Source organism: Canis aureus, chromosome 8 (genome assembly GCF_053574225.1).
Source record: "Canis aureus isolate CA01 chromosome 8, VMU_Caureus_v.1.0, whole genome shotgun sequence".
NCBI lineage: Eukaryota > Metazoa > Chordata > Mammalia > Carnivora > Canidae > Canis > Canis aureus.
Window position 1 is genome coordinate 65,925,315 of NC_135618.1, and position 71,226 is coordinate 65,996,540.

The window sequence follows — 71,226 nt, forward strand, 5'->3', positions numbered from 1 at the left end:
ATAAAAAAAAAAAAAATTGACAAGAACTGTAAGAATCAACCTTTTTGGAACTCTAGAAGATAAAAGCTTGCAGCATCCCAAGAAGTGCTTATTTTAAAAATGGCTGGTGTTGGTAAGAGCAGCAAGCTTTGTGGCATTTTACCTTACCCTATCCCATCCTCTGCTCCCTGGCTCCATGATAGGCTTGAAAATAACAGCTGAGGAGCACCTAGCTGGCTCAGTGGGAAGAGCATGGGACTCTTGATCTCAGAGTGTGGATTCAAGTCCCATGTTGGGAGTAGAGATTACTTAAATAAAAATAAAAACGAACGAACGAACGAACGAAAGAGAGAGAGAGAGAAAGAGAGAGAGAGAGAGAAAGAAAGAAAGAAAGAAAGAAAGAAAGAAAGAAAGAAAGAAAGAAAAGAAAAGAAAGAACAGCTGAATTCCTGGTACTAATATCAAAGGGATTGCAGAACAGACTTCATTTGCAAAGAAATGTTTTGGCTCATCTGTTGGATGGTTCCTTGGAAGACCCACTCAAAAGGCTTGTTTTTTGTTTCCTTGGAACCGTCCCACTACTGAAGCCATTACAGAGGAGCATTTATCAAAAATATTTGTAGGGGGACGCCTGGGTGGCTTAGCAGTTGAGCGGCTGCATTCAGCTCAGGGCGTGATCCCAGTCCCAGGATCGAGTCCGCTATCAGGCTCCCCACAGGGAGTCTGCTTCTCCCTCTGCCTATCTCTCTGCCTCTCTCTGTGTGTGTCTCATGAATAAATATATAAACCTTTTTTTTTTAAATAAATAAAATCTTAAAAAATATTTATAGGAAAATGTTTAGTGGCTCTGGAGGCAATGGATAATAGTTGGAGCAAACAACAGTCTGACTAAAAGGCTGAGGAGGAAAGCCTTGAGAATGAGATACTTTGAAAGGATAAGGGCTCTGAGAAGCTTTGACATATTTCTAGATATCTAGAAGGCCATCAACATGCCTGGGGCTGTGCATATGCTCAGGAAAGACCTGAAAATGCTCTAAGCTTTCACCCCTGTCTGCATGCAAGCAGGAAGTGAAAGGGGAGGCAGAGTTAGGCTGTCCAATCCATGCTGCCTGAAGTTGAGGGATCATGTACAAGGAAGGCTGGGTAAAGGAATCTAGGGATGGGTTCAGTTGCCATTTCATTATGGCAGAATGAGAGCATGGATCTGGGGCACAGTGAGCAATCTCAGCTCTGCAAAGGTAGGCAGAAAGTATCTACACCTAAGGATTCGGTGGTAGCACAAGGAGCACAGAGGCACAAGGCTCTCCTTTCAGACACCGGAGTCAAGCTACACGTATGGACAAACACGTTTAACTCCATTTTATGACTGAAGAAACTAAGGCTCAGAAGGTTTAATTAACTTGCCCAAGGTCCCACAGGTCCAGAGCTAGGGTCAGACCCTGGTCTGTGGAATTCCAAAGCCCATGCTGTTGACCATTCCACTGAAGGAATTCCCAGCCCTCTGCAGTAAATGCGAAATCCCAGGCACTAGACATGATCGAGATCTCTAGGTAACTATGGGCCACTGTGTTAAAACATTTCCAAATTCTGGTTTATCTGATTACAAAGTTAATACTGCAATGTTGCAAACATTTTAAACATCATAATCAACAAACATTTAGAGGATGGCTTTCACGCAGTCTATACCAGCACTAACAGAAATAGGATGCAAGCTATAAACATGATTTAACGAATCTCAGTAGCTACATTTAGTAAGAGTAAAAAGTTACAGGTGAAATTGATTTTGGTAGTATATTTTATTTAATTCAATCTATCCGGGCAGCCTCAATGGCCCAGCGCTTTGGCGCCGCCTCCTGCACGGTGTGTGATCCTGGAGACCCAGGATCGAGTCCCACGTCGGGCTCCCTGCATGGAGCCTGCTTCTCTCCCTCTCCCTCTGTGTCTCTGCCTCTCTCTGTCTGTCATGAATAAATAAATAAAATCTTTAAAAAAACTATTTAATTCAATATATCCAAAATAATATGAACATCTAGTTGATTTTAAAGATTAACCAGAAATATACATTCTTTTTTTAAAATGTCTTCTACATGTATAGTGTACAGCATGTCCTCATTCAGCCCACCATGCTTCAAGTACTCGAGTCACATGTGGCTACAAGTTACATCAGACAGCACGACTCGTAATTTAGAAAGTTACATCTCCTAAAATCCAACCTCCAGACCCAACCACCCTTAATAACTAAGGGCATAGCCTTCCAGATATCTCCTATAAGAATCCATAGATGTATATATTTGTGAATTAATTAAGAATCTTTCAGTTGCAGGTGAGAGAAAATCACCTTAAACCAGCTGGGGTGGGGTGGGGGGCGGCAAGGTTGGGAAGCATGTTTGACTCACAATTTAAAAGCCTAGGATATATAAAAATTAAATAATAAGTAAGTAAATAAATAGGCCGCGATATAGAGACTATCCCCAGGCATGTCAAGATCCAGGGCTCGGAATCTCTTCATTTCTCAGCCCTGGGCTCCTCTGTGACAGTACATGCTATCCATGAGATTGGCCTCCACCCCATCAACTGCAGACTTGCATCCTCTCAGCCTCGAGTGGAAAGAGAGATTCTCTTTCCAGCAGTTCTAAAGTCTTGGGTTTCATTAGAGTTCACTAGATTCAGGGGTTCATCTTCAGCTAATCAGTATGTTCAGCTGTGCTAGGTCTGGGTCATGTGTCCTCTGCCCCCTGGTGTCAGGGCTGGAACCAAGGACCCTGGGTGAAACCAAGATGGTATCAGTAAAAGGAAAAGAGGGATTGGATTTTGGGTGGGCAGAAACAAAAGACAGTCATCATCACTGGACTATATTGTTATTTGTGCATAATTTGCTTATACGGTGGAGATCATCATATACACATTGACTTGGAACAACATGCTCTTTAAACTAAATATATTTTGGACATCTTTCCACGTGGGACAAATAGCTACCTGGTTAGAAAAAATTCCCCCTGACTTCCAATTGCAAGGATATGCCTTAATTTATAGAACCAGGACCCTGCTGATGAATATCTAAGATGTTTCTCATCTTTGGCAAATGCAAATATGCTCGTACATAAAACTTAACTGTGAAAGTGCATCTGTGAGATCTGTCTATATATGTGTGTGCTATATTTAGATACATATTTTTTAAGTTTATATATTTATTTATACTTTTGATAGATATTGCCCTAACAAAGTTGTACCAATTTAAGCATCACCACCCAAGAATAAAAGTGCCTATTTCTCTACCACTCTGCTGTATCAGATACTTTCAGTTCCAAATTTCAGAAATGGCCAATTAAAACTGGCTTACAGAGGAAAACACTATTATTTCATTTAATAAGCAGTGCAATGGTAGGAAGTTTTAGGCTTGGTCAATTTAGTGGCTTGGGGACACCTCACTGGATTCCCAGGAGGATTGCAAGATGCCGACAGCCTCAGAATAGAGGTGCCATGTCGTCCACAACAAGATCCAACATTGAAATGGGTGTGTCCCTACTTTTGGTCCTTTTGGGGTTAGAGGGGAAGTTTCCAGAAGTCATCTTCTCACGCTTGTCCCAATATTGGCCAGAATCAGATCCTCTGCCAATTACAGGACCAAATTCCAAACAGGCTTGTGGAAGGACAAGCTGGTTCAGACAAATCACAGTTCACTACAAGGGAGGGGCCCAGCCTTCCTAGAGCAGATGCCTGTCACATATGTGCCCCAAACAAGGTTCTTGATCATGAAGAAGGAGGTAGCTGGCTGGTATGAGATGGCCAGTAAATCTGCCACATACACTTGCTAACAACACTTTTTTTTTTTTAAGATTTTATTTATTTATTCATGATAGACAGAGAGAGAGAGAATGAGAGAGAGAGGCAGAGACACATGCAGAGGGAGAAGCAGGCTCCTTGCAGGGAGCATGACTCTGGGCAAAAAGCCCGATGCGGGACTTGATCCTGGGACTCCAGGATCACACCCTGGGCCAAAGGCAGGCGCTAAACCGCTGAGCCACCCAGGGATCCCCAACACTTTTTTTTTTTAAACCACTGCCAATGTGAGAGGCAAAATTACTTCACTACTTTAATTCACATTTTTAAAAATTCTTGGCGATGTTGAACATCATTTCATAAGAGGAGGGCCCGGGTATTATGAAAATACTACATTGAAAAGTAGCTAAATTTTTCTTTTCTGTATGGCTGTGCTAGCAATTCAGATAACCAAGTTAATTTCCTTTGTTTTAGGTTGCTTTTATGTTTCTGATTTAATTATGTTAAATAGTGATATGGCCCCAAAGTTGAAACTACAAAACAAGCTACATTTCATAATTGCTATAGCCTGCCCCTCCTTGCTTCCCCTAGGCAACTATTTTATTAGTTTTCCCTTTATCACCCTGCGTCTTTATTTATGTTCCCTCACCTTTCTTATGCAAGAATAGCACCCAGTAAAGACTTTTCTGGGCCTTGATTTTTCCTTTTTAATTAACAGTAAACCCTAGCTGTCACTCCATAGCAGAATGTATCTTTTTCTTAGCAGTAGCATTACGCTCTACCACGTGGATAATGCACCTGTTAAGGCTCGTGGCAAGTGTTCAGTCTTTGCTATTACACAGAATGCTGCAGTGAAAAGTCTTGCACAGATATTATTTTGTATTTCCACTATTGGCTCTTTAGGGCACAGCCCTAGAAGTAGATTCCTAGGTAAAGGGCAAATTCATATACACGTTTGCTAAATGCTTCCACACTTCTTTCCAAAGGGGTTGTATCATTTTGCATCCCCACCAGCTCCACACTAACTGGATTAAGTAGGTGATTCCACTTTTCATTTCTAGAAGTTCCATCTGGCTGTTTTTCAAATCTGCTAGGTGAATCATGCTTCCATTTCCCCTGCAGTTCCACACTCATCTTTTATGCCTTCAAACAGAGTAGGCACAACTGATTCATAGTCTGACCTTGGCAATTGTGACTATCAGAGCCTATTTCTGCTGTTGGTTGCAGCTGCTGGTTCCTGTCTGCAGCACCTTGCTCATTTCTCACTGTACACTGGTCACTGTCCTTGAATAATAGTTTAAGGGCTCCTTGAAGCCTAGGACAAATGCCTTTCCTCCAGAGGATGTACATTTGCTCTGCCAGGCACCTTAGGAGGACTACAAGTCTAGGGATCCTCCAAGAACTGAAGTCATAGCAGGAGGTTTCCTTATATGTAGCCACTGACATAGCAAAATGGAGAGAGGGTCTCCTAGTAGACCCTTGCCTTGAACCCTTAACCCCTGAGACCCTCAGGGCAAAAAGACTGAGAGTATCTTAGATGCCTCGTGGTGGCTGCCCCCCCTAGCATTTGACCTGGAAGTTCTTCACAACCTGTTGGCTCTTCAAAACTTCAAGATATTTTTGTATATTATCCGGCATTTTTTGTTAAAGCAGAATAGCTGGTCTGAAATATCTGGCCCATCACTACCAGAGACAGAAGTATTAACATGCACTTTTTAAAAATTAACTTTTAATTAGACAAGTGACAAGAACACATTTCCTTGCAAAAAAAGTAAAACGTGTGCAATATATTCACTAGTCTGTATGCCAAAAATGGGCTTCTCTTTGAGTAGTCAGGGGCTAATTCAAGTCTTGTCGTCTCTCATTATGACTCAGAATGGTTTAATGAAAAAAACCTTAAACAAAATCAAAACTTTGAAACAACACAGTAAGGCAAGGTCTCCTTTGGCCATTACCCCATTTCTAGGACACATCACTGACACTTACGAAGTCTCTTGTAATCATACCCATCCTCCACCACCATTGTGACTTCTAATGCCATAGATGACTTTCCAAGAGTGGTTTTCAAATTAGAAAAATATACCATAAAATAATTGATTTCCGGGATCCCTGGGTGGCGCAGCGGTTTGGCACCTGCCTTTGGCCCAGGGCGCGATCCTGGAGACCCGGGATCGAATCCCACATCGGGCTCCCGGTGCATGGAGCCTGCTTCTCCCTCTGCCTGTGTCTCTGCCTCTCTCTCTCTCTCTCTCTCTCTCTCTCTCTGTGACTATCATAAATAAATAAAAATTGAAAAAAAATATTAAAAAAATAATTGATTTCCATCTTCTTTTGAATACTCAGGAGTTCTGGAAATATTTACCTTGGCCCAGGTGCCCAGACATGGCAATGACCACCCCTAGGATTTCTCTAGTTTGGCAGAGTACCCAGTACCCAGACCCCCTGGTGTCTAATTCTGGAAGCTTCACCCATTGACAACCCCTGCCCGGTCTCCAAAGATGTCTGAATTTTACAACTCCTAGTTGGCCAGTCCTCTACTGATGCTATTCAAGTAGTTTCTGGATTTTCCTTAAAAAAAAAAAAAAAAAAAATTGGGACACCTGGGTGGCTCAGCGGTTGAGCATCTGCCTTTGGCTTGGGGCGTGATCCCGGAGTCCCAGGATCAAGTCCTGCATCAGGCTCCCTGCATGGAGCCTGTTTCTCCCTCTGCCTGTGTCTCTGCCTCTCTCCCTGTGTCTCTCATGATTAATGAATACAATCTTAAAAAAAAAAATACTGCACCCAGCATTTCCATAGGAGTGTGTGTCCAAGAACATTAAAAACACATGCCCACACAAAACCCTGTACACAAATGTTCATAGCAGAAACGCTCCTATGAACCAAAGCATTCAAGTGTCTATCAGCCAATGAATGGATAAATAAAATGTGATACATCCATACAATAGGGTATTATTTGGCTATAAAAGGTAATGAAGGGCTGATACATGCTACAATGTGGATGAACCCCCCACACATGATGCTAAGTAAGTCTAAGAAGCCAGTCACAAAAGACCACATCTGTATGATTTCATATATGTGAGGTGTTCAGAACAGACAAACCCATAAGAGATAGAAAGTAGATTGGTTGCCCTGGGCCGTGGGGGAGAGGGAGAGAGGGTACTAATGGGTGCAGGATTTCTTTTAGGGGATGATGAAATGTTCTAAGATAGTGGTGATGTTTGTTTGCACAACTCTGTAAATACAATGCAACCATCAAATCATGCACTTGAAATGAGTGAATTAGGTAAGTGAATTATCTCTCCATAAAACTATTACTTGGGGATCCCCAGGTGGCTCAGTGGTTTAGTGCCTGCTTTCAGCCAGGGCCTGATCCTGGGGTCCCAGGATCGAGTCCTGCATCGGGCTCCCTATGTGGAGCCTGCTTCTCCCTCTCCCTGTGTCTCTGCCTCTCTCTCATGAATAAATAAAATCTTTAAAAAAATAAAATACAATTGTTACTTAAAAAACAAATACTGCCATGAACATCCTTGAATACCCCTTTCGGGTTCCAGGACTGCTGGGAGACAGGGCCATTTTATTTTTTCATTTCTCCAGAGTGGCTAAACCAGTTATCTACATCAACAGTGTGATCATTGTTTCTTCAGACCTTAGCTACTTTCTATTTTGCCAATCTGATGGATAAGTGAAAATCATGGCATCTCTTTTTAATTTATATTTCCCTGGTTACCAGTTTTAGAATCTTTTCTTATTGGTCATTTGTATTTTCTCCTCGGCGGGGACGGGCGGTCCTCTTGCAGTGAAGATGTCCTTCACTCATTTATTCTAATTTTGATTAATTTGTTTTTAATACATTCTATATAGATATACTTCATTTTACAGTCTGCAAATATTTTCTCATACACAATTTTTTTTTTAAGTTTGAACAATTACTTTAAAAAAAAAGATTTTATTTATTTAGTTGAGAGAGAGAGGGAACACGAGCAGGGAGGAGGGGCAGAAGAAGAGGGAGAAGCAGACTCCCCACTGAGCAGGGACCCAGATGCTGTGGGCCCAGGACCCTGGTATCATGACCTGAGCTGAAGGCAGACACTTAACTGACTGAGCCATCCAGGCACCTGTCCTATGCAAATTTTTAATGTACATAAAATATTCATTAGCAAGAGCCTGGAATATACTTAGTAAACAGGAAATATTCTCATTATTAAAAAGTGAAAGGTGAAAATTGGTAAAAGTGTAAACAGCGCATATACACCTACTTTTTTTTCTAAGATTTTATTTATTTATTCATGAGAGACACAGAGAGAAAGAGGCAGAGACATAGGCAGAGGGAGAAGCAGGCTTCCCTCAGGGAGCCCAACGTGGGATCATGCCCTGAACTGTAAGCAGAGCTTAACCACTGAGCCAGCTGTCCAGGCGTCCCTAAACCTACATTTTTAATAAGTTGACTTAATTACTCATGTACTACTAGAAACACCACCAAAGAAAGTTGGAGACTCCAGTAGCTTTATTTCCTACATTTTCCCTCCCTTCCCCTCTACACCCCTCCTCCTCTTTCTCTCCCCTCCCCTCCGTTTGTTCACCCAGTCACTCATGGCGAAAACCACCTTGGGTCTGAGAGGAGCCAAGACATAACTAGTCCCTGGAAATGTTTAGAGGAAGCCTCCTTTTGGGACAGTCATGCTCATAGACCTCTAACTACACAGCCATTGGAGAGCTTCTTTTCCACGCTTTTTCAGAAATACTTGGCACCAGAGGTGAATACCAAGAACCAGCCAAGTGCTCATCTCGTTTCACGGGCGTGTCCCAAGACATGGAAGCAGACATTTACTTTTTCAGTCCCAGATCTGACCTCGGCAGATAAACGTATAAATAGGGAACACAATGAACCAGGAATAATGAAGGCAAAGTCAGAGAAAGGGCAATTTCCTTTCTGGTTCATGGCTCTCAAATGCAATTTAAAAACAGATTCCTGGGCAGCCCGGGTGGCTCAGTGGTTTAGCACCGCCCAGGGCGTGATCCTGGAGACCTGGGATCAAGTCCCACGTCAGGCTCCCTGCATGGAGCCTGCTTCTCCCTCTGCCTGTGTCTCTGTCTCTCTCATGAATAAATAAATAAAATCTTTAAAAATAAATAAAAACAGATTCCTGGGGCACCTGGGTGGTTCAGTTGGTGAAGCGTCTGCCTTCAGCTCAGGTCATGGTCCCGGGGTCATGGGATTGAGCCTCAGGTCCAGCTCTCTGCTCAGTGGGGAGCCTGCTTCTCCCTCTTCCTCTCTGCCTCTCTCCCTGCTTGTACGCTGTGTCAAATGAATAATATCTTAAAAAACAAAAACATCCCTGAGAGGCTGGTTCTTACCTACCAGCTGCAGCTCTGGGAACCTGGCTGAGCACTGCGGGTGCCCAAAGAGAGCCACAGGTTTGCAAGGCTGAGAAAGCACATATGGTTGGGGTCCTTTCCAACCAAGGGCAGACCCTACACGGCAGCTGCACTGGCTCCTGCTCCTTACCTTGAGAGATGCCCTGAACTCCAGACTTGAAAGAAAAGAAAGAAAAGAAAAAAAAGGAAAGGAAAGGAAAAGAAGAAAAGAAAAAAAGAAAAAAGAAAAGAAAAGAAAAGAAAAGAAAAGAAAAGAAAAGAAAAGAAGACAGACACAGGAATTTATTAGGTAGTCTGGTTTGGTCTGGTCTCCTGGGTGGTGGCCTTTGGCCAAGAACAGAAAGGTAGACAAACCACAAGGTTAAATTTCATCCCTACAAGTTCATCTTAGTCCTTTATTGCTCACTGGTCATAGTAAGCATCTCTCATGCCTTGCTTCTAGTCCAAGGGAGTGTTAGGTCATGGCTAGTGGTATCTTTCTTTTCTAAAACTAGTAAATGAGAACTCAAAGCAGATACCTTCCATTGAGTGCCAGCAAAAAAATGGAGGGAAGCAGACAGACCCTCGGGGCAGCACAGGGCAGAGGAGATGTGTTGTCAGTAGCATTTCTGTTAAAAAAAAGTGCCTAAAATTATTATTCAATCTTCTTACCCCATCACTGCAGACCCACAAGGAAACCACTGCCATTCATAATGACTACATTTTAAAAATATAGTCCATAAAGTCTATAAAGCGGTTTAGAAAAAATTTATTTGAACATATGAAAGGAAAATTTAGACCCCGATAAAACAGAGGAGCTCCTCAGCGGGGACGGGCGGTCCTCTTGCAGGTCCCTGCCCAGTTCCCCAGCCAGCGCCAAGCGCCCAGGCCCAGCCTCGAGCTCACGGAGCTCCCCGGGAACCCGGGTGGCAGGGGCCCTGTCACATTCACGTACGGAGATGCCAAAGGGCCTTGCAAATGCTGCTCATCACAGCTGTGCTCGGGGCAGCACGGGCTCCCTGCATGTCTGAAACGACACACAGATACTGGCTTGTGGAGTCGGTGTGTCCGCAGGCCGCCCAAGCCCTCATCAGGCGCTGCCCACTCCTCCTTTCATCGATCCCACGTGGACTTCTGCAAATGTGACCCCACGGGAGGCCCCCCGACTGCAACGCTGCACAACTTCCGCACCAAGACAGTCCTGCCGGGGCAACGAGGGGCCACCGCCTGCTCCCACGAGGTCCTCTTCTGCAGGATGGCTGCCCACTTCTCTGAAAGGCTTCCTCTGGCCCACACAGAAGGCACACTGCCCCTCAGTTGCACACGGGATCGGCCTAGCGAATGGGCCTGAACGGGAATGTCATGCCCGAGATGAAGGTGTGCCCTGGGTGTGTGGGCAGGGCGGGATGGGCGGCAGGGTGGGCCGGCACGGCCCCGTAGCCCAGCGGGGGCGTGTGGATGTGGGGGTAGAAGCCTGGGGGGAGCGCCGCATGTGGTGTTTGCTGCACAGGGCCCGAGATCACCAGCTGGAGCAGGCTGCAAATACAAGCACAAGGGTTAGGCCAGGGTGACTGGGCTGGCCTGTCTACTTGTGGAGGCAGCACCCTGAGGACGGTAGAGAAGGCCTGGGCACGGTGGGGCCTCACACATGCACCAGGAGAGGTGCCCCACATAGGCACAGAACATGCGGTTTCCAGAGGGGGAAATCTGTCAACCTGGGGTAGAATAGGGGTGGCTTGTGGCTATGGATGACCTGGGGGTGGCAGGATTGAAATTGGTTCCGGACAGAGGAGAGAGGAGCAGCTGGAAATAGGAAAAGCAGGATCTTGTGGGCAACAACAGAGAGGGAGGGACCTGAGGAAACCACATGGCAGGTGCCCAAGGGCTCCAGTGGCAGGACTGTGGAGGAAGGGTCTGCACTCAGGCTTACAGCCTCAGGACGCTCTGGGCACAGCTTCAGTGTGGTGGCCTGGGCACCCCTACACCTCTGCTTCACCCCCAAATGTCTACAGTTAAGAGGTCAAGACCCAGACACCGCAGCAAGTAGGATGGCAGGCCACAGTGTTCTCAGCGTCACTCGTCATGATTGAGTCCCTGCCAAATTCCAAGCACAGCCACGTGAAAGCTGGCCTTCCAGAGACTCTTATGTGAGCATGGTATAGGGCCCTGCCCTCCTGATGGCGCAGGCCTGGACCCGGCCCTTACCCTTTCCCTCTCTGCAGAGCTTCCAACCCTCCTCTTTACTTGCTTCTTCACTGCAGGGGTGACAGTCGTCTGCACCCACACTCCAGCCCTACACATCATACCACCTCTGGGTCTCCACAAACCACCTCATGACCCTGTCACTCCTCCCTTCCACCCACAACTGCTCCAAGCCGGGGGTGCCAGGCACCTTCTCGGGCCTGTGCCCCCCTCTCTGTGGTTTGGAATATCCACAGGCTTGGCCTCCCTTCTGGTATCCCTCTCAGTTTCCAATACTGGTCCCTTTTGAAACTCCCTGAAGAGTTCTCTCTGATTGGTCTCATCCTTGACAAACCCCTACATTCCCTCCCAGAAAGATCAGCAGAGATTCCTACCTTTCCCACCACTGACAGCCCTCCCAGGCCTTAGTGCACCCACGTCCTGCAGTCCATCCCAAATACCCAATCACGCCTTAATCAAAGAAACTTCTCGGTCCCTTGGGCCCTTTCCTCTTTAGGACCGAGGTCTCCTTTCCCAGCCCTGCCTCTCCCCTCCCTCCCTGGCCTCAGCTACGGACACTATGGCTCTGCTCTTGCTCTTCTGGCCACACCCCAGGGCCATGGCTTGAGCTGGTTTCTAATCTCCACAGCATCTAAGCTGGTCTCTCCACATCACCAGATCTGTCTGCCTGGTCCTGTTCATACCCATCATTTACCCTCAGGACTTCCTCATCCCACGAAGTCATACCTGCCATACCTTCTCTGCAACCTGTGTTGCTTGGTCCAGGAACAACCCCAGGCACTTGGCCCTGGCTCCTGTCGATGCCTACCTGGAGCTCTGAGGGTGGGAGCTAAGCCTTCTGCAGACTGACCTCTTCCCCCCCAGTACAAAGCCTGGTGCCCACAGGAGGGGCTCAAAAGATTAACTGAAGGCACGAAGAAAGCTGCTGCCCTCTCACGGCCCAAAACTCTTTGGAGCCCCTTTTCATTTATGTTACTATTTTTCTATAACCTGGGATGAGAAATTCACTCAAAATAAGCAAACACATGGGATCCCTGGGTAGCGCAGCGGTTTGGCGCCTGCCTTTGGCCCAGGACGCGATCCTGGAGACCCCGGATCGAGTCCCGCATCGGGCTCCCGGTGCATGGAGCCTGCTTCTCCCTCTGCCTGTGTCTCTGCCTCTCTCTCTCTCTCTCTCTGTGACTATCATAAATAAATAAAAATTAAAAAAAAAAAAAAAAGCAAACACAGAAATAAACCTAAGGAGGGTATTACAGAAGCAAAATGTAAGTCCTATGTTTGTTTGAACCTACATACCCTGCCAGAGACAAAAAGAGTTTCAAGAAATTTCCAGTCTCTTCGGAAAGCAATAAAAAGAACAGAGACTACCTGAAGTCAGAGAAGTTTTCCAAGTGACCACACGTCCTGTCCTTCCCCACACTAATGCCAGGCTGCCCTGGGAGGTTGGGTTTTGGGACACACGTGTCAGGAGGGCAGGGCCCAACAGAGGGTGTGAGGAAGTTCCACTGGGATTCCAATGGGGACCAGTAGCCACACTGCTCAGAAAATAAGGGATCTACACCCAATCACTGTGTTGACGCCCTGAAACATTCACACTAAACAATGGCTGAGCACAAAGAAGTGAAATATTACTAAGAGATTACTGCAAGAGGAGCAGAAAGATGCCCACTTATACTAACACACTCATCAGATGCCAGGTGATTTTCCTAGAGCCCTGGGCGGGAGGGGTAAAGGAAAAGTGTGGGCTCCTGAGGGACAGGCATCCATTCTGTTGAGCAGGATCATTTTGTTCCACTGGGAGCCAGCGCACTCCACCTATTTGGTTCTTGTATCTGCCCAGACACCTGATCAAAGCCACCTTCCCACAGCAGGGCCTGGTACCAAGATCCCTAAGCACACAGGAGCACCCAGTCCCTGGGCAGCAACTACTCTTGCTGTCAGCCCACAAGCTGGCACCTGGCCAACTCTCTGGCCTCCAGTTATGTGTGTTATCAGCCCACTACATGTGCCCAGACTCACTGACCCAGCAGAGTTGGTGGGCCAGACCCTGGGCAGCTGGAAGCACCCCTACTGTGGTGGAGTCTGGTAGCTGGCTCCCACTCTGTCCACACTGCTGGCCAATGCCAGCCCTGGAGCCCCAGTGCCTCTGTCCCTGATAAAGGCCAACGTGACCCTCTGAAGAAAGGATGTTAGTAATCCTACCAACATCACTGGATTGTCTTCTGTCCCTGTGCAGGATAGAGCTGTGCCCTCAGCTACAGATGCTTTCTCACCTCCATGTCACAATTACTATTTTTAGTGGATACATAATTTCTATTCTGTTGATGTATCACTACTAACTTACTAAGTATCCCCATACTTGAGGGCCATGAGGTTGCTTCCAGTTTTTTGCTACTAATACTGCATTTGCCTGAAATGTTTTTGCACATACAGCTTTTGCTTTTTAGAGTCCGGAGGAAATTAATTAGATTAAGTGACATTCCCACATTATGAAAATAATAGTATGCTGCACAGCAGCTAATACTTCTTAGACACTACACACCAAGTACTATCCTAAGTGCTGTGTTTCTACTTTAATCCTCACAAAATCCTCTGGGTGGGGCGAGAGAGGCAGGGGATGAAGCAGATATTATTATTTTCTTGATTTTGCAGACAAAACAAGGCAGTGGAAGATATGGAACTTGCCCACGGTCATACAGAGAGCAAGCAGCTAGCCTGGACTCCTCCCCACTATTCATATTGCTTCCCTCAAATGATGACAATAAGCACCATTTAAGGTCAGAATCCCACATGCCGGGGACTAGGCTGGAAGGTTACAAATACCACCTCATTTAATCCTCACTACGACCCTATGACAGAGGAAAACTGTCCCCCAGTTTTACAAGGGCGGAAACCGAGGCTCACAGACAGGCAGAGCTATTGCCCAAGCATCAGAGAAAACCAGTTAGAACCATGCTCATAACCCACTCAGGGTCACCCATCAACAAAGCCTAACCGACATGCTATGCCCTGGGGCCATGGCTCTGCAGTGGTTACCAAAGGCCTGTGCCACCCACATTGTCACCAACAATATGTGTGCACAAACATCAAAAGTCACCAGGAAACACATATGCTAATTTAGTGAGGGATAAATGACTCTGAGCTTACTCTTGTTTCTTTCCTTGACTCCCAGGCAAGGTGGCTTTATCTGTTTGATTTACTCTCCACTTGGGCTTTCTCTCATGTGGGTCATGCTATCATACCTCCCACTCATCATTAGATCCTTAGGGGGCTCCTTACATACAGATGCTCTAGACCCTACAGACCAACTCTACCCAAGGAGGCCAGAACGAGGGGTCCACCCGAAGCCCAGCCCAGCCCGAAGTCTTTGAGAGGGCACTTACTTATTATGGGGCAGCCTGGAGCACAAGGTTCTCAGGTCATCTGAAATCAAGGAGATATATCATAAGGAACAGACTGGAGACAAGATGAAATAAATGTTCACTGAGTTCTTTTCAAGGATGTTGACAAGACAGCAATAGTGCCTTAACTATATTTTCCTAACGTCACTTAGAAACCATGTTCTCTCTTCCTTCAATTCTTGCTTTAACAACTAGGTCCAGGGCAGCCCGGTGGCTCAGCGGTTTAGTGTCGCCTTCAGCCCAGGGCCTGATCCTGGACACCCGGGATCGAGTCCCACATTGGCTTCCCTGCATGGAACCTGATTATCCCTCTGCTTGTGTCTCTGCCTCTCTCTCTGCGTCTCTCATGGCTAAATAAATAAAATCTTAAAAAATAAAAACAAAAATTAGGTCCAAACAGAATACATGACTCAGGAAGGGGGGGCAGGTCTACCAGGAACCATGGTTTTCACAACCATGGCCGTGAAAAGGCCCAGAGGCGGGGCTCTCACTGAGCAGATCAGATGCTCAAACGCATCAGCATCACGCATCAGAGTGCCTGCCGCCTGGGGCCATTGGCAACATCTGGGAGGTCACAGTCACTAAAGCACAGGTGCGATGAGACACGGGGAGCGCTCTAGCACTGAAGTGCCAGAGAATTATGGACCCTGGAAACAGGTGCTGGAAATGCTTCATGCACTTGATTGAACCTGTGTACTATGTACTGCAGAAAAGGAAAAGGTTCAGGGCACCTGAAAGGCTCAGTCAGTTAAACATCTGCCTTTGGCTCAGGTCATGATCCTGGGGTCCTGGGATTGAGCCCTATGTCAGGCTCCTTGTTCAGCGGGGAGCCTGCTTCTCCCTCTCACTCTGCTTGTGTTGTTAAATGAATGAATGAATGAATGAATGAATGAATAAATAAATAAATAAATAAATAAATAAATAAATAAATAAAATCTTTAACAAAAAAGAAAAGATTTTCTACCAGGAAAGATGGTAAGGTGTTTTGTTTTTTTTTAAAGGTTTTATTTATTTATTCATAAAGATGCAGGGAGAGAGAGAGAGGCAGAGACACAGGCAGAGGGAGAAGCAGGCTCCTTGCAGAGAGCCTGACGTGGGACTCGATCCAGGGTCTCCAGAATCTCGCCCTGGGCTGCAGGCGGCACTAAACCGCTGTGCCACTGGGGCTGCCCGGTAAGGTGTTATTCTGATTCTTAAGGAGTCCCGGGTCCTGGGCAAAGGGACTGGGAGAGACACAGACTGCATGGCCAGTGTTCTCCCTGGGCACGCTCTGTGACTTTGCCCTGGTATCCTGTGCTAAGAGGAAGGGAGTCCTGAAAGAGCAGAGGATGATGCGTGTCCAGGACTCCCTGTCTTCCTTCTGGCAGGGGGTGGTGGCAGCCCTGCCCCCCGGAGGGCCCAGGCCAGGGAGTCACCCACCTCTCGTGCACAGCAGGGCCCCGGAAGCCATGGCTACTTGCAGAGCCTGCGCCAGCCGGTCCAGGGAGAGCTCGATCTCCTGGGAGGCGTTGAGGGGGTTCAGTTCATCCGCCAGCCTGTTAATCTCCTCTACCAGGGGGACCATGTGGTCAAACAGGATGAGCCCCAGGCGCCCATACAGATTCTTCTCAGTTAAGTGCACCTGGACCACCATAAGGACCTGCAGGACGCTGAGGTGGAGTTTTGAGTACAAGAGGTGGGAGTCTCTGTCCATCCCTCCAGAGTCCTTTGGAACTTTGGGAGTGACGTGGCCATTAGATAAGGAGGGCTTCTTCTTCCTTTTATAAGCCAGAGGGGCCTTCACACACCAGCGGATCAATCCAGTGAGTGGGGTGAGCTCTAAAAATCCTATGGGGAGATTGGCAGCAATCGGAGTATTTAAAAAAGTGATGAGAATCAACCTTGGGTCCTCAAAAATCCAGCTGACAATCATTTCGAGCAAATCCAATGGTGGGATGAGGTCATCTGCCAACAGAAACGCTTTAAGTCAGAAGTGTCTGCAGCCCCCATGACAGAGGCAGATGTCAGGGAGATGGGCCCGAGGGCACAGTACGCAGCACCTGACACACAGACTACACGTTTCATTTACCTTTGTTTACCTATCTTCCACCCCCTTTTCCAGAACACCCAACACCTTGAGGGCTGGGACTCTCATCTTAGAGCCAGGACTGTCTAGCCACAGTGGGCTCAACAACCTATTTGTTAAATAAACAATTACCTAGAACTCCATCATGCCTTAATTTGTCCCATGGGTCAATTTAAATAAACTCCCACACTCTTTATATCCCAAACTGCTACCACACCTCAGCCCCTTCCAGAGAGTAGGGTTTGTCCCTGGGCAGGTGGCTCCTCTGTGGCAGTGACGGCTACAGTGGCCTCTGCTCAGAGCAGCTCTGAGAGTGGTGAGGGGTCAGTCAGCCACCAAGAACCATCTAAGCCCCAAATCTGGAATCCTTGTCTAAGTGAAGACTGACCTCCTGTGACCCTGGACCTGGCACATTCTACAGTCTAGACAGAGAACAATAATTAAAATAAATGCTGACTTTTATTTTGGGTTTACTATTTTCTAGGCCCCAGTCTACATCCTTTACACAGATTAACTCACTCCTCACATAACCCACCTATTATAGGAAGGAGGAGGCTTGGTGATATCAAGTCCCTCCCCTGGGACTCATTAGAAGTGTGTGGTGGGCCCAGATCTGGGCCCAGATGGCTTGGCTCTGAACCACTCAGCTGCACTGCCCATCCTGGGAGTGGCACACAACGCCCTTGTCTGTGAGCATGGGAATGGGTCCCCGGCCCCCTGTCTCTGGAGCTGTGCAGCCCTCAGCTCACGCAGAGCTAAGGGTGACAGGGTTCCTTCCAGGATGCTGAGGCCAAAGCCAAGTAAGAGACAGGAGAGTGTGGGGTGAGACACATATTGACCGAGACTCCTCCTCCAGAGACATGCCCCTTCTTCCAGAGATCATGCCTACCTACTCATGTGTTCAACCTCACCCTGCCCTTGTTATATAAATGAGGACAATAGGTAGCAGTTGTCCTCCTTCACTTGGCACGATAAGCAGTGGGAGACCCTGTGTCTGGCCCCTTGACCCCTTGAGAGGTTTCTGTCTGATGAATGCCAGTCTCATACCTACTCGTCCAGCATACTACCACCCCCCGACACCCACACACATCTAAGCCGAGGCATCTCTAAGAGCCTGAAAGCTGTGTGTACGTTTGTGCCCGGTGCATAGAGTGAGTAAGTGTACTTGAGCAAGTTACAAGTTACCTCCATGACCTTCCTACTCAAAGACGCAAGTTCTCTGCACCATTCTGGCAAGAGGAGGTTCTGTCTCCTTAGGTGAGCTTCTTCCACCTTGTAGTTTTGAAGGTACAGATGGCCCAGGAATGCTCTCCTGTTACCAGAAGCTCCCAAGAGCAGCATCGGTCACCATTCTGACTGTGGACTCCAGTCCCTCCTCTAGGGCCACCACTGTGTGCCTGGTGACCTCTCTATCTCCAAACTCACCAAGTTGGATACATTAAAGATGTACAGCTTTTTGTATGCTGATCATACCTCCATACAATGGTTGCAAAACAATCACCAACACGTTAGACTGGCGAACTGGCTTAAGAGAAAAATACCATGTCTCATATCCATTCTAGAATGCTGGTATTCTCTAAACATGACTTCCTTTTCCACACAGTCTAATCTGTCCCCGATGTGAAGGGCAATTCCCATCCTTGTTGGTCTGGAATAATGGATGGCTTGGAAAAGCAACCGTGATGCTGTACAATGGTTTAATTAAATCTTTCCTTTGGGAAAACAAAGGGCCTAACTACTGTTCCCAGCTATTAACAGCTCTGAGGAAGCCTTTACAGAAGAGTGCCAGGGAAAAGCCCACTCTAGCAGCAGGGTACTGCTCACAAGACCTGCCTCCCAGCCCAGGGGCACACCACTGGGACAGTGACAGTTTAAAAGTACACATGACTATGACACGCACTTCAGTGTTCATACTGACCACACGGACTTTCTTAAGAGAACTAAAAAATTGAACAGTAAGGGGAAAAAAAGTACAAAAGGACAAATATAATCATGGTGCTGCTGGACTGAACAAAACTGGAAATGTTGAAGGCTCTCCTGCTGCTGATTTAGCCATCAGACCAGAATAAGAGACTATCTGTCAGCCCTCTGAGCGGCAAGAACCGAGGGCAAAGGAGGAATCTGAAATAGAAATGCAGGCTTTGAGTCTGGCTCTGCAGAAAAAGTGCCTACCGTGGTGAGGTCTGAAACCTCCCCATGTGGAAATCCAGGCCCAGAGTCCCTGCCCACGGGCCAAATGGACTGTGGGGTTCACACAAGGACACAGATGTGAAAGGATGCAGTGCTTCATGAAACCTTGTCAATCCACGTTCCTTAGAACCCACCTCTGGGGGAGGTAAGTACACAGCAGAGCCTAGTCAGTGTAGGTCTGAGACTCCCGTTCTAATTCAACCAGAGCTAGTCAACCTGTATTGGTTTTATTGGGAGCCTGCAAAAAAGACCTGACTAGAGTGCTCTGATGCTGGACAGGGATGGGGACAAGGGCTTCTCCCAGTTGAAGTCAAATGCCATCTACTGGCTGCCTAAGGACTTCGCCAGGCATCTTCCTAAGAAAGCTTTAAAAATGTCACCACGGAAAAAAAAGAAAAAAGAAAAAAAAAATGTCACCACGGTAGAAGTGCCACACATGCCTCCCAGTACAATATGCCCAGGACACCTAGGCAGGATTGTTGCCAAAAATGTTTAACCCAAATTTTACATAAGGAAACATCAGATAATCTAAATTGAGGGACATTCTGCAAAACAACTGGCCTGAGCTCTTCAAAAACATCAATGTCATAAGAAAATTTTTTTTAATGCTTTATCTGTTCAAGATTTAAAAAGACCAAAGTGACATAACAACTATGTATAATGTATGAACCCTGATGGGATCCTGAATTCTCCTGACCCTTCAAGGGGCGGCAGGGTTATAAAAGACATTATTGAGATAATTAGGGAAATCTGAATCTGGTCTATATAAGAGATAATGGTATTCCCTCCATATTTAATCTCTTAGGTGTGATAATGGTATCATGGTTACTAAGGGAATGCTCATTTTTGCAAGAGAGATACATATGTGCTTAAGTCCTTGATATATGACATTGGTAACAAACTCTCAAAAATTCAGGAAAACCAAACACTTTCAAGTATGTGTGAGAGAGGGGGAGAGAAAGAGAGGAAGGGAAAGAGAGAACATGGTAAGCGTTAACAAGTGGTGAATCTAGGTGAGAGTCTTGCAAACTTATAATAATCTTGCCACTTTGCGAAGTTTTGATATTTTCTAAAATAAAAAGTGATGGATCAGAAAAAGCAAGTCATCCAGGGAGAGAGCCATGTCTTCCCCAGACATCATTCGCCAGCATTTTTTTTTTTGTTTTTTGTAGTCGCCAGCATTTTTAGGCTGTCTGCCACTCGGACCATTACTGAGTTTGGCAAGTGGGAGTCACTAAGGAAAGCTCCCTGCTGGCAAATTCCAGAAGTCCAGGTGGTCCCTTCCTTTCGCTTTTCAGCCTAAAAGAAAACACACATTTCAGAGGGAAAAAAAAAGCCAACACTTCTACTGGACATTTTGCCTAGGTGTTTGGTGGAAATAAAAATGACAATCAACTGAGCTGCTTTAACAGCCACAGCCTGTTTCAAATTTACCTGATGACAGGTCATACAGTGCGGTGACAGAAGTTATGAACTGGCAGCAGAAGCGAGGGCTGGCACTGAGTATCTGCTTCAGCGTCTGCACGGATCCCGGCACCAGACAGCAGTAGTCATCCACGAGGGCCCTGGCTAACCTCACACAGTAGACCACAGGCGTCCGCTGGAAAGAAGCCACAGTCCACATAACTACAAGTGTCATGAGCTAGTAGACAACTATGTACATGTGGTGGAGACCACCACACCTGGGAAAATCACTTTCCAAGAGGGGGGCAAAAAGATGTTCAGAGCTTACTTGACATAGAGCTCAGCCAACCTAAGCCCACAGACCAAATCCATCCTGACACCTGTTGCTGTAAATAAACTTCTGCTGAAACATGGATCTGCTCATCTGTTTGCTATTGTGTAAGGCTGCTCCTACACTACAAAGGCAGAGCTGACTGGTTTTGACACAGACCATATGATCCACAGAGCCTAAAATATTTATTGTCTTACCCTTTCCATAAAAGGCCTGCTGACTCTTGCTCTGAAGTTCACTTAGGAAAGATCGCTTCTAACTTCAGGTGAGGAAATGATAACTTTTGTGACCCTATAGGTGAGACTCCAAAGGAGAAATGAACAGTTGCTACCACTTGAAAGAGCTTGCCGAGTGTTTGTGAATGCTCATGTGATTCTAGAGCAATGCTTCCTCACTTTCTCTCTCTCTCTTATGATCCTCCTTTACAGATTTCCGTAATATTTTCAAATCCTACCTTACCACCCTCCCCTGCCTTTTTCCTTCCCACTCAGGGGCCAATCTGTAGCTACTGCCACATTCAACAGCTGCTCAGGATGCTCCAGTTCCAGGGCCCCAGGGTGGCCTACTGGGGGGAAGCTGCAAGGAGACAGCAGGCCAGATTGTTCCCTCAGGCTCAGATCTGCTCCCACAACCACAAACCACCATCCCCCGCCTTCCCTAGCAGGAAGCTGCAGCCTCTTGCCTCGATGGGGCAAATCCTGATTCAAACCACTATGACCCTTTCTTGTCACTGACATCTGCTTTTTGCCAAAAAGCCAGCACGACAGCATCAGGAGAGAGAAATGGGAAATCATGTGATGAATTACAAGATGCTAAGCCTGACTATACTAGGTGATCAGCGGATAGAGGTAATTGTGACATTAAATACAGCACACACGATCAATTCAGATGCCCCTGAGATGGGACTGGTGAGAATTAAGGTACAGATTCCACCAAGACTTACCTGTGTGCCACAAAGGACAACGTATCTTTCTAGCCATGTTGTGAGAAAAAACAGTTTTCAAGGAAAACGTCTACATTAATTGGGAAACAAAACCCAACACCAAATAACTTCAAGTACTTGAGAATGAAGCAGGTTTGTGAAAATGGATATGGCAAATTCTGTCAGCTTAGTTGAGAATCATGTTAATTCGAATTTTGAGTTAATCACTACTCCAAGTGAATTACCAATTTTTGAAAAGACTCTGAGTAATAAAAAAAGCAAAACAAGGGATCCCTGGGTGGCGCAGCGGTTTGGCGCCTGCCTTTGGCCCAGGGCGCGATCCTGGAAACCCGGGATCGAATCCCACGTCGGGCTCCCAGTGCATGGAGCCTGCTTCTCCCTCTGCCTGTGTCTCTGCCTCTCTCTCTGTGTGACTATCATAAATAAATAAATAAATAAATAAATAAATAAATAAACAAACAAACAAACAAATAAATAAAGCAAAACAAAATCTTTTCAAATACCCTCTAACACAAAATCTTCTGATATTCTTTGATATTTATTTATTTATTTATTTATTTTTCTTTGATATTTAAAAACACACTAGAAGGCTCTGACATCCATAACCATTAGAAGAGCCATGATCTTTGTAATGTCACCCCGGGACAATGCAAAACAATTCACATGCTTACTGACCTAATTGTATATAATTTGATTTACAATAATCTTAAAAACAGGGATCCCTGGGTGGCGCAGCGGTTTAGCACCTGCCTTTGGCCCAGGGCGCGATCCTGGAGACCTGGGATCGAATCCCACATCGGGCTCCCTGCATGGAGCCTGCTTCTCCCTCTGCCTATGTCTCTGCCTCTCTCTCTCTGTCTCTGTGTGACTATCATAAATAAATAAAATTTAAAAAAAATTAAATCTTAAAAACAAACAAACAAACTGAACTTTAAGGCCACAACATGCATAACTATTTTCAAAATACTACCTTATTTCCAGCTAAGGAAAAGAATGAAAAAAAGATGAACTTTTTTTTTACTTTTAAAATCCATTTACCATTACAAACTACGGTTTTGTCAGGAATGGTTACCACCCGCATGTAACTGCAGATGTAGGGTAGCAGGACACAGGGTAGTGACAGCAAGGAGATAACACACAGGAAAAGCCTCACCTGAAACCCAATTAAGGGAAGAATTCCTGACACTAAACTCCTCTTCAGACTCTTAGAAGAAGGCTATTTCGGGGATCCCTGGGTGGCTCAGCAGTTAGCACCTGCCTTCCTCCCAGGGCCTGATCCTGGAGTCCGGGGATCCAGTCCCACATCAGGCTCCCTGCAGGGAGCCTGCTTCTCCCTCTGTCTGTGTCTCTGCCTTTCTCTCTCTGTCTCATGAATAAATAAAATCTTAAAAAAAAAAAAAAAAAGGAGGAGGAGGAGAAGAAGGCTATTTCTGGAGAAGTACCTGGAGCCAGGAGGCCGCACACTCCAACACTGGGATTCGACACACAGCCACTGCCATGGAGACCAGTTTTCCCAACAAGCTCATCCGGCTGTCATCAGCCTTATTCCCTTGGGGGCTGAAAAGGGATGAGAAAATAATCTGCCGGACAGAGTCCTTGGTTTGTTCCTGGAAGTAATTGCACATGATTTCGAGAAGTTGGAGCTCCTGAAGTGAATTCAACCTCTGTAAAACAAATCGGAGAGAAGCGATAAGAAATTCAGCTTTAACCTGCGCGTGAATTCTTAAGGCAAGAAAACAGGAACGACTCTCTTTTCCCCAGGGAACTGTTCACTCCTCTACAGCCCGAGTCCCAGGGGGAAGAACTCTGCTACTCTCAGATGTCACCATACGGAATTCTACATCATCCTGGGGCGCTCAGGACGACCTACACAGGTTTGAGACTCGATTACAGGCCTTTAACGTCTCTTCCCGCAGCACCACTGAGGCCGGGCTGTCGCACCCAGCTGAGCAACGCTCAGGAAGCCAGAGCAGGTGCGCTGGGGCTGCTGCGAAGGAGCCCGGCCACGGGCGAGAACGGAGCCGCTCAGACGAAGAGGGTCTGTGCTTGGCAAACGCTTGTCACCGCGAGGGGCGGAAGAGGGGGCGAGAGTCTCCTTCTCGCGGACGCCCGCCGCACCTTGGGCTGCGCGCCGCGCTCCTTGGGCACCTGGAACACGAACTCCTCGAGCAGCTCCACGGGGCCCTTGTCCACGATGGGCAGCGGCGCGCTCTGCAGCTGGCTGCTGAAGTAGATGTCCAGGTGGTACAACACCTCCTTGGCAGCGCTCAGCGCGTCGCGGCGCAGCAGCGAGTGGCGGATGTCGCTCATGGTGCGGCCGCCGCGGCCCGGGGCGCCCGGAGCGCGTCGGGACTTCCGCCCCGGGCCCCGCGGGCGCGCCCGCCGCCGCCGAGACAAAGAGGCCGCAACCCGGCCTCTGCCCGCCGACCCCGGCGCCCGCCCGCCTGCGGCTCCCGCTCGGGCCTGCTCAGGGGGCCATCGCCGCCGCCGCCGGCCAGCGGGCGCCCGGCTGTGCGACTGCGGCGCCACCGAGGGCAGCGGGAGCCCGACGCCGCGGAGCCGAACGGCGGCGGAATGCCGAGCGCGGCGACGGCGGCCCGCAGGGGCCAAGCGAGGGCCGTGGCGAGGGCCGGCTCTCGGGAGGGCGCCACCTGGCGGCCCGGCCCGCCCGCCCGCGTGGAGGGAGGCCCGCCCCGTCCCGTCCCCCGGGCCCCGCCCCCGGGCCCCGCGACCGCCCTCGGACCTGGGGCCGGGCGGCCGCGCCCACAGCTGGACGCTGATTGGGCTTCGAGCTCCGCCAGCCTGCGCGCAGGACGGGAAGCTCCTCTGGCTTCCTTTGCGCGGCGCTCGAAGCCTACTGATTAATTTCACCGCGCTTTTCCACCTGTAGGACGGGCTCGCTGGGGCTGGGACATAGCTCAGGCCTCAGCAGGCCGCGTCAAAGATTATGTCTAGTCTGGAACTCTTGGGGCTGCGGTGACAAATGATGCCTCCTGACCCCCCGCCTCCAAGTTCTTGTCACGAGTTCCCCCTTCCCCAATCCCCTCCAGTACGGCTGGCCATGGCAATCTTAGGTATCCTGCTCCTGAAAACTCTCCCCTCCTAAAAGCTCTCAGCACTTTCTATGGATCTCTTCTGCATCCATCTCTGCACTGAATTAACGAGGCAGTGGCGGGGTGGGGCTCTGGGTGTTAGTTTGAATTTTAAAAACAGGGCATATAAGACTTGATCAGGGCCACAAGAGGCCAGTGACTGAGGGCAGGCAGGGGACAAGCACAAGACTGGGCCCATGCTGGCTCAAGGGAGGACCTGGGTGAGGGTGCTAGGTCTGATTAAGGAGATGAAAAGCCAAGGCCTATCTCCTTGGGAGAGGTGGAAAGGCCATCAAAAAGAGTGCAGCCAGGCACAACCCCAAGTCACTGAGACTCTCCTGCACACCAGGGGACACAGTACAGACCCCTCCTGTCAGAAACCTAGAGTCTCTAGTGGAAGACCACGGTTAACCAGAATGTCTGGGACGTCCTCTTTGATTCCGCTGGCACCAGGACTTCAAATATACTCCATTCCAACAGGCTGAAGGAACAGAGGATGAGCAAGGGGGATTTCTACCACCGGATCTAGCATGGTCCTATAAGGATTAGGCACTCTGTAAACACTAGTTTTCTCTTCTCCTTAACCACTTAAAGCCGATTTATAAACATTCAGAAGCCAGAAAAAAAGACTCCCAAAACCAAAAAACACCACACTAATGCTTACAAAGTATCTATATGTATAAATAAATGTATACTATATTTAAATGGCAGTAACACTTCCCATTCTCAGTTCTTCTTTCTCTCATAAGGTGCAGTGGCAGGTAGGAAGACCTCTCCAAGGTTGCTCCAAAGCCCATGGGAGTGAATGTTCCGGTTGACCTGGGTATCTGCTGATAGGGGCCGGGCCACGTGGCGGCAATGATGGCACCAAGCCCGGTCACCATTGTGCCACTCGTTAGTGGTCTGGTTGGTGGCAGCCAGGTACAAAATAAAGCACAGGTAGCCCCCCAGGAGGAAGCTCAGCATCATGACAAAGCCCAGCATGAAGATAATCCTCGGGAAGGTCAGAAACAGGTACTGGAGGCAAAGAAGAAAGAGCATGTTAGGCAGCTAGGCTGTGACACAAGTAAGTAAGCACCTCCCAGCCCTGGCCCGTTACATGGACAAGTGTGAGCTGCCCACCCAACTCATCCACCTCCATACACATCTGACCCACCAAACCCCAAACAACTATAAATGACACTGACAGCCCAAGAGGAAACCCAGGTCTGTACAAGAGTCAAGTAAGATAAATGAAATCTGTAATGGAAGGAAAAGGGAAAGGATACTCAGGAGATGGTGCTTTGCCAGTTAACTATTTGTAAAATAAAGACAAACACAGATCTTAGTTCATGCATCAAAATAAAGTCCAGATGGACAGAGGAGATCAATCTCTCTCTCAACACAATACGACTACAGAAATACATGCATGAGAGTATTCACTGTAGTGATTTTAACAGGCCTTCTTCCTAAAAGAAACATGTTAAAAAGTCCACCCATGAGGAAGAGTAAAACCCTAGGATAGTCATACTATGGAATAATAGCCAATAAAATGAGGTCAATTTCCATGTACTCATCTGGAAAAGACATTGGTAAGATACTGCCAATGCGAAAGACAAGAGGCAAGGATTCACAATGGGATCATATTCAGGTAAAAACAAAAAGAGACTCCATGAAGGTGTGTGACAGTATACACATAGGAAAAAAGCCTGAAATGTGTATACCAAACTACAAAGATAGTTGCCTCTGGGGAGGGGAGGGGTTAAAGACCTCAGTTTTTTGTTTTTTTCTAAAGAGATTTTAAATTTTATGCTTCTCCCTCCAGCTTTATTGAAATATAATAGACATGACATTATGAAAGTTTAAAGGTGTACAACGTAACATACAGCAAATGATCACAAGGTTAATACACCTATCACCACACATAGTTACAATTTTTTTGTGTGATGAGAACTTCTAAAACCCATTCTCTTAGCAACTTTCAAGTTTACAACACCGTACTATAAACTACAGTCACCAGGCTATACATCAAATCCCCAGGATTTACTCATCTTTCAACTATAAGTTTGTACCTCTGACCACCTATGCCCACTTTCCCTGTTTCTCTGCCTTTTCATTTTAAATGCTTCTGGACTGCTTGAATCTTTATAATTTATTTTTTTATAATAAAGAAAATGAATTTTGAAAGAGTTCAATATTTTTGAAAGTCACAAGTAAAAGCAGATACATCTCTTGATAGAAGAGAACTTCTAACTGAAGTTACAAAGAAAAGAGATTTGATAAGAAAGGATTTCTGCATTTTTTTTATACAAAAAAAGATACACAGGGCAGCCCGGGTGGCTCAGGGGTTTAGCACCGCCTTCAGCCCAGGACGTGATCCTGGAGACCCGGAGTCGAGTCCTAGGTCAGGCTTCCTGCATGGGGCCTGCTTCTCCCTCTGCCTGTGTCTCTGCCTCTCTCTGTGTGTCTCTCATGAATAAATAAATAAAATCTTAAAAAAAAAAAAAAGATATACAAATGAAAACAAATACAAGAATGAACTATCATTACTATATGATCTCAAATCAAAAGTAATGTTAGGGGGATCCCTGGGTGGCTCAGGGTTTGGCACCTGCCTTTGGCCCAGGGCACGATCCTGGAGTCCCGGGATCGAGTCTCATGTCAGGCTCCCTGCATGGAGCCTGCTTCTCCCTCTGCCTGCGCCTCTGTCTCTGTCTCTCTCTCATAAATAAATAAATAAATCTTTAAAAAAAAGTAATATTAGTATCAAATAGGTAAACACTTAAAGGACCTAAGTCATAAAAGCAGATCTATAGATGACTGACAAACAAGAAAACTAATCAACATCAACAAAAGAAATAGTTTTTAGAAAGGGTAAACCATATTTTCCTACCACACTAGAAGCACTCGCCACCACTGGGCATCCTCAGTGCCTGCTCTGATGCAACAAAATGAACATGGACAAATCACTCTAAGCAGAAGGTTTCTAAAAAAGCAATCTGACTATATTAAAATCAAAAGATCTGTAAATGTTAATAATCTCTGACCCAGTATTTATATTTTTTGGAACCTATCCTACAGAAAATCTTAAGTACAAAAACAAAACCATATACACAGATGACCCACTGCAAAGGGGAAAATGCACTTCATCAATGGAGACAGCTGGGTGTCACTGGTCCTCTGTTCCACCTGATGGGAAGCAATATGAAATACACATTCTTGCCAAAAATACTTAACCTGAATCTATGCAGGGCTCTAGAACTAACTTCCAGTTCACATTAATATTAAGGAATAGAGAAAAATCAGTTGACAAAAGTAGGAAAAAGGCAAATTTGTAACAAGGGACTTTCTAAAAGACAGCTATTAATTGTCAATTTCACAAAAAAAGGTTGGGGCCATTATTTTAGAGAGACTGAGAAGAACATTCAAATGCAAAGAGTAACTATGAGGTGGGTTCTGGCTCACGGAGGTAAAAAAGCTATAAAAGACACATTTGAGAGATGTCTGGGTGGCTCAGCGGTTGAGCGTCTGCCTTTGGCTCAGGGCCTGATCCTAGAAGCGGGCTCCCTGCCTACAGTCTGCTTCTCTCTCTGCCTGTGTCTCTTCCTCTCTCTCTCTCCGTATCTCTCATGAATAAATAAATAAAATCTTAAAAAAAAAACATTTGAAAAAAAGAAATAAAAAGACAATAGGGAAATTTGAATATGGATTAGATGATTTATTATATATTTACTACATATCCTATGTTTGTTATACAGATTTATTACTTTTCTTAGGTGAGATAACCTAATTGTAGTTAAGGTGACATTCTTTAAAAATGCACATTCACATATTGAAGGGCAAAGCAACATGACGTCTCCAATTTATGATCCCGACATGCAGCTTGATCCCACCACCCTGAGATTACAACCCAAACAGAAATCAAGAGTCAGATGCTTAACAGACTAAGCCACCCAGTTGCTTCATAGCTGAAAGAAATTTTAAGAATAAAAATTACTCAAGGTTGAAATGACGAGGTTGTTGCTACACACCTATCGGAATGGCTAAAATGAAACATAGTGATAACATTAGGTGCTGGCAAAGATGCAGAGAAACCAGTCCCTCCTCCACCACTGGTGAGGATGTACAATGGTACAACCACTCTGAAAAAGAGTATGGTGGTCCTTTCTAAGACTTAAAATAGACCTATCATCAACCCAACAATCACAGTGAAGACAGATAATTACACAGGAACTTGTAAATGGGAATGTTCAATGCCGCTTTTTGCAGCTGATGGCCTTCAAAGGGTGAATGGTTAAACAAAGCATGGACTACTATACAGCAATTAAAAGGAACCCTAGATCCATGCAACTGTTCTCATGGACCTCAAGGAAATTGCACTGAGTGAAGAAACCAACTTCAAAAAGATACTGTATGATTCCATTTATGTAACGATCATGAAATAACATTATAACAGAGATGGAGAAGGGAGTAGTGGTGCCAAGCATTAGGGATATGGAGAGGAAGCTTTAGCTATAAAGGGTAACACAAGGGAGTCTGTGGCGATTCATAATAGAGCATGCTAGTGGTGGGTTATTTGTGAACATGTGACAAATTGCACAGAGCTATATACACACCAGGCAACAGATTCTTACATAAAACATTCTTACAATAAACACATGTAATTCGTGAAATCTAACTGGCCCTGGGGATTGTGCCAAAGTCAATTGCTTGGTTTTGGCCTTGTGCTGTATAGGGATTCTGGCATGGGAAGAGGGGCTAAAGAGTGTATAGACTTCCTGTGTGTCTCTTTATAATCTCCTGTAAATCTATAATTATTTCAAAATAAATTAAAAAAAAAAACTAACTTTAAGACTGTGTACTTTATCATAGTAAGACAGTATCCTGGGACGCCTGGGTGGCTCAGTGGTTAAGTGACTGCCTTCAGCTCAGGGCATGATTCTGGAGTTCCGGGAACAAGTCCTACATTGGGCTCCCTGCATAGAGCCTGCTTCTCCCTCTCCCTAAGTCTCTGCTTCCCTCCTGTGTCTCTCATGAATGATAAATAAAATCTTTTTTTTTTTTTTTAAAGACAGTATCCTTCAATTCTTATTGTCTGAGTGCTTTTATTAGAATGAGTGTTGAATTCTGTGAAAGGCTTTTCAGCATCTAGAGAAATAATCACGTCATTGTTCTTTATATTTAATAATGCTATATAAAACATTAATCAATTTTCTAATATTGAACCAAACTTGCATTCATGGACTACATCTCACTTGTTCATGGTATTTTATTATCTTTAAAATGAAATAAATAAATAAATAAAATCTTTTTTTAAAAAAAGAAAAAACACTCAAGAAGCAACCAGTTACCTAAAATAGTGACTGCTCATAAGCTACTTCCCATAAATGCAACAGAAATCTTTTAGCCATAAAATATTTGAGTTTTTATAAGAAGCCTATGTTATTGTAAATAAATTTTTGACAAGGGTGCCAAAACAATTCAATGAACAAAGAAGGGTATCTTTAACAATAGATGCTGGGACGCTAAAAGTATCAAGAGAGAGCCCAACCCTACAAAACATACAAAAATTGACTCAAAAAAGGATCAAAGACCTAAATGTAAGAGTTAAATATATAAACACAAGAATACATAAATCTTCATGACCTTGGAGCAGGCAACAGATTCTTACATATGACACCAAAGCATAAGCAACAACAACAAAAAACCCTAAACTTAAAATACGGAACTTTTTTGTTTCAAAGAAAGCTATCCAAAAAATGAAAAACCCACAGAATGGGAAAAAATACTTGCTAATCCTACATCTGAGATGGGTCAAGTGTCCAGGATATACAAAGAATTCTTACAACACAAGAAAACAACCCAATTAAAAAATGAGCTTCTCCTGTAAATCTTCTTTTCCAAAAAAGACATATAAGTGGCTAAGAAACACACAAAAAGAGGCTCAGCATTATTAAGTCAACAGGGAAGTGCAAATCAACTCACAAGGGCACCGCTTTACATCCATTAGGATGACTTTAATCAAAAAGACAAAAAAAAAAAAAAAAAAGACATAGTAACAAGTTGGAACCTTCATATACAGATGGTAGGAATGTAAAATGGTGAAGATACTTTGGAAAACAACCTGGCAGCTCCTCAAATGACTACAAGTATAGTGACCATATGACCTAGAAATTCTACTCCTGGGTATGACTCAAGAGCAATGGAAACCAAAAAAAAAAAAAAAAAAAAAAAAAAACCAAAAAAAAAAAAGGGAGGGGATCCCTGAGTGGCTCAGCAGTTTGGCGCCTGCCTTCGGTCCAGGGCATGATCCTGGAGTCCCGGGATCGAGTCCCACATCGGGCTTCTGCATGGAGCCTGCTTCTCCCTCTGCCTGTGTCTCTGCCTCACTCTTTCTCTGTGTGTCTCTCATGAATAAATAAATAAAATCCTTAAAAAAAAAAAAAAAAAAGAGCAATGGAAACCCCTATCCACACAAGAGCTTGTACACAGATGTTCACAGTACCCTTATTCAAAAATAAAAAGTGAAAACATTCAAATGTCCATAGGTAATAAATGAATAAAATGTGGTATACATCTACACAGTGGAATATTATTTAGCCTCAAAAAGGAGTGAAATATTGATTCATGCTACAACACGGATGAACCTTGAACACATTATGCTAAGAAAAAGAAGCCAGTCCAAGGCCACAAATGTCCAGCTACATTTATATGAAATGCCCGGAAAAGGCAAATCCATAAACACAAAAAGCCAGTTAGTGGTTGCAAGGAAAGAGAGGGGTGGAGAGTAACTGGTAATAGGTAAGAGTTTATTTCTTGGGTGATGAAATGTTCTGAAATTAAATGGTGGTGGTGGTTACACAACTCTGAACCACTAGATCTTATACTTTGAAAGGATGAATTTTAGGGGCACCTGGTTGACTCAGTAGGAAGAGCATATGACTCTTGATCTTGGGGTCATGAGTTTAAACCCCACATTGAGTGTAAAGATTACTAAAAAATAAATAAATAAACTTAAAAAAAGGATGAATTTTATAGCACACGTATTATATATCAATTCAAAAAATTATATATTGGAGTGTCTCAGTACTAAGTTGGTTAAGCATCCAACTCTTGATTTCAGCTCAGGTCATGATCTCACGATTGTGAGACTGAGTCCTGTGTTGAGGGTGCTTTCTTTCTCTCTCTCTCTCTATCTTAATCTAAAATAATAAGGGATCCCTGGGTGGCACAGAGGTTTGGCGCCTGCCTTTGGCCCAGGGCGCGATCCTGGAGACCTGGGATCGAATCCCATATCGGGCTCCCGGTGCATGGAGCCTGCTTCTTCCTCTGCCTGTGTCTCTGCCTCTCTCTCTCTCTCTCTCTCTGTGACTATCATAAATAAATAAATTTAAAAAAAATTTTTTTAAATAAATAAATAATAAATAAAATCTCAAGTAAATAAATAATAAAAATTTTATTTTATTTTATTATTATTTTTTAAAGATTTATTTATTTATTCATGATAGACATAGAGAGAGAGAGAGAGAGGCAGAGACACAAGAGGAGGGAGAAGCAGGCTCCATGCCGGGAACCCAACGCAGGACTCGATCCCGGGACTCCAGGATCGCGCCCTGGGCCAAAAGCAGGCGCCAAACCGCTGAGCCACCCAGGGATCCCCAATAAAATTTTTAAAATTATATATTGACTTTTAAAAAAGGAATAGCTCCATCTTTTGACTGGGAAAATGACCTTTTTCCAATTTTGAAACCTAATATCAGAAACACATCCCACAACACAACTACCTGAATTAATTACCTGAATAAGAAAGAAAATGTCAACAGCCTGGAAGTGTCCAAGGTGATCAATGTAAGTCTCCAAATACAAGTCAGACAACACCACCAAATGGACCAGAAACACAGTGCTCACGATGGCCATGGTGGCTGCTGAGGCTGTCAATGTCAAGAGGTAGAGGAGGAAGTACCTGGCGTTCCAGGCTCCAATGCAGTTGTTCACCCAAACACAGTGGTGGTCAAAACGGTGCACACACCTGTTACACACACCTGCACAGAAACAAGAATGCAACACTGAGTTAGTCCTTGATGAAAAATGAGACAAAAAGCACACTTACAGAGATGTTTAGACTGACTACGGGCAGTATGAGCTGGAAGAAATGGTGGCTGCTATCACCAAGCTCTTAAAACCGCAGTGTCCGGGCAGCCCTGGTGGCGCAGCGGTTTAGCGCCGCCTACAGCCTAGGGCGTGATCCTGGAGACCCTGGATCAAGTCCCACGTCAGGCTCTCTGCATGGGGCCTGCTTCTCCCTCTGCTTGTGTCTCTGCCTCTCTCTCTCTGTGTGTCTCTATGAATAAATAAATATTCTTTAATAAAAAAAAAGAATACTTTAAAAAAAATAAAAATAAAAAAATAAAAAAAAACTGCAGTGTCCAATGAAGTAGCCACGAGCCACAGGTGGGTATTAAGCACTTGAAATGTGGCTACAAGAAAAAATTTGGAAGAATATTCTGTTGATACTGATAAATTTAGAGTTCTTCAATTCATGCAATGCTCCTTTAAGTTCAACATGAGTAATACTGATATGACACAAGAGTTAGTGAACTTAACTTGGACAGATTTTTTTTTTTAAGATTTATTTATTTATTTATGATAGACACAGAGAGAGAGAGAGGCAGAGACACAGGCAGAGGGAGAAGCAGGCTCCATGCCCGGAGCCCGACATGGGACTCGATCCCGGGACTCCGGGACCGCGCCCTGGGCCAAAGGCAGGCACCAAACCGCTGAGCCACCCAGGGATCCCAGACAGACAGAATTTTAAAACTGAGGCTTTAAAGTCAAATCAAAAAAAAAAAAAAAAAAGTCAAATCAAAAAAAAAAAAAAAAAGTCAAATCAATTCTTCAGATAAAGACAAATTATTGAGGCACCTATGTGGCTCAGTTGGTTAAGCATCTGCCTTCAGCTCAGGTCATGATCTCAAGCTCCTGGAGTCAAGCCCTATACTGGGCTCCCTCTAAGCGGGGAATCTGCTTATCCCTCTCTCTCTGCCCCTCCACCCACTTGTGTAAGCATATGCACATTCTCTCTCAAATAAATAAAATCTTTTTTTTTTTTAAAGGTTGAACTGTTACATGGGTATTAAACAGAAATAATTTTTTGGTACTGATTCAGTAACCAAAAAACTTCTGAGAATTTCTAGAATAACTTGGGTAGGTGAATCTGCTCTTCTGACAGCAAATTTTATGAAATCTAAATACAGATCAAGTATTTCCAAGGAAAATTTAGTGTCTCAATTGAGATGTGCTGTAAATGGAAAATATGTATCAGATTTCAAAGACAGTATGAAAAAGAGAACATAAACTATCCCATGAATGATTTTTTTATACTGACTACACATTAAAATGATATTTTAGATATGTTAGGTTAAATAAAATATATAATTAAATCCAATGTTGCCTCATTTTACTTTTGTAATGTGGCTACTAGAAAATTTAAATCACATATGTGGCTCATGATATATTTTTGTTGGATGGCACTAGTCTAGAATCTTGGCTATTCCCCAGAAGAGTAGGTTCTGCCAGAGCTAAAATCTGCAAACACAACATCCCACAGAAATTCCTGCTGGGCCACATGCCCTACCACATGGCAAAGGAAGGGCTGTTCTGCCCAGGGCTGAGCTGCCCATTACACGAGAACATTAAGAACTTACCTCCAGTCATCTGAAAGAAACAATTTGGCCTCTACAAGCAGTGGCTGTCCCATGCTGGGAGACCAAGGGCCCTGCTTTTGGATTTCTGTAACATTCCCTTACTGAGAAAGCCCACATATTTGCTGTGCAAGGCTAGAGCTGGAGCAATTAAAGCCAAACTTACTGCAGTGTTTGGATCGTGCTGGTTTCCTTAAATTGCACGTAGAGCACTTCATATTCTTTAAGAACATCACTTCATCGAATTCATAAACTTGAAGAAACAGTAACTCATTTGCTTTCGTTATAGTACCTGAAAAAAGTAAGGACAAACATCAGTTCCAAGCAATATGGTTGACTAAACATTCACAAAATCTGTCCTGACAAAGTGCAACTAAGACTTCTATATTTAACATTCTAAATAACTCACTTTAAAATAAATAGCTTGGGATCTCTGGGTGGCGCAGCGGTTTGGCGCCTGCCTTTGGCCCAGGGCGCGATCCTGGAGACCCGGGATCGAATCCCACATCAGGCTCCCGGTGCATGGAGCCTGCTTCTCCCTCTGCCTGTGTCTCTGCCTCTCTCTCTCTCTCTCTCTGTGACTATCATAAATAAATAAAAATTAAAAAAAATAATAAATAAAATAAAATAAATAGCTTTACTGAGATACAATTCATAAACCCAATTCACCCATTTAAGGTACACAATTCAACAGTTTTTAGTATACTCACAGAGTTATGCAATGATCATCACAATCAATTTTATTTATTTATTTATTTTTTTTTTTTTTTTTAAGATTTATTTATTTATTCATGATAGACACAGAGAGAGAGAGAGAGAGGCAGAGACACAGGCAGAGGGAGAAGCAGGGTCCATGCCGGGAGCCCGATGTGGGACTCGATCCCGGGACTCCAGGATCGCGCCCTGGGCCAAAGGCAGGAGCTAAACCACCGAGCCACCCAGGGATCCCCCACAATCAATTTTAGAACATGTTTATCACTTTAAAAAGAAAGCCCTTAGGGGTGCTTGGGTGGCTCAGTTGGTTAAGTGCCTACCTTCAGTTTAAGTCATGATCCCAGGATCCTGGGGTCAAGTTCCACACTGGACTCCTCCTCAGGGCTCCCTGCTCTACAGAGAGTATGCTTCTCCCTCTCTCTCTGCTCCTCCCACTCTCCTCACTTGAGGTGTCTCTCTCTCTCTCTCTCTCTCAAATAAATAAATAAAATATATTTTTTAAGATTTTTATCTTAAAAAATCTTAAAAAAACTTAAAATCTTAAAAAAAACCTTTACTCTTAAAAAAAAGATTTTATTTATTTATTCATGAGAGAAACAAAGAGAGAGAGAGAAAGAGAGAGAGAGAGAGGCAGAGACACAGGCAGAGGGAGAAGCAGGCTCCACAAAGGAAGCCCAACGTGGGACTCGATCCCAGTCTCCAGGATCACGCCCTGGGCTGAAGGCAGCACTAAACCACTGAGCCACCCGGGCTGCCCTAAATAAAATCTTTAAAAAAAAAAAAAAAGGAAAAGAAAAGAAGAAAGAAAAGAAAAGAAAAGAAAAGAAAAGAAAAGAAAAGAAAAGAAAAGAAAAGAAAAGAAAAGAAAGAAACCCCTTAGCAGTCACCCCATTTCTCTTGAATCCTAGCTCTTGGCAATCACTATTCTGCTTTCCGTCTCCATGCATTTGCCTTGTTTGAATATTTCATATAAATGGAATCCTACAACTTGTGGTCTTTTGTATCTTGCTTCTTTCATTTAGCATAGTTTTTCAAGGTTCCTCTAAGTTCTAACATATATCACTCCTTCATTCCTTCCCGTTACAGAATACTGTTCCATGGAGAAGGCACATCACATTTACCTATTAACCAGTTGATGGACACTTGGTGCTTCAAGGACAGGAAAGCTTAAAAGTAAAGGCATGGAAAAAAGATACCAAGCAAATATCAATCCCCCCAGTCCCCCAAAAAAGGGTAAGGGGCACCTGGGTGGCTCAGTCAGTTAAGCATCTGACTCCTGATCTTGGCTCAGGTCACGATCTCAGAGTCGTGAGACTGAGCCCTGCATTGGGCTTCACACTGGGCATGGAGCCTGCTTAAGATTCTCTCTCTCCCTCTCCCCCTCTTAAAAAAATAAAAGTGTAATAATATTAATATCAGACAAAAAAAGAACAAAGAACAATACTAGTAACAAAGAGACAAATACCCACCATTTGCTTCAACGTGGATGGAACTGGAGGGTATTATGCTGAGTGAAGTAAGTCAATCGGAGGACAAACATTATATGTTCTCATTCATTTGGGGAATATAAATAATAGTGAAAGGGAATAGAAGGGGAGGGAGAGGAAATGTGTGGGAAATATCAGAAAGGGAGACAGAACATAAAGACACTCCTAACTCTGGGAAATGAACTAGGGGTGGTGGAAGGGGAGGAGGGTGGGGGGTGGGGGTGAATGGGTGACGGCACTGAGGGGGGGCACTTGACGGGATGAGCACTGGGTGTTATTCTGTATGTTGGTAAATTGAACACCAATAAAAAATAAATTTATTATAAAAAAATATTCAAGGAAAAAGGAATACCAATTCTAAACTTGAATGCAAATAATATAAAAATATATATTATATATACCTACACACACATACGCACATATACAACAGCTTCAAAATAAGTAAAGTCAAAACTGACTGCCAGAAGAAACCTCAAATCTATCATCAAAATGAGATAACATGGGACGCGTGGGTGGCTCAGCAGTTGAGCATATGCCTTTGGCTCAGGGCATGATCCCTGGATCTGGGATTGAGTCCCACATTGGGCTCCCTGCGTGGAGCCTGCTTTTCCCTCTGCCTATGTCTCTGCTTCTCTCTCTCTCTCTGTCTCTCATGAATAAATAAATAAAATCTTAAAAAAAAAAAGTTGAATAACAAAATGAGATAACATACTTCTCAGTAACTGAGCAACCAAAAAAATTAATACAAATATAAAAGATTTGAACATAATTAACAAACTTGATCTAATGGACTCACATGCTGTCTACACCAAGAACTAGAAAATACACACTCTTTCTTTCTTTTTTTTTTTAATGTTATTGCTGTGTTTTATCTTTTTTTTTTAAGACCTTTTATTTTATTTACTCAGAGATACAGAGCGAGAGAGAGAGGCAGAGACACAGGCAGAGGGAGAAGCAGGCTCCACACAGGGAGCCCGACGTGGGACTCGATCTCGGGTCTCCAGGATCACACCGTGGGTTGCAGGCGGCGCTAAACCACTGCGCCACCGAGGCTGCCCAAATACACACTCTTTCAAGCCCACAGGTCATTTACAAAAATAACACATAACTGGATATGATGCAATAAAATTTGTAAAAGAGGGGCAGCCCTGGTGGTGCAGCGGTTTAGCGCCGCCTGCAGCCCAGGGCTTGATCCTGGAGACCCTGGATTGAGTCCCACATCAGGTTCTCTGTATGATGCCTGCTTCTCCCTCTGCCTGTGTCTCTGCTTCTCTCTCTCTCTCTGTCTCTATGAATAAATAAATAAAATCTTTAAAAAAAAAATTGTAAAAGAAACAGAGCCATACAGACCACAAACTATATAACACAATTACTAGTGAAGCACCAAAAAATAAACTAAAAAAGTATATGGAAAATTTTAAGCAGTTCTAAATAATCTATGAATCATAGAAGAAAAAAATAAAATCAGAAGACAATCACAATGAAAAGATCATGAAAACACTACATATCTTATCTTTTACGAAGTCCCCAGAGGCCTCACTAGTCTGTAGCACTGCAAGAGTAAGGTTGATTGTCACCAGTCTCCATACCGAAAGCTTCAACTTACCAGGGTCACTTACACAGCTGAGAGTGAAAAACACCAGGTTTATAATCAGCAGAAAATAGGGCAGAAGAAGGTAACACAAGGAGAACTCCAGCTCTCGACAGTAGCCAAATATTTCCCAGGTGTATTCACTGTAAACCATCCCTTGCAAGATGAGGTGCAGGATAATGAAGGTGTGGTTTCTGAAAGGAAACGGGTACATGGCTTGTTCACAGGGCCTTCTTCATAAAGAAATTATATAATACTAAACTGAACCCAGAGCCAACCATGTCTTTTGAGCTTGAGATAATAGCAAGAATTACATAAGAAACAATGTGAGACAATTCTCATAGTACCTAGCAAGACTCAGTACTCAATAGATGCTATCTATTATTATCAACTTTTTTTTTTTAGGATTTTAATTATTTAGGGAGAGTGTGAGACCAGGGGAAGGGGCAGAGGGAGAGAGACTCTCAAGCAGACTCCAAGCTAAGTGTGGAGCTCAAAGCAGGGCTTAATCCCATGACTCTGAGATGATGACTTGAACCAAAATCAAGAGGTGGATGGCTCCACTGTCTGAGCCACCCAGGCACCCTTATTATCTTTATTAGGAATTGAGGTATCAGGATATATCTCTTCACAGAAATGCATGCAATATATTGCCACTCTAAATATTTCAGTGAAAACTCCAGAAATAAAAGGCAGATTATGAGGAGAGGTCCTGAACCTAGGACTCTTGATCCTTTCCAGCCTCCTTCCCCAAACCATGGCTGGAAACCAACAAGGAGCTTCCGGAAGCTAGAGGACAGCAACAATTAAAAATCAAACCAGGAAAGAAGATAGTATTTTTTTTAAAAGATTTTATGTACTTATTGCGGGGGGGGGGGAGGGGGGCAAAGGGAGGGGCAGAGGGAGAGAATCTTAAGCAGGCCCTGTGCCTAGCACAGAGTCTGACTTGGGGCTCAATCTCAGGACCCTAAGATCATGACCTGAGCTGAAACCAAGAGTCAGATGCTTAACCAATGAGCCATCTGGATGCCCCGAAAAGAAGATAGTATTTACTAAAAATTAAAAAAAAAAAAAAAGAAGATAGTATTTACACTCTGAAATATAAATACCGTGTACGGAAGAGGTAATGAAGCAATTTTGGCATAGCTCTCTGAAGGCATTTTGGAATTATACAGGAAATTATCTAAAACAAAAAAGAATTCATTGTCATTTGTCATTCCCCCACTCCCAAATTAGATGCTTCACTTTCAGCTGGTGATATTTGGTGATTTGCACTTTTGCATATGGGCAGAGAAGAGATTTAAGAGAGAATAAAATGCAGGGCTTCCCTCAGCCGGTCTTTCTCTAATGCCAGCTCCTCTGTTTTCACCTAACTCCAGAGAAAACACCATGTCAGGGTCTTCAGGCAAAGGAAGGAGAGCAGAGGAGCTGGATTAGGTAATGTTAATGTGAACTCCACTCCTTTCGTGCTTTGGGTTCAATCCTAGGTTCGAGTCCATCTGTAATCACTGGGCATTAGCCCAGGTTACCCTCCAAGTCAACCCCTTCCCAAAGGTTGATGACCTCAACTTTGCTCACTTTGATCCTTGAAGGAGTGTGGGCAGCCTGATGCTCAGCTCCTTAACCATACAGCTCCCTGTTCCACCCATCCAGCCCCTCCATGCAGACACTGTTCACATCCATGCCCAACTACAGGCATCAAATCCAGAGAAAAATAGCCAACCTTAAGAATGTTATCTTCTCTCAAAGCAACATCACAAGATTACTTTCAAAAGCAACAAAGCCCAGAAACTTTCAAAAATTACATAGCTGCCATAAGTGAAGTGAACAAATGAATAAAAATGGCATCTCCTTTTTGTTTCATCAGGGAACTGGTGAGCCTTTTAGATTGGTGGTAGTGAAAATCCAGTGTCTCCAAGATTCATCGTTACCTGTGCTCCTCCTCTGACTACACCTTTCAGGTAATGGGTTTTTGAGCAGATGCATACTGTAACAACACCAATCAGCACCAAAACCAGGTAGAACAAGAAGAGAACCAAGAAGTCCATCCTGAGGCTACAAAGAAACAGAAAGAGTGTGACTACTATTGAGGGATATATTCCATCGCACATATTCTCAGACATCAACTCCATAAATGGCTCCCAAAACAGAATTCATCAGCACTTACGCATGCACTGCTGAGGCCTCCCAGATGGTCCAGAGCTCCCTCTCCTTCAAGAATTTCCTAATCAAAATAAGAATTTCCTAATCAAACCACTGTGGTTTATTTAGGGCATCTCCTGCCTGCAAATTACCAAAAAAAAAGGGGGGGGGGATATGCAAAATGCATACATCTTCCCTCCTACCCATAACAAATCATCTTTGTACTTAAATATAAACTTGCATAGATATTGCTACCGAATGTATCCCAAAAGAATCTACTGACCATGCTACTGGTACAAGCATCGCCTAGTGGCAGTCCCAGGACTCACTCCCACGACTCACTCCCACAACAATCGTGGCTCACCCACGGGGACTAGAGTCAACACACAGGCTTGTATTAACTGGAAAAGGTTACTTTTGGCCTTAGCAGATATGATTCAGGCCCGGACTTCCACCTAAGATAACCAAACTACAAACTATTCACAAGATAAGACAGAGGAAACAAAGAAGAGCAATTCTCACGAGGCGATTCAGGGTCCCCGGCCTACGTAGTTCTCGTTTGGATAATTTTCTACTGGCAGCTAGGGCATTCCTTCTCTCAATATTCAAGGAGAATTCAAACAGCATCTCCTCTTGGGCAGCGGCATGTGCCTGGCACAACAGGTGGCACCCAAAGCTGCAGGAGGCATGGTTCTCCTAGAAGGCTGGATCTGGCTGCAGAGACATCGATAAAGCACTCACATAATAAAACAGGGTGGGAGTCAAAGGCGGTATAAACGGTGGAAAATAACTTGAAATGTTGAGATTCCCCCCCCCCCGCCCCCGCGCGCGGGGGTGTTGAGATCCAGCAGGGTGAACCGGGTTATACGACTTTGGCAGGAAAAGTTAATTGGGAAGAATAAGCCAGTACCCTCGGATCCCGGGTCCTATCCCTAATCCCTAAAGTGTCCACTCTGGCCACCGGACAGAATGCCTTTCCGAGGCTGCACTCTCCGAGGGTCCCGGCGGGTGGGCTTGGCCGAAGCTCTCCCCGGGGGCCGGGACCCTGAGTGGGAGGCGCGGTGCAGGCGGCGCCAAGGGGATACGGTGGGTAGCAGGGTGGAGGTGGGCGTGCGACCACACACACACACACACACACACACACACGGTGGAAGGGCGGATTAGGCAAGGAGACAGACGCCCCTGGGCCAACTAGTATCAAAAAACCCTCAAAGGCGGCCTTACCGCCGGAATGGGCCAACGGCCAGTCGCACCCAGGCGGTGCCTTCAAGGAGCTTCTCTAGACTTCCGGCGGGCCTGTGACCTCACTCGGGGCGCCGGCAGCCAAGCCGACTTCCGGCGGAAGTGCGGTCCAGCGGGCAGCTGCTGGGTCGGGCTTGCGGCTGGCGTTTGTTTGCCTTTCTGGGGGAGCTGTCACTAGCTGCCCGCCTTGGCTCCTCCAGAAGAGGAGGTCGGGTTTGAGGGACGGAAAAATCGCGCTTTGCAATACTATTGCCAGAAATCTTAGAAAAAGACGATCCTAAGCCAGTGCGGGTGTTGTGAAGCGCGCCGAGTAGAGCCCAGCCACGCGGGGACCCCGGCTGACCCATGGCGGGTACACTTAGGGGCGCCTCTGCCGTGTCTTCGCGATGGGCAGGACTAGCTTTGCTTTGTGTGCCAGTCGCCCCACTGGGATCTGTCCGAACCGTCCCCGTGTCTTTGCTCCTGCTGTCTCAAAACAGCTCTGAACGTCCTGCCCCTGGGAACAGTGACAATTGCTTGACTACAAACCTGGAGGATAAGAAGGAAGTCTGTTTAAGGATAGTTGGTCCGGGGGCGGAAAGAGCTGCTTCCAAACATAGCATCGAGAAGGCCCCTGTGGGGTGTCCCTTTGCTCCGAACCACTCTGAATCCGCGGAGACCAGTAGTCTATTCTTGATGCCTCTGAAGACCTGTCAAGCCTGTCCTCCCTTTGAAGGGGGACTGTCTGATCTCCAAACGCTAGCTTTCAGGCTCTTCTCTACCTACCCCAGCTTCTCGATTCCTTTTCTTTTTCCTTTTTAAGAAACTTACAAGCGGGGCGCCTTCTGGTACATGGTGTGCAAAGCCTTCATGAGCTCCCGGACACAGAACTGAGAAAATAAAACCTGCAAATCAGAAGCCGTGATGCCGCGGGGGGAATACTGGTTAGGGATGGAAGGTCATCCCATGTCCGGAGTGGGCTGCATCGCATCAGTGTCTCCAGCTGACTCATCACCCTGCTGATTAATTTTGAGCTGGTAGTTAAGTATTTGGGGTTACTTTTTTTGGCTCATCAATGCAGAACTGTATTTTTATCCCCATTCATTTTCCTCGGGATGGTTTCAGTGGAGACTTAACTTTGAATCTTGGTTTGATCACCTATAGCATTTTGCGCTGCGTTCTTTATTTTTTTTAAGATATATATATATATATATATATATATATATATATATATATATATATATGTTATTAATGAGAGGCAGAGAGAGAGCGCAGCAGAGACACAGGCAGAGGGAGAAGCAGACTCCATGCAGGGAACCGGACATGGGACTCGATCCCGGGTCTCCAGGATCACACCCTGGGCGGAAGGCGGCACTAAACTGCTGAGCCACCCGGGCTGCCCTGGGTTGTCTTTAATTATTTAAAATTTACACAAGAAATACAATGCTATGTTCATGTAAAAAAAAAAAAAACAACCAAACTACAAAACTGTTCCTTGAACACTGCCCCCAAATCCCAGTCCCTAGACAAAATTAATCATTTATTTGGGAGGTATGTACCTCCCAAAATTCTTTTAGATATTTATTCATAAATACTTTTTATGTATTTATTTATTTATTTTTAATTTTTTTTATTTATTTATGATAGTCACACACACACAGAGAGGCAGAGACACAGGCAGAGGGAGAAGCAGGCTCCATGCACCGGGAGCCCGACGTGGGATTCAATCCCTGGTCTCCAGGATCGCGCCCTGGGCCAAAGGCAGGCGCTAAACAGCTGCACCACCCAGGGATCCCAAATATTTTTTTTTTAAGATTTTATTTATTTATTTATTCATGAGAGACACAGAGAGAGGCAAAGACATAGGCAGAAGGAGAGCCTGATGCGGGACTTGATCCTGAGACTCCAGGATCACGCCCTGAGCCAAAGGCAGACGCTCAACCACTGAGCCACCCAGGTGTCCCATATTCATAAATATGTGAATTCAACACATATATATTGAGTACCCAATGTTTATAAACAAGTATGTAGTTCACTGTTGTTTACAGAAATGGCATTATACATAATGGTCCTCCATCTTCCTTTTTTGTTTTTTTATTCTCTTTTCAATATTGATGATCTTTCCATGTGTATGCCTACTGCTTTGTATTTACCTCATTATGGATATTTTATTACATAGCTGAGCCATAACTCATCTGCCAGGGTCCCACCTTCCTTTGTCTACAGGGGCTCTGCAGGTAGTAAATAAAGTGACAAGTAGAGCAAGTGTATTTTGTTATAAGCAGAAATAGCTATTTACGCAGACCAAATGATTCTTAACTTGAATTCCAGTGAGGCTTTTTTTTTTAAAGATTTTTATTTATTTGAGAAAGAGAGTGAAGAACAGAGAGAGCAAGAACATGAGCTGGGGTCAGGGAAGGAGCAAAGGGAGAAGCAGACTCCCTGCTGAGTCAGGAGCCCAATGCAGGGCTGGATCCCCAGACCCTGAAATCATGACCTGAGCCAAAGGCAGACACTTAACTGACTGAGCCACCTAGGTGTCTTAGTGTTTTAAAGATTTATTTGGTGGCGGGGGCGGGGGTGGGCAGAAGGAGAGAGAGAATCTCAGGTAGACTCAGTGCTGAGTACAGAGCTTGATATAAGGTTCAATCCCAGGACCCTGAGGTCACGACCTGAGCTGAAAACAAGAGTCAAATCCTCAACCTACTGTGCCACCCAAATGCCCTTTGAATGCCAGTGTTTTAAGAGTATTTGAAACCTGGATTTTTATAACATAAATCTAATTTCTGTACTGTTGGCAACTAATCCAAGATTTTAAAACACCGTTCGAGCTAAGCAGAACATATTCGCATGACAGGTTTAGGCCAAGGGCCACCAGTTTGCAGTATAACTGTTTTATGACTCAACATTTAGGTTCATTTCAGTTTTTGCTATTACAAACATTGCTGCAGTGGAAATACCTAAATGAGGTTCATTACATACAAGTAGCTATGTTTTTCTAGGGCAGCTACATGGACTAGAATGCCTGGGCTAAAGAATATGTAGGCATTTTAATTTTAATAAATACTATTAAATTGCTCTTCAGCCACAAATGTCTGAGAGTGTCTGTCTCTCCAAACCCTTACCAACATTTAAAAGATCAGTTCCAAAAAATAAAAAATAAAAAATAAAAATAAAAGATCAGTTCCTTTAATATTTACCGTTCTAATAGATGAAATGACATTTTATTTACTTGCTTAACAAACATTTTCTTAGGGATTCCTGTGTTCCAAGGTACTGTGCTAAGGACTTAAAAAAAATTTAAGCATTTATAATTTAACCTTTATAGGAACTCAGTGAGATAAGGAGTATTATTATGCCACTTTTACAGATGAGGAAACAGAGGCACAGAAAAGTTAAATTTTCTTAGGGAACTGGAAAGTATTAGAGCCACAATTCAAACTCAGACCATTGGGCTAAGAATCAGTTGATGTTCTCAATTACTGTGCTGGGCTATCTTAATTACCACTGGCCAGTTTCTAGTGATGAATAGCTTATGTATTTGTTAGCCAATAATCTTTCCTCTATTGTGAATTGCTTAAATTATCCTTTGCCGTTTTTATTTGAGTTGTTTATGATTTTCTTGTTGCTTGGCAATACTTGTTTACGTATTTTATGTATTTGTTAAGGTACAGGCTAGTTGCTGCTTTTGGTTTAGGGAAACACACACACACACGCACGCACACACAAAGCAAACTCCAAGACAAGGATTGGATATGAGTGGTTTGTTTTTGGAGACATCCCCAAGAAATATGTTGAGATATTGCTAAGAAAAGAGTAGAAAGCCAAGAAAGCAGATGTTGATGAGTAGAGGTGGGCATCTGGGGCTCAAGTCCCACCAGGGATCCTCTAAGAGACTCCATAGGCTGTGCCTCAGAATTATTCCAATGAGGGACAAAGCAGCAGGGGTCTTCACCCAACCACTCCTGGGGCAGTGATTCCCTAGTCTTTCTGGCCTGCCCACACAGAGGCCAACGCAGCCCCTAGCAGAGAACCCTCTCGGGCAGAGACTCAGAAAACCATCAACGTACAGGAACCATCTGCAGGTGGCCTCTATGTGGGCTGTGGGAATATAGGCGGCACACCTACCATGTCTGTATGCTGTTGTAACAGAGAGACTCCCCAAAATAATGGCTTAGATAGGAAAGACGTCTATAATCCAGAGGTAGGTGGCAGTCCAGCAGCAGTAGGCAGTTCTGTTTCAGGAGATCCACAAGATCACACAAAGACCCAGATTCTTTCTATCCTGTTCTCTACCACTAGGCACAGATTCCCAAACTTTCTCTGTACATAGCACCCTTAAGTGCCTTATAAATCTTTCCACAGTGGCACCTGGATGATTTTGTCAGTTAAGAATTTGGCTCAGTTCATGATCCCAGGGTCTTGGGATTGAGCCCCACATCGGGCTCCCTGCTCAGTGGGGAGCCTGTTTCTCCTCCTTGCTTGTGCTCTCTCTCAAATAAATAAATAAATAACATCTTTATTTTAAAATATTTTTTCCACAAAGCTCCTCAGCCAAAAGAAATACCCAACAGTCCCATATATTAAATGATGAGCTCTAAACAACTTAATAAATATTTATGTTCTTTTTTTAAAAGATTTTATTTATTTATTAATGAAAGACACACAGAAAGAAAGGCAGAGACGTAGGCAGAGGAGAAGCAGGCTCCAGGCAGGGAGCCTGATGTGGGACTCCATCCTGAGACCACGGATCATGCCCTGAGCCAGGGGCAGATAACCGCTGAGCCACTCAGGCGTTCCAAATATTTATGTTCTAACAACTTCATGCCCCTGGCACAGTTGATCAAACTTTAAAATCAGACTGTAAATCACCCTTCTCTATTTCTTCTAGATAGATTTCTCATATCTATCAACATAGATACTCCAGTAGCAATTGCTTTCTAAATCCATATTCTCAAAGATGCGCTATTGGGAATTTAATAGTCTAACATTGAAAATGTGAACTGGTTCAAGCTGTCATTTCATGCACAACATAGATGTAGCCTTACTTCCTCAAACTGTTAGCTATCCTTCAGCACCCCTATGAGTTCACTGTGGTACCCCACGGCACCTTGTGCACACTTTGGAAACACAGCACTAGGGTGGTGTCCGTGCCCCAAGGTCACCACCTTTAAGCCCCTGAGAAAAGGGAAGAAGGAAAGGAAAGAAAGGCTGTTTATCCTTGAGAATAGAGCTTGTAAGTTACACTTAGCTTTTCTTGGTCAGATTCCACACACACACACACCTTCCCGACCAACCCCCCACACACACGCACACAGGAACTTAGTCACATGGCCAAAGGGGAGCTGAGAAATGTAGTCTCTGGCTGTGCTGCCATGTGTTCAACTAACACTTGGTAGGCTGTTATTACCAAAAGGAAAAATAGACATTCTCTATCACAGTCTGAATATTAAACCTTTGTCTCTGACATGAATTCCAAATATGTTCTTCTGTATGTCACATATGTGTTAACTTGGCTCATGGCGTCTTTGTCATACAGAAATTTTAAATTCTGAAATACATTTATCAGGCTTTTCTTTTGTGGCTTTAAAAAATATTTATTTATTTATTTATTTATTTATTTATTTATTTATTTATTTATTTATTTATTTATTTTAGACATAGAGAAAAAGAGAGAGGCAGAGACACAGGCAGAGGGAGAAGCAGGCTCCATGCAGGGAGCCCGACGTGAGACTTGATCCCGGGACTCCAGGATCGCACCCTGGGCCAAAGGCAGGCGCCAAACTGCTGAGCCACCCAGGGATCCCCTTTTAAAAATCTTATTTTTAAAGATTATATTTATTTATTTGACAGAGAGAGAGCACAAGCAGGGAAAGTGGCAGACAGAGTGGGAGAAGCAGGCTTCCTGCAGAGCAAGGAACCCAATGTGGGACTCAATCCCAGGACCCTGGGATCGTGGCCAGGGCCAAAGCCAAACACCTAACCAACTAAGCCACTCAGGCACCCTTAAAAATCATATTTAAAAAGATATTCTTGGGCAGCCCAGGTGGCTCAGCAGTTTAGCGCCGACTTTAGCCCAGGGCCTGATCCTGGGGATCCTGGATCGAGTCTTACGTCAGTCTCCCTGCCTGGATCCTGCCTCTCCCTCTGCCTCTGCCTCTCTCTCTCTCTGTCTGTCTCTCATGAATAAATAAATAAAATATTTAAAATATATATATTCTTTACTCCAAAATTACACATACATACACACAGATACACACGAATTGACAAATATATTCTCCAATGTTTTCTCCTAGTTGATTTATACTTTTATCTCTAATTCATCTGGAATTTCTCCCTGTGATGGCTGAGATAATTTCAGAAGGGAAGGGGGGACACTTAAAGTATGTAACCAAGGCATGATATATTTATCAAACTTTTAACTGCCTTCTAACTCACATCCCAGCTTTACATGACACTCTTGTGCACATACATGGTTTGACGGACACGGCTTTCCCACTCAATATGTAAGCCAGACACCTCCAAGCTCTTTGGGTAGGCACAAACTACCCCCAGCTCTAGGGGTGGGACTTAATTGGTATCAGCCAATCAGGGTAGTCCTGTCCTTTCTAATCACAATAATTTTTCAAAACAAAAGCTAGCCTCTGGAATGCGAGGGACGCAATTAGAATGAAGTGAGGATTCCGAAGCAGTGATGGTGCTTCCTCTCCTCTAGATTGAATAAAGATATTAAAGAGGAAGCCTGTAGCTTCACTTCTTCTATCTTGGGACTAGAAGGAAAGCCAGTCCAAGGATGAAGCCTACCCTCTGGGGAGGGCAGACCTGAGAGAGGCACAGAGAAATGAAGTCAGAGCCCTGAGCAAACTGTACCTGAAGCTTACACTACGTCTGGACTTCACAGTTAGAGGAGCCAAAAGTCCCTTTTATTTTTTTAAAGAGGTTATTTATTTATTTTAGAGAGAAACAGAGAGTGTGAGTAGGGGGAAGGGTGGAGGGAGAAGGGGTGAAAGAACCCCAAAGAGACTCTGCACCAAGCACAGTGCCTGACCCAGGCTCATTCCCAGGACCCTGAGAACATGACCCCAGGTGAAATCAAAAGTCAGATGCTTAACTGACTGAACCACCCAGGCTCCCCAGTTCCCTTTATTTTTTAAAACCATGTGGAGAGGGGGGATCCCTGGGTGGCTCAGCGGTTTGGCGCCTGCCTTCGGCCCAGGGTGTGATCCAGAAGTCCTGGGATCGAGTCCCACATCAGGCTCCCTGCATGGAGCCTGCTTCTCCCACTGCCTGTGTCTCTATCTCTGTCTCTCTTTCTCTCTCTGTGTCTCTCATGAATAAATAAATAAAATCTTAAAAAAAAAAAACACCACCACCATGTGGAGTTATATCTTCTGTAACTTGCAACTTAAAATATCCTAATCCTAACAAAAACATGTAGTCATTCAGTTTTTTCCCCCACCTCATATTTTTCTTTTTAAACTCCTTTACACTTTATGGAAATATATAAATAACAGTGAAGGAAAAGTCTCTATTTGCTATCTGAAGTGCTACTTTATTATTGTGCATTTCTATAAACACATGAATTTTATATACTCATTTAAATGGCTTACATAGAATTGTAGTATCCAGTTTTTGAGTTTTGCTCCTTTAGTCTATCATAAGTGCTTTTCTCTATCTAGACAGTATTAATTATTATCCAGGGATGCAATAAAATGAACTCAATATTGTTGGACATTTGTATGATTGTCTACTTTTTAATATTATAGTTTTGCAAGTAGCACATTCATAGCTTTTTGTTTTCAATTGAATTACTTTCTCAGGATAAAGCTCTCGGTAGTTTGTCAGTTCCCGAAACTCAAGTGTTTCTGGCATTTTACTCTTTCCCTCTGATCTTCAAAACCTCCAAGCATGAACCTTGACACTTATATTTTATAAATAGCATAGAAGAAAGCACTGCTTAAGCCTTAAATCAAAATTTGAATTCAAATGTGATAGAAGAATTGTATCGCCTGTAAAACATGTGGCAAAGAATTTATCCTTGGAGTGTTCCTAAACCCTCCTGTCAGCCCCTGAAACTGGACCTGTGCTATCAGTTTTTTACCTGCTGCAAGATCGGTTGACAGGATCAACCACCTTTTATACCATGATCTCTTGTCCCCAAGGGAATGACTGAGGCAATACTTTGGAAATGTGATGCAGGACTTCATAGCTACTGTTGCAACAGACAAATAGCCCGAGGCTTGTTCACAATCAGTGATTTATTGGTCAGGAGGAATTTTACAATGGAGGAAAAAAGAACAATTTAAAAAGGGACATAACACAAGTATTTTCATTGGAAGGCAAGAATTGGATCTTTATTTGTTTACTATTATATCAGTAGCAATTATTTAATGCCTAGCTCATAACAGATGCTCAATAAAAACTGTTGCACGAATGCAAGAAAAAGGATGAAATCTACCCACAGGAAACCAATATCCTGGACATCACCAAAACATGGAGTCCTCCCACCAGTCCCTAGGGCCATGTGTTGCACCATTGACCTGCTTGGAACACAATGTAGCTTATACTTTTAAATTTCCATTTGGCCTTTGCTACTTTGATTGCTGTCCCTTAAAGCAACTATGTTCAGCTACCAGGTCAAGGGGAATTGCCAGAGCAGAACCTCCATGTCCTGGTCACTCTGAATTGGTCTTGACCTGGTACACTGCTGAGCTCTCCTCACCAAAATGCTCTGTTACTGTGCTCACCAATACCGCAGTTTACCATCAGCTGTGGTATCTCTCAAACAAGAGTATAAGTACACTTATACTCAAAAATCATCTTGGAATCTCTGGGTGGCGCAGCGGTTTGGCGCCTGCCTTTGGCCCAGGGCGTGATCCTGAGACCCACGATCGAATCCCACATTGGGCTCCCGGTGCATGGAGCCTGCTTCTCCCTCTGCCTGTGTCTCTGCCTCTCTCTCTCTCTGTGACTATCATAAATAAATAAAAATTTTAAAAAAATCATCTCTTGCTCATCTGAAATTCAAATTTACTGGGTGCTTTATATTTCTATTTGCTAAATGTGGAGATCCTATCTCCAGCCACCATCTTAAAGCCTCTCAATAGAGATTCTAGTTTTCTGCTTTTGTCGAGGCTGAGAATTAGTCTCACAATTGGAATTGGAATCAGCTAGGCATGCTGAGCAAAAGGAGCATCCAGCCCTGGACATTGAGCTGGGGCTGAATTGTCTCAGGACAACCGCTGAGACATTTCATCTGACAACCTAGAGAAAAGGCAGACAAGCAAGAAATTACAGCCAGGCTGATGGAGGATGGCCCCTCCATATAAAGTACACAATTTGTGCTCCACTTGTTTTATTTGTATGTCACACATAGAGAGGGTGGAGGAGGACAAGGGACAATATTGTGAATGCTGTCTCAACTGTGGGGAAGAAATGATGATACTTCATGGTAATGAGACAGGGAAACTGAAAAAACTGCTTTTTTGCCCCTTTTCCTACTTCTGTTCTTGTTAGGACCTGCACTCCTGCCCTACACATGGCTTATAGTAATGACAACGTATGACCTTATAAAGGTCAAGGAGTTAATGATTTCTCTGGAGCCTTCCAGCAAAATAGATAACACCTAAGGACTGACTGAATGAGGTTGTCCTGTACATTTTCCAAGACCACTGACTCCAGACCCCTTGAAACCAAGACCCCTAGCTTCAGGGCATAAGTGACTTATGAAAGACACCTGAGCCCTCATCCTTGTTTTGACCAGTTCCTGGATGCCTGAGAGGACACGTATGCCAGACCCCCATCCTCAATAAAAACCACAGGCCCCAAGTAAAGACAAGGCTCATCCTCCTATTCCATTCCAAGTGTCCTAGACTCTCCATCTGTATCCCCTCTATCTATATCTTCAATAAACTCTGCTCTCACTTCTCCCCGGCTTACATTTGATTTTTGCATGTCATCCTTGCGCAGGGGCCACGCTAATCTTCTCTGTATCGTTCCAATTTTAGTATATGTGCTGCCAAAGCGAGCACTTACATTTGATTTTTATCCTGCACGAAGCCAAGGACCCTCTCAGCTGGTCCTGCGGGACCCCTTCTGGGTCCTCAAACCTGATGTAGCCTGCCTACAAACTGATGTAGCCTGCCTACATCAGTTAGTGCCCCAGAGTCACTCTGGACACCAAGTGAATTGGGACTGACATTGGACTCTGTGAAGCATAGATATGAATGTCATTTCAGGAAGAAATTCAGAATGAGAATATTGGATGGGAAGTTGTGTAGGGGTTATGAGTATGAGCTCAGGAGTCAGGCTTCCTGAGTTCCAGTCCAGGATCCATCTCTTCTAGCTGTGTGGTTTTTAGGACAGTTACTCAACCTCTCTGTCTTGATTTCCTCATGACATAAGAGAATCTACCTCAAAGGGTTGTTGTGAAGATGAAATGAGATAATGCAGACATGTAAAACACATTCAATCAAATTTTGGCTGCTGGCATAATAGTTAACAAACGTGATCCATACAGAAGAACAAAATGGGAAGTATTTCTGCCACAAGAGGTTTGAGGTATCAAAGTTCTTTATGCTGCAAGTAATAGCCCACCTCAAACCGGATCAAATAATGAAGGACTCTTCCTGGCCTCTGTGACCACAATGTTCAGAGATGGGGCAGGCTTCAGAAATGGTTTGAATCAGTGGCTCAATGGCATCATCAAGGTCAGAAGTTCTTTTTGTTCCTCACTCCGTCACTCAAGTATCAGCTTCATTCCTCAGACTAGCTTTCCTCCTTGTGGTGGGATGGCTGCCAGCCACCCCTGGGGCTTCATGCTTCCACATTCACTTCTTTTTTTTTAAAGATTTTATTTATTTATTCGAGAAACAGAGAGAGAGAGGCAGAGATAAAGGCAGAGGGAGAAGCAGGCTCCATGCTGGAAGCCCGACGTGGGACTCGATCCAGGTCTCCAGGATCACGCCCTGGGCTGAAGGCAGTGCTAAACCGCTAAGCCACCCAGGCTGCCCATCCACATTCGCTTCTAATAAAAGGAGAATGGGGAGGGTTGCCCTGGTGTTCCCAGTAGGAGTGCTAAAATTCACTCTGACTTGAGTCATGGGCTCCCTCCGGAACCAATGACGGGGCCAGGAGGATGGAAAGCACCATTTGGTGAGTTAAATGAAGCCCTCCTGCCAAAGCTTCAGGAGGAATCAGTTTCTCCTGAACCAGGGGCTGCTGTTCAGGAGAGAGGAAGATTCCAGATGCAGACCTGGTAATACTAGAAAGGGGCATGGATGCTGGGTAGGCACTCAGGAAGTGGGCATCTAATAAGTTGTTGTATCTGGAATGATAGCAATATGTCAAAAGTGTCCCCCCATATTAGATAAAGCCCCGAATGAATGAGAAGTGCAACCATGAAAACACCAGCTGCTTGGGACATGGCAGGAGTGTATGTTTGGTGGATGTCCTTCGTTTCCCAGACGCAAAGGCAAATCTATTAATAAAATTCCTTCCTGGCAGCTGTCTCCTGGTGTAGATTCAAGGAAATGTATATTCAAAGGAAAGGGGAGGAAATTTTAGCCACAAAGCTGCAGTCACTAGTGCTGCAAGGTCACCCAGAACGGATGCAGTTCCTTAGGATGAGCAAAAAGGTGTAAAGAGAGAAGAGGCAGAGGCTCTCTGATATCACAGGCCAGAAGCAGAGGAGGAGCTGGCAAAGAAGGCCAAGTTAGGATGGTCAATCCAATTTGAGAATGAAGAAAGAGGACCACCATGGAAACCAAATAGAGGAAGTGTTTGCTAATTTCTTCAGGGAGGCTGGAAAAGCAGAGGGCTTTGGATGGGCCTGGAATAAGTGTCTCACTGGATCCATGAAATGTCCCTGGAGAACCTCTTATCCTGCCTTCAGTAATGACAGTGAACTAGTCCACCAGGTTCTGATGGCTCCTCTGGGTCAGGAAGCCACCAAGGCAACTCCTCTTCAGAGCCTGTTACCAATGGTGCATCACTGACTAGGAGCTCCAGAATGAGCAGGATTAGCAGCTTACAAACTTTGCAGCCTGGGACCTCTGCGTCTCCAGTATCAGGAGTGCTTCTGAACATTAGTCCAAAGCAAGGGACCAGAGGGAGAGGCATCTGGGACACACAGTTTGTCACACATACAAACAGTGACGTGGTTTGTTACCATAGCTAGCATTAATTACTCTGACTCTGGGCAGCCCCGGTGGCTCAGCGGTTTAGTGCTGCCTTTAGCCCAGGGCGTGATCCTGAAGACCTGGGATCGAGTCCTGCATCAGGCTTCCTGCATGGAGCCTGATTCCCTCTCTCTCTCTCTCTCTCTCTCTCTCTGTGTGTGTGTGTGTGTTTCTCATGAATAAATAATCTTTAAAAAATAATAATAATTACTTTGACTCTGATGGTGCTCCTAAGAGTGGGGTGGAGCTTGTGCAGCTGATAGGAGTTCACACTGTGCTGAATGTAACCTTCTTTGGTTTTCCGTAACTGGATTTAGCTTGGCTTCAGTAACCCAGGTTCCAATGAGGCAGTGAGTCGCTCCTCCAAGCCTCCCTTGTGAGTCTCTCCTCCATGCCCTCAGCTCAAACTCTTCCTTTGGGTGTGAAAGAGGTTCTTGATCGCTGTGCAAGCAGTCCCATTCTATGGTTTATAGTGTAAACCATAAGCTTTTGCAATTCTATTTTTTCCTCTCCAAAGTCCCCAATTTGACACCAAAAAATTAGTTTGGCTTTCAGACAGTTGTCTTTTCAAAAGACACTGAAGTCTACATAGGAAGTTGAAAAACAGATAGGTGGCTCCTCTAGGGCTCAATCTCCCCCTCCACTGGCCCTCTCAGAACTCCCTTCCCCCACCAATTACCTTGATTATTGGGGGAAGAGCAGTGGATAAAAGGAATGAGAAGAGCGACTTCTCAATATCACAGACTATTCTCCACCACGTTTATTTACATCTCCCTAATTTATTTCAGATAGGACTAGAGATGGTTCACCTAGATATGCAGAACAAGATAAAGTATCTTCAATGTGAGTAGAGGAGAAACAGACAAAAGGGAAGTGAACATAAGAAAGATGAGGTGCTCCATGGGCTGATCTCACTTCTGTTGTGGAAGCAGGGTTCTGGGAGAGGCTCCCACTAGCATGTGGCTCACAAACTACCTCTACATTGCAACTTCAGGCCCAAGACCTGATGAGTGCTGAGCAGTGTCAGGCCTGCCTGGACCTGGACATAGCAGCTGCTTCGTTCATCATTATTGTACTGCTAACACTTCCAATGGTATGGCAGTGGAATTTACTAACCCAAATTCTGTTCACCATGCCACCCTCCTCTTCAAAGAATGATCCCAACAAACCTGCTCCTTAATTCACATCAGACTATAGTCAAGAAAGCCCCCAACTCTTGCCACTTTATTGCTAAGCCAATTCTCCTGTCTTGTTAGATTGAAATGATGTCACAACCAACATCCCTGACTGCAGGGCTGAGTCTCCACTCATGGTCTTCCCCAGCAACCCAACATTTGCAAGCTGGGTAGAAAAATTCATGTCCTCATCTGTGGTAGAGACCATGCCAGATGTTTGCTACAGTATCTCCTTTTCCTAGGCACAGGGGAAGACTACCTCTCTCAAGCTCCTTTGAAGTTCATTCTGGGTATTAAAAAAGTGGGCAAAAGAAAAGTAGGTCACTTCTACACTGGGCCTTAAAATATTCTTGCACAGTCCTCTGGCAATCCCCTGCCCTTCTGCAGTAACCCTGGAGAAGCAACCACATGTATAAGATGTCAGTACAGGGCAGCCCCATGGCGCAGCGGTTTAGCGCCGCCTGCAGCCCAGGGCGTGATCCTGGAGACCGTGGATCGAGTCCCACGTCAGGCTCTCTGTATGATGCCTGCTTCTCCCTCTGCCTGTGTCTCTGCCTCTCTCTCTCTGTCTCTATGAATAAATAAATAAACTCTTAAAAAAAAGATGTCAGTACAAGATGGAAGGATCAAGAACCCCGTGGACTTTCTTGGAGGAAGCCCTGCCCCCAACCCAGGAGAGCCATCCAACCCACACTGGACAGTGATGTAAGTGATAAATGAAATTTCATTATGTTAAGCCACTGAGATTTGATGTTGTTTCTTACAACAGCTAGCATTAATCACCTTGACTAAGTTGATTACTAAGTGGTACTAACACTACCAAGTTGCTGATGAAAGCCATAGCATGGCCCCATGGAAGTCATTAAAATGCCCTCAAGATGCCATTATGTCATCAGTCAACTTCAGTTCTCCTGTCATGGGTAGGGACAATCATCTTGTCCAACCCCTCCATCCCCCAAGCAGGTAGTCTCCTATTCCCTGCCTCAGTCACCTGAGGATATTGTGCAGATATACTCAGAGGCTTTGAGTAGTAGGACATGACAGGACTACAAGATATTAATGCCTAGTTTGGTCTCTGTCTACTCAGTCCAAAGTGGCTGGATATGACAGGTGGACTTGGCATGGGCAAAGGACACCAGCTAATTTTAAACTTATGTCTGGGTTTTCCCAATCAATTCTTTTCTGCCCCTCCCCCCTCCAGTCTCCTTAGCCAAACCACTTACCCAGCTCTCAACACAACACCTCCTGAAGGAGGAATCTTTTAGCCAAACTCTGATAAAATTTCACTGTGCAGTGCATTAATTTGCTAAGGTACCATAATAGAATACCACAGACCGTGTGGCCTTTTTTTAAAAAGATTTATTTATTTATTTATTTATTTATTTATTTATTTATTTATTCATTCATTCATTCATTCATTCATTCATTCATTCATGAGAGACGCACAGAGAGAGGCAGAGACATAGGCAGAGGAAGAAGCAGGCTCCCAGTGGGGAGCCCGATGTGGGACTCCATCCCAGGACCCCTGGATCACGACCTGAGCCAAAGGCGGATGCTCAACCACTGAGCCACCCAGGTGCCCCTGAGTGGCTTAAACAATAGAAATTTATTTTCTCTCAGCTCTGGAGGTAGGAAGTCTGGATCAAGATGTTAGCAGGCTTGGTTTCTCCTGGGGCTTGTAGATGGCCATCTTCTCGCTGTGTCCTCACATAGTCTTTCCTGAGTGAATGCACATCCTTGGTGTCTCTTTATGTCCAAATTTCCCGTTCTTGTAGAGAAAGCAGCCATGCTGGGTTGGCCCCCACCCTAACAGTCTCATTTTTACTCCATTACCTCTTGAAAGGAGATAGTCACATTTTGAGGTTCTGAGGGTTAGAAATTCAACATCTGGACTGGAAGGGACAAATTCAGTCCATAACAATCAGGATCCATTCTATGGTGTTCACAGTCATATTTCTGTGGATTATTTAAGAGAAAAAAAAAAAGCCTGTTCTCATAGAAGAGTCAGATCAATGACAACACAGTCTTTACAGGGCATCAAGATTGGACTGGATGTTTTCCACAGTTTTCTAGAAGAAAAAAATTGGGAGAAAATCTCTATACCACCTTGGGTTTGGTGATGAGTTTCTAGATACAACAGCAAAAGCATAATACCCCCACCCAAATCTAATAAACTGGACTTTATTAAATTTAAAAACTTTGCTCTGTGAATAGCACTGTTAAGAGAATGAAAATACAAGTTACCTACTGTGAAAAAATATTTGTAAATCACACTGCAGATAAAGGACTTGTATCCAAAATACACAGGTTTAAAAAAAAAACTCTGATAACTCAACAATTACAAAAATTTTAATAGGCAAAATATCTAAACAGATACCTCACCAAAGAAGATATACAAGTGGCAAATAAGTATATGAAAAGATGCTCAACATCATTTAACATTGGATAAAAAAAAAAAACAAAAAACAATGAGGGAATCCCCGGGTGGCTCAGTGGTTTAGTGCCTGCCTTTGGCCCAGGGCGCGATCCTGGAGTCCCGGGATCGAGTTCCGGGATTGAGTCTCGAGTTTCGCGTCGGGCTCCCGGCATAGAGCCTGTTTCTCCCTCCTCCTGTGTCTCTGCCTCTCTCTCTCTCTCTCTCTCATGAATAAATAAAATAAATCTTTAAAAAAAAAGAAAAAAAAAACAATGAAAACAATGAGAGACACACACACACTAAAGTCCCAAATAACCTTTAGACCACCAATTGCCCACAACAATGTGGAGCAACAGAAACTCTTCATTTGTTGCTGGCAGGTTGCAAAATGGTGCAGCCACTTTGGAGACAGTTTGACAGTTTGAGAAAACTAAACTTTGTTTAACTGTAATCATACAACAATTGTACTATATATTTGCTCAACTGATTGGAAAGTTATGTCTGCCCTAAAACCTGTCTGTGATTTATTCATTATTGCCAAAAACTAGAAGCAATCAAGATGTCCTTTCATAGGTGAATGGGTAAAGAAATTGCGGTACATCCATACAATGGAATGATACCAAAAAAAAAAAAAAAGAGCTATCAAGACACAGAAACATGGATGAATATTGCTAGGTGCAAAAAGGACAGTCTGAAAGGCTACGTATCATATGATTGCATTTATGTGACAATCTAGAAAGGGCAAAACTATAGAGATATCACTTTATAAAGAGATTGGTGGCTGCCAGAAGATGGGGGGGCGGGCAGGGGCAGAGAGATTGAGTGGATGAAGCACAGAAACTATTCTAGGGTGGTGACACAGTAATGGCAGATAAATGCCATCACACACTTGTCAGAATCCATAAGCAGTTATAGCACAAAGAGTGACCTTCAATGTATGCAAATTTAAAAATCTCCTAGCAAGTTGGGGCATCCTAAGATGAAAGACAGAATGTGACCGAAAGAATGTAACTGCATTACAAATGTCTAAGGTAACCTCAGTGAGGGGGACAAAACGAAAGGGTGCTGAACTGAGTAAATGTGGGACCAGTTGGAGACCACATGGCTAGGGGAGCATGTGTGTGCTTGCCATCAGTGACCCAGCCGAGAAGCAATGACATCCCAGAAGCAATGAACACATCCAGTGCCCAGAACTTAGTTTTGAATATTATTCCCTCCTCTTCCAAGTAAATCAAAGCACCTTGGAGAAATGGCTGATTCTAGGGCTGGGATGACCCTGGGACCAACTTGTCACGCCAATTGTAAAACGCACATATGCACACATACCACACACACACAGAGCAATGGAGACTTGCCAAAGGAGCACAGGAGTGAGCTAAAAGAGACTCCCCTAGCCAAAGATGGAACAATATGAGCAACAAAATAACTTAGTGCTAGATTATAACCCAAAGTATAAAATAAATATCCATAAATCCATACTGATATAAATAAATGATCAAATAAATAGGGGAGAAGAGACATATCTCCCATGCATAAGGATTCCAAATAATTTATGTTGAGCATAACTCTACCTTCTTAAGTGTGGACTGCACACAGTGACTGTCTTCCAACGAAGACAGTATTAAGGAGTGGGGGTCACAGTACTTTACAGTGGAGAAACTGACAAATCCAACCTCAGATAGATGATCAAGGTTAACAGCATGTAAATCAGGCTTTTAGCATGTGCCATTGATAAGATGTGATGAGAATGACGTTTTTTATTAAGATTTTATTTATTTGAGAGAGAGAGAGAAAGAAAGAGAGAGATAGAAGGAGCAGGGGGGAGGGGCAGGGGGGGAGAGGGAGAAGCAGACCCCTGCTGAGCAGAGAGCCTGATATCTGAGCAGAGAGACTTTTGTTACCAGCTTCTTTCACTTAGCATACTGTTTTTAAGGTTCATTCATGTTATGTGTATCAAGAATTCACTTATTATTATTATTGAGTAGCATTTCATTGCATAGATATACCACAGTTTGTTTATCCATTTGCCAATAGATCAATGTATAAATTGTTTCCAGTTTTCGGCTATTGTGATTGGTACTGCTATAAACATTCACGTCCAAGTCTTTATGTACACATATGCTGTCATTTCTCTTGGACACATAAATACCTAGGAATGGGATGGGCAGGTTGCATGATAAGTGTACATTTAGCTTTCCTAAAAAGATGATTTTATTCATTTATTTTGAGGGAGAGAGAGAAAGCATGAGTAGAGAAAGAGGGAGAATCTCAAGTAGACGCCACACTGCGTATAGAACCCAAGACAGGGCTCGATCTCATGACCCTGAAATCATGACCCAAGCCAAAATCAAGAGTCCTGCGCTTAACCCACTGAGCCACCCAGGCATCCATAACTTTTATTTTTTTTCCCATAGGCTCCATGTCCAGCGTGGGGCTCAAACTCATGACCCTGATATTAAGAGTCGAGTGCTGTACAGACTGAGCCAGCCAGGTGCCCCACGTTTACCTTTTTAAGAAAACATCAAGCAGTATCCCATAATGGATGTACCATTTTACACTCCCATCAGCAGCATTGCGTGACTCTATTTTTTTTTTTTACCATGTAGAGAAACATCAGTTTATTAATCAAGAAGTCAAAAAAGCACACCAAGTAAAGCCACTCATGTGACTGTCACAGCTTATGCGTAATTACCATGTAGCACAACAATTACGCAGCCTGTTAAGCATTTGGAGGTATGCTCAAAGATGTATTTTATTCCAATATCAGTTGTTCTTCGACCATGTTCTGGGGACACTGGTTCACGCACAGTGTTAGGGTTTTTTCCCCCCAAAGAAGATATACTGTAACCTACCCAGCAGAGTTTGTAATGTAAATGAGACTAGAGAACACGCATAGACACATCTACCTCTCTACATGCATGCAGTGCATGCACTGCATGCACACACAATAATTTAGAGCATCCTTGCCTAAGCAAACTGCAAAACATCCAGCTCCATCGTGATGACCTATTAAAAATACCACCCGATCCATCTTTTTTTTTTAAAGATTTTATTTATTTATTAATGGGAGACACAGAGAGAGAAAGAGGCGGAGACACAGGCAGAGGGACAAGTAGGCTCCATGCAGGGAGCCGGATGTGAGACTCAATCCCGGATCCTGGGATCAGGCCCTGAGCTGAAGGCAGACACTCAACTGCTGAGCCACCCAGGCATCCCTCACCTGATCCATCTGATCCCCATCCCCCACATCCTCAGAAAAAAAATTTAATAAAATTTTAATTTTAGAATACTGTTGGGTGTGCAAAAAAAGCTGTTATGGTAGTTCCCTGTTGCCCCACACCCGACATCTCCTATTGCTGGTGTCTTACATTACTATGGTACATTTGTCACAACTGATAAATGTTGATCTTTATCATTAGTTCTGATTCCTTAGCTTTCACCTAATGTCCTTTCTCTGTCCCAAGATCCCACACTGCATCTAGCCATCAGGTCTCCTTAAGCCCTTCCAGTCTGTGACAATATCTAGACTATCCTGTTTTCGATGACCTTGACCGTTTTGAAGAGCCAAGTATGTTTTGTCTGTATCAGTATGGACCCGTGGATATTTATTTTATTTGGGTTATGATCCAACACTCTCTTATTGACTTTGTTGCTCAAATGCTTCATCATTGGCCTCTGGGAGCTCTTTAGGCAGGTTCCTGTGTCCCTTTGACAAACCTCGTGTTTTAAGAATGTCCCTCAATTTAAGTATGCTGATGTTTCTCTTTCTCCTAGTTGAACGGTTATGGGTTTAGGGGAGGAAGTTCACGGAGGCAAAGTGCTGCTCTCATCACATCAGATAAAGGGCACATGCCATCAACCTGACTTATCCCTGTTGCTATTAACTTCGATCACCTGCCTGAGGGAGGGTTGATCATTTTCTTCACTGTGAAGTACTGTGACCCCCACCCCTTTGTACTGTCCCTGTTGGAAGGAAGTTGCTACGTGCAGCCCACACTTAAATGGGGGAAAGTTATAAATCATTTGAGATTCTTCTGCATGGGAGAGATGTCTTTTCTCCCCTACTTATTCAACCATATGTTTACATCAGCATAGACTCATGGATATTTATTTTATGTTTGGGGTCATAACCTAGTACTACATTATTTATTTTGTTGCTCATATTGTTCCATCTTCAGCCAATGAGATGTCTCTCAATTTGCTCCTGTGTCCCTTTGACAAACCCCACCATATGTAGGTACATGCACGTGAGTGTGTGTGTGTGCATTTAGCATTTGTGTACTCTCTGGTACCAGAAGATGCTCTAGGATCCTCTTGCATGCTTCCTGCTCCAGGCCTAGAATCAGTCATTTGTCTAAGGATCCTGGACTCCTTTTATTGGAGAATATTAGAAGCCAAGGCCTGGCACTAGATATGCTCATTGCTGCTGGGGAGTCTTGCTTCTAGGCCCTCTTGCTGACAGAATAAGCAGACATAAGTCCATATACTAACCTATGTATAATACACACAGTCATAAATATTTCCACAGCTGTAGTAAGCAAAACACGGGTTCATACTGACATCCCCAGCTTTGATCTAGTACCACGTGGATTATTCTAGCTTCCCCCTTAGCTTGTCTATAACCTCCCACTAGACTAGGGAGAAACCTGGCTCCTGCCATCCATTTACATAATCATTTGATTCCAGTGTGCATGTGTGTGATTTCAGAATTGTTAACCTGCACCCTAGTGGGAAACCTCCTAGAGTACAGGACTGTGTGCAGTTCCATCTGCCTTCAGTTTTACAGACTCCACTCATTTCCAAAGTTACTTAGGTGAGCATCTTTTTGCCCATCCAAACCGGTTTTTCTGGGCTGGATCTCACCTTTTTCTGAGGATAAATCTGACCACTGGGGCTCTGGCAGTGATATTCTCTGTGGAGACTGGATCCCCACGCCCTACTGAGTCTCACCAACCCCCTCTTCCATCTTACATTCCCTCATCTCAAAACAGCCTAGATGAACCCTCTCAAACCACCCACCGAGTTCTATGACCTCATGGGTGTACCCAGCCCATGGCCCAGCTCCAGCCAGCCTCCACTCCTGCCTGAGCATAATTGCTTGCCCCCCAGGACCACACAGCAGGGGCCAGCCACTCTGGGCCCTAGCCAAGCTGTCCAGCCATCCTGCTGGTCTGCCTGGTAACTGGGGCCTTCTCAGGTTACTCAGAGGATCACTTTGCCTTAGAAACTCCAGCTGTCACCTCGGGCTCATCAGTAACTGACGCCAAGGTCATACTGTTCGTACAGTAGCAGAGGGCTGGCAACAAGCAAGTGTCCCCAGGCATTCCACAAGCCCTGTGCTCTGTCCCTGCAACCACTGAAATCACCAGTGAGGAAGGTGAGCAAACTTGGGAGCACGGGGTGGGAGAGGCACCCAATAATCTGGGATGGGTAGCCCTGAGATGCCTCCCTCTCATGCCCTGAGATAGCCCATCAGCCCTGTCAGGAGCCTGGATTTCTGTTTCTAGGTGAAGGTGAGAGGGCAGACTGGCCCACACAAGGAGTTCTGGGTGGGTGGGAGAGAGCTTGGGTGACTCTGCAGGGTTGGCGACACATAGGAGGGCTTGACATGGTGCAAAAGCCCAGTGGGGTCTGAGTGCTGGCAGCCACTTTTGCACTGTGGGCTCCACAGGTTGGGTGTAGAGGTGCTAGGCATTGCCTGCTCTGGTCTCTGACAGGCAGCCTTGCCATGGGTATGTGGGCCAGAACAGGTGTGCACATGTATGGGAAACATATGCCTCTGCCCCAAATTCAGAGTTTACAGCCAGCCCCTCTTTGATTGTGGAGGAGCTACTACTTCTCTCATGGTATAAGAACTGACCTCAGGCTCCTCTAAGACATGGTGATGCCCCCGACCCCATCTGGGCCCAGTGCACCCAGGAGTCCAGTGCTGCCATCAAGCAATAGAGTAAGTGTCCCTGAGGCCCCATGGCAGCATGGCCACCTGGCAGAGGAGGACCAGGTCCCCTGGAATGGGCTTGGAAAGAAGCTGGCCAGCCTTGGGGTGTAACAGCCTCCACCACATGCAAGGTGAAAAGTGTTCACACTGTCCTCTGGTGGCCAGGTGAGTCTCACTGTTGGTCACTTAAGACCATTTTTTACTAGTCCACGACGCTGCTGGAACCCTGGATCTCCTCCTCACCCCAACTCTCCAGTCACTAAGACATGTTCAGGCATCTTGGGAAAGGGAGCCATAAGAGGATGACTGACTCCATGCTGGGGGGCTCTGAGCATCTGTGGAGGGCCTTCAAATCCAGCCCTCAGAGGTTCTTTGAAACTAGAGTCAGGAAGTCCTCAGAACTAAAGACTCTTCCTTGGAAAACCAAACCTTCACACCACATATTGCCTACAGTTTCAGAGGCCATCCATGAGCTCTAAGCAATCCCTGCTCTAAATAGACATGTAGAAACACACCTAGATTGTTCCATCTGGGACAGTCACCCTTTTGCCTCCCCAGGCTGTGTTTGTTAACCTTAAAAATAAAAGTTCTTTTTCTAGTAAAAATGGGTTAACCCAGAATCGTAGAGAATAGCAATTCAGGACAAACAAGCTATGGCAAAAACCATAGGCAAGTCCAACAAACAAAGGAGAGGAATTTTATAGAGAAGAATAAGGAAGTTGGGAGGGATTATTTTGAATAAAATAATAATAATCACGGTTGCTCATTGGCTGAGTTGCAAGGGTGGTCCTCTTGTAGGAGAGGCAATGCGTGTCTTTTCCTGTTGGGCTTGTAATTGATGATTTTTTTCTGTTTGACGATTCTCCTGTTGGGCTTTGGGAGAGATAATCCTTATTATAATTGAGGTGGAATGGTATGGCTCCCCCTTCTGGCCTCCTGACTTGGGTTTAGTGAGATTTCCCTTTATTAATTTTCAGGTTTGTGTCTCGTCCCACCTCACCAGGCCACACAACCTGGCCTTTTTTGGAGGACAGAGGTTCCCCCTCCCCCTGAGCCTGTCCTAGAGTCAGGACCTGGGAGACCTCCAAATCAGTCATACCATGCTTCCCCAAGGAAGTCCAAAAGGAGAGTCCTACAATTCAAAGGGCAAATACCTGCCAAAGTCAGTAGGCATTTGTGAGCGCATGGCACTGGGAAGTCCTTATTTTACATGGAAGTTGGTGAACTTAAGGCACAGCTGAATCTAGGAGTTGAGACACAATAGTGTCTTAACTTAAGCACTAATCCTCCAGCTGGAGGCAGAGAGAAGTAGAGGCCCAGACTGGCACATCTCCTGGGTCTTTAAGCGGCCTGCAGCGCAGCAGACCAGGGCCTCGATGAATCCCCTGTGCCCTCTCTTTCCCTCTTCAGCTGCCCCACCAGCGCTGCCATGCCCGCCACCAACCAGGGCTGGCCCGAAGACTTCGGCTTCCGTCTGGGTGGCTCGGGCCCCTGCTTCGTCCTGGAGGTGACAGAAGGGAGCAGCGCACACGCTGGGGGGCTGCGGCCCGGAGACCAGATCCTGGAGGTGGAGGGGCTGGCTGTGGGTGGCCTGAGCCGGGAGCGCCTCGTGCGCCTGGCCCGGCGCTGCCCGCGCGTGCCGCCCAGCCTCGGGGTGCTCCCCAGTCCCGACGGCGACCCAGGCGCGGGATCCCGCTGCGCATCCCCGACCGCAGCCCCGCGGCCCGCGCGCTGCGGCCCGGGCCTCTCCCTGGGCCGCGAGCTGCTGCGCCTGGGCCGCCGCAAGCGCCCGGATGCTGTGCACCGGGAGCGCAGACGCAAGGCCCAGGAGTTCAGCCGCAAGGTAGGACGCGCGGGGGGTGGGGGGGTGGGGGGGTGTGGTTGGCCGGGTACCCTTCTGGGGCCTGGTATGGCTCCCACAACCTGGAGCCGAGGAGTCTTCTAGGGACACATTTGCCAGAAATATAAAGACACGCGAGCTTCAAGGCCCTTTACCTAATTTTGTAATTCTGTTTGGTTGTTTTATGGGGGTTGCTTCTCTTTTTTACTGAGATACACAGGTGTAAAGTACATTAAGTGTACAGCTCACTAGATTTTACATGTGCACACACCCTTGTAAACCACCCTGCTCAAAATGCAGATCGACAGAATATAGGTAATGATAGAAAATGGAATGATTCCTTCACCCCCAGAAAGATCCTATGTTCCCCTTTCTCTATTGGTTCCATCAAGAGGTTGCTGCTATTTGGGCTTGCATCATTAGAGATGACTTTTGCCTGTTTGTGAACTTTTTAAAAAAGATTGTATTTATTTATTTGATGGAAAGAGAGAGAGAGAGAGCAAGCAGGGGGAACAGCAGAGGGAAAGGGAGAAGAAGTAGGTGTCCAGCTGAGCAGGGAGCCCTACTCAGGGCTCAATCCCAGAACCTCGGGATCATGACCTGAGCTGAAGGCAGATGCTTAACTGCCTGAGCCACTCAGGTATCTCCCTTTTGTGAACTTCGTATTAATGGATATACAGGGGACGCCTGGGTGGCTCAGCAGTTAAGTGTCAGCCTCCCGGCTCAGGGCATGATGCTGGAGTCCTGGGAATCGAGTCCCACATCAGGCTCCCTGCATGGAGCCTGCTTCTCCCTCTGCCTATGTCTCTGCTTCTCTCTCTCTGTGTCTCTCATGAATAAATAAATAAAATCTTTTTTAAAAAATGGATGTACAGCACATAACTCTTTGGTGCTGAGCCTCTTGTGCTCAACATTTTGCTGTGACTTTCATCCACATCGTGTGGCAGTGGATCATTCCTTCTATTGTCTGTCTGACTAACGTAGTGTCTTAGTCTGTAACAAAATCCCAGAGACCAGGAGGCTTATAAACAACAGGAATTTATTTCAATTCATTTCTCACATTTCTGGAGGCCTGAAGTCCAGGATCTTAGCACCAGCGGATTTGGTGTCTGGTGAGAGCCACTTTCTGGTTCCTAGCTGGTGCCTTCTCACTGTGTCCTCACATGGTGGAAAGGGCAAGGAAGCTCTCTGGGGTCTCTTTTGTAAGGGCACTAATCCCATTCATAAGGGCTCTACCCTTATGATGTAAGCACCTCCCAGAGGCCCCACCTCCTAATGCCATCATCTTTGGGGCTTAGGGTTTTAAGATATGAATTTGGAAGGAACACGAACATTCAGACAACAGCACATAGTTGTTTTGTTTTGTTTTGTTTTATTTTTTTGTTTTGTTTTGTTTTGTTTTGTTTTGTTTTAAAGAGCCACACTTGTTTTAAGCCCTCACAAAACTGGGATCTGGCTCTGCCTTACACAGTAGTCTGGCTGGCTAGTTGGCAACAAGAGGCCCTGATTCAAGTCCCCTGATCTTCCAAAGGCATCAGACTTTGGCACGAGCAGGCCCTAAGGGGTGGCTGGTGGAAAGTTAGGACTTCCCTGAGGACTGAGCATCAGATCCTATAATGACTAACATCCTTAGCCACAAGAGGAGCCCAAGGTCTAAGTCATCTACAGGAAGCAAGAAGCAGCCACCAAGAGAGGTAGAGACCCAGAGCTGGAAAAGGACTTCTGAGGATGGAGCTGGCCTTTAGACCTGAATCCCAAGTAATCCCTGATTTGCAGAAACCTGGATCTTTTCTGGAAAAATCCAGGCAACCTGGTTGGGACACAGTCAGGGAGAAAGAGGCTGAGTAGTATCATCATATCTACTGGGACCTACTGGAAGGTGTCAGTATAGCAACTACCTGAGACCTTCCAGAGGTCTCCTAACTTGTCCTTCAGAGTCTTCAGATGTGGATGCCCAGCCCAACATCCTGGAAACTCAGTTTGGTGATTAGGACACTTAAGTTCACAGGCACCCTCACTTTTCCTCCATGGAAAGGGCACTGTTCATTCCTCCTTTTGGCAGAGCTTGGCCATGAGGTTTTGGTGGGCAGAGGACTAGGAGCCCTGCTATTAGAGAAATGGCTCCCAGCCCACTGCCCAGGTACCAGATCTCTATCCACCTGGCCTTCTTCAGTGCCCAAGCATGGTCCAGTCCTCCTTCCTTCTAAACTGAATCCCCTCAGGAACCTCATCCCCACCATGTACCCTGGCATGACCCTGTGTCTGGGCAGGACCCCAACTTGAGCCTTTTAGCCCATGATTCTGAGCAGGCCAGCCTCTGTAGCCAAGTGTATGCAGTCACTCACACATACATGCAAGATTCAGCTCTCGCCTCCCTAGGTCACCAGGGTACAACTCCTCAGAAGATGCAGTTTCTTTCTATCCCCAGAATAGGCTCTGCTGTTATAGCAAACAGCAAACATCTTGGGGCCTTTGCACACCCCACAGGTTTATTCTCCATCCACACAAAGTCCTCTAAAAGTCCAGGCAACTCTCCAGGATGGCTGACACAAGGCCTCAACATGCCAGACGCCCCCATCTCAACGTGCAGCTTCGGAAGTTTCTGTAGAAGAGGAAGAGAGGGTGGAAACGTGTGCATTGGCTCTTAAGGACTTCAGAGAGGGAGCTCATTGGCCACAATTAGTCACGCCACTGCTTCCAAAGGGTGCCGGGAAACGCAGTATTCTGTGCGCTCAGAGAGGGGAGGGGAGCTAGCAATATTGGTGAGCACTAGTGGCTTAATCCCTTCTGGCTGCTGTAACAGAATATCAGCCTGGATGGCTTCGAAACTGCAGGAATTTATTTCCTACAGCTCTGGAGGCCAGAAGTCCATGATCAGAGTGCCAACATGGCAGAATGAGGGCTCTCTTCTGGGTTGCAGACCTCTCGTGTCTTCACTGGAGGGAAGGAGCTGGGAGGTCTCTGGAGTGTCTTTTATAAGGACACTGATCCCATTCGCAAGGAACCACCCTCATGATCTCATCCCTTCCCAAAGTTCCCACCTCCTGATACCATCACATTGGACATTAGGTTTGCAGCCTATGAATGGGGGCGGGGGGTGGGGGACACCACCATTCAGACTGCAGTCACTAGTAATGTCTGCTATAATTCCAGATGACCTGCTACAGAATCAAAGGCGTGTCCCAGACTCCATCCAACCCCTGCAAAGTTGTAAGAGGGCATGCTCAGAGCCCCCAGAAGGGCAGGGTGGACATGCAGACCTGGCCACAAAGCAGGGCCAGGGTGGCGACTGCCAGAGGGAGGGAGGAATCTGACTGGCTGCCCAGGCCAGCCATGATGTGTGTTCTACCAAGGGGGAGTGGGAGTGGTGGGTTCTGGTTTGAGCTCACCAAGCACCTGCAAAAACTGAGAGCAAATCCCCAGAAGAGACTGCCTGGGGACAATCAAGGACTTTCTGACAATTAGCTCCCGGGTTGTCGCCAGTGCTCTCTCTGCCCCAGTTTTTCCTCCTTGAAGATTCTGATATTTAATAGAAAATCCATTAGCATCCCGTGATGGTGCCTCATGCTTAGATGTAGGTTGAGAGCATCTGGGTAATGGCTGACACCAAAGCCGCACTGTGGCACAGGCCCCGGAGGGGGGGGAACTATTTTTTCCTCTTTCTTACATAAAACGTCTTTCCAGCTAGCCATGTTCTCCTTTGAATTGAGGCTGCAGCTGACTTTGATTGCAAAACCCTAACCTTCCTTGGCACAGTGGATGTGTGTGTGTGGGGGGGGTGCCGGTGCTGCAGCCTGCCCTACTCACTGCCAGGGAAACTGAGGTCGCCAGGGGAGTCACAGGAAATGCAGTGAGAGAACAGCTGGCCATTTGTGGCTCTTCAGTTCAGTTCCATAAACATTCACTGAGTGCCTACTATGTGCCAAGCCCTGTGCTTGATGCTAAGCAGGAACAAGACGTTAGGTCTGGGTCTCAGGCCATCATATGAGGTCATAGCAGGTGGAGGAGACAAACAGTAACACAGACTTTGTGGGGTGCACGTGCTAGGACTCTGGCATGATGCCCTTGAAGTCCCGTTTTATGGCATCACCACCTCTGGAAAGCCTGCCTTAATTTCCTGGTGCGACTATCTAGGAAGGAGTTGGGCATGCCATTCTGAAGCTCTGGAGCAAGCATTGGGCTGAAGATTGAGCTCCAGAAGTCACCCTTTGGGGTCCTTGCCCAGAGAATTGCCACGGAGTGCTGCAAGTAAGGGGCGCACTGCAGTAGATCAGGATAGTAGTATCGAAGCAAGGAGTGTAGACAGCTCTGGGCCAGAAGAATTAAGAGGTTGCTTGGGTTGCAGGGTAAGAGGACTTCATGTACTCATGTATTTATAGGAGAGACCTGAATATTTATGCAAGCTGAAGGGAAGAAGGCAGTAGAGACACTGAAATCCACGTGTTTCGCCATCATTGGTTGTGGATCTGTGATGCGCTGAGACCAGGGAGATGGCTGTGATGAGGACAAGCAGGGAACCTGTTGTCCCTGTGGGAAAAAGCCAGCGAGGAAGTGCACAAGTCTATAAACAAGCTATCTGAGGATCATGATTGTGGAAGGAAGAAATGAACAGGGAGATGAGAGAGAAAGGTAGGAGGGCTGCTTGGCCAGGGTGGCCAGGAAAGCTCTGTGAGGAGGTGACTTTCGAGCTGAGAGCCGAGTGACAAGTAGGTGGAGGAAAAGAAGGTGGGGTCGTGTGGGGCCGTGGGTGTCTGGATTGGAGGGTTGACCTTGGCCAGGGAGATGGGGAGCTCTTCATCCTCTGACAGCAGAGGGTGGTGGGGAAGGATGCTGTCTACGGATGTTGGGGGTGAATGGAAGGTGATAGAGGTGGTATCGAACAGCCCTAGCTCTGGCTAAGGTTGCATCTACTCTCCCCTGAAAGCGAGACACAGCAAACCCACACATTCACTCCACGCCCAGCCTCCCATCTCTGCTTCAGGGTCAGCTCAGGGCGTCAGCGTTCAGACACCCCCAGACCTCCTGACTATCACAGGAGGGCTCTCATGGAGTATGGACAGACAACTTTAATTGTTGCAAAAACAAAAAGTAACAATTTCAGACACAAAAGTCACACACTGTATGATCCCATTCACAAGAAGTATCCAGTATAAGCAAATCCACGGAGAGAGAAAACCAATTAGTGGTTGCCAGAGGCTGGGGACGAGGGGAATGGGGAGCAAGTATTTCATGAATACAGAGTTTCTATTTGGGGGGTATGAATATGTTCCGGAACTGGATAATGGTGATAGTTACACCACACAGTGGATGTACTTAACGCCGCTGAATTGTACATGTTAAAATGGTTACAATGGTAAATTGTATGTTATGTGCATTTTTACCACAGTAAAAAATAAAGGAAAAGAAAAGGAACAATAATAACATGTTTCCCTTTTCTTGACTGTATAAATCATACAAGCTTGCTATAGAAAAAATGGAAACCATTGACTTATTTTAGAAAATCCAAATCACTATAAAACTTAGTGCATATTTCTAATTCATAGATATATGTGTAATCATATATATCTAAAAATATAACACTGTGTATTCCATTTGTTTTTTTTAAAGATATTATTTATTTATTCATGAGAGACACAGAGGCAGAGACATGGGCAGAGAGAGAAGCATGGTCAGTCCCAGGACCCTGGGATCACAACCTGAGCTGAAGGCAGATGCTCAACCACTGAGCCACCCAGTGGCTCAGACAACCCTGTGTATTCCATTTGTAAACTGCTCTTCTCACTTGCCTGTTCATCGCATTTTTCTGCATATTTTATAATGGCCTTATTGAGATAGATTCACATATCATACAATCTACTCATTTAAAATGTACAATCCAGGGATCCCTGGGTGGCGCAGCGGTTTGGTGCCTGCCTTTGGCCCAGGGCGCGATCCTGGAGACCCAGGATCGAGTCCCACATCGGGCTCCGGGTGCATGGAGCCTGCTTCTCCCTCTGCATATGTCTCTGCCTCTCTCTCTCTCTCTCTCTTGACTATCATAAGTAAATAAAAATTTAAAAAATAATAAAAAAATAATAAAATGTACAATCCAGTGGTTTTGG

The 71,226-nt window shown here is 45.1% G+C and overlaps 2 protein-coding genes and 1 non-coding gene across 6 annotated transcripts; all 3 read right to left on the reverse strand.

Annotated features, from left to right (window-relative positions):
• Window positions 1–9,867: 9,867 nt before the first annotated feature.
• Window positions 9,868–24,023, reverse strand: INTS15 (integrator complex subunit 15). 3 transcript variants are annotated; one of them, XM_077907734.1, is made up of 6 exons: window positions 23,799–24,023; window positions 23,093–23,314; window positions 20,407–20,572; window positions 16,137–16,661; window positions 14,700–14,739; window positions 9,868–10,650 (listed from the first exon to the last, which is right to left on the reverse strand). In XM_077907734.1, exons 1-6 carry the CDS (start codon window positions 23,958–23,960, stop codon window positions 10,449–10,451), a joined length of 1,317 nt encoding a protein of 438 aa, XP_077763860.1. In that variant the 5' UTR covers window positions 23,961–24,023; the 3' UTR covers window positions 9,868–10,448. The 3 variants fall into 3 exon arrangements, with proteins under 3 accessions (XP_077763860.1, XP_077763859.1, XP_077763861.1); XM_077907733.1 differs by having other exon boundaries at window positions 23,769–24,021; XM_077907735.1 differs by lacking the exon at window positions 23,799–24,023 and adding an exon at window positions 23,521–23,705.
• Window positions 24,024–25,414: 1,391 nt separating this feature from the next.
• ZDHHC4 (zDHHC palmitoyltransferase 4) lies at window positions 25,415–41,707 on the reverse strand. 2 transcript variants are annotated; one of them, XM_077907736.1, is made up of 9 exons: window positions 41,581–41,707; window positions 40,879–41,070; window positions 40,382–40,438; window positions 40,146–40,269; window positions 39,324–39,397; window positions 38,230–38,408; window positions 34,589–34,714; window positions 32,519–32,763; window positions 25,415–25,759 (listed from the first exon to the last, which is right to left on the reverse strand). In XM_077907736.1, the coding sequence occupies exons 4-9, from the start codon at window positions 40,260–40,262 to the stop codon at window positions 25,469–25,471; spliced, it is 1,032 nt and encodes a 343-aa protein (XP_077763862.1). In that variant the 5' UTR covers window positions 40,263–40,269; window positions 40,382–40,438; window positions 40,879–41,070; window positions 41,581–41,707; the 3' UTR covers window positions 25,415–25,468. The 2 variants fall into 2 exon arrangements, with proteins under 2 accessions (XP_077763862.1, XP_077763863.1); XM_077907737.1 differs by lacking the exon at window positions 40,879–41,070 and having other exon boundaries at window positions 41,581–41,637.
• A 9,794-nt stretch (window positions 41,708–51,501) lies between these two features.
• Window positions 51,502–51,608, reverse strand: LOC144319799 (U6 spliceosomal RNA). The gene has a single exon (XR_013385512.1). It is a non-coding gene; the product is annotated as a U6 spliceosomal RNA (small nuclear RNA).
• Window positions 51,609–71,226: the final 19,618 nt, after the last annotated feature.

What these genes read in the sequence shown, in the direction of transcription:
- ZDHHC4 (XM_077907736.1), bottom strand. Translation starts at nt 40,262, where the DNA reads ATGGACTTCTTGGTTCTCTTCTTGTTCTACCTGGTTTTGGTGCTGATT. An exon ending in TAGTCAGAGGAGGAGCACAG is followed by an intron (nt 39,398 to 40,145) that starts GTAACGATGAAT and finishes TTTTTGTTTTAG; the next exon opens with ATAATTTCCTGTATAATTCC. An exon ending in AGCACGATCCAAACACTGCA is followed by an intron (nt 32,764 to 34,588) that starts GTAAGTTTGGCT and finishes GTTTCTGTGCAG; the next exon opens with GTGTGTGTAACAGGTGTGTG.
- INTS15 (XM_077907733.1), bottom strand. Translation starts at nt 23,960, where the DNA reads ATGAGCGACATCCGCCACTCGCTGCTGCGCCGCGACGCGCTGAGCGCT. An exon ending in ACTGTATGACCTGTCATCAG is followed by an intron (nt 16,662 to 20,406) that starts GTAAATTTGAAA and finishes TTCTGTTGGCAG; the next exon opens with ATGACCTCATCCCACCATTG. An exon ending in TCCAGGCTGCCCCATAATAA is followed by an intron (nt 10,651 to 14,699) that starts GTAAGTGCCCTC and finishes TTGTATTTGCAG; the next exon opens with CCTGCTCCAGCTGGTGATCT.